Below are 63,765 nucleotides of genomic sequence, written 5' to 3'. Positions count from 1 at the left end.
GAAGAGAGGGGGGAAGGGATGAGAGGTGGAGAGGGGGAGAGGAGGAGAGGATAGGTCACTGACAGACTGAATGAACTGAGTGAAAGGAGGATGAGAGGATAGGTCACTGACAGACTGAATGAACTGAGTGAAAGGAGGATGAGAGGATAGGTCACTGACAGACTGAATGAACTGAGTGAAAGGAGGAGGAGAGGATAGGTCACTGACAGACTGAATGAACTGAGTGAAAGGAGGATGAGAGGATAGGTCACTGACAGACTGAATGAACTGAGTGAAAGGAGGATGAGAGGATAGGCCACTGAGGTCCTACAGAGGGGGGATAGAGGGTATTGGGTAGATATATCAATGACAGACAGAGAGGGTAGAGAGACGGTGGGGGAAAGAGGGAGTAGGAGGGAGGAGAAGAGAGCGTTGACACACGGAGAGGGAAGAGAGACGGAGTGGGGGAAAGAGGGAGGAGAGGAGAGTGGTGACAGACAGAGAGGGAAGAGAGACGGTGGGGGAAAGAGGGAGGTGAGGAGAGTGGTGACAGACAGAGAGGGAAGAGAGAGAGTGGGGGAAAGAGGGAGGAGAGGAGAGTGGTGACAGACAGAGACAGTTCTCTCCTCTAACTCTTTAATCTCTCTGAGCCACAGGCAGAAGCAAAGACTAGTCAGCACCTCTGCTGCCAACTTCCCCTTTCCCTCTCACTCATCCTCTCTCCCTCCCTCTCTCTCATCCTCCCTCCCTCCCGCTCTTCCTCCCTCTCTCTCATCCTCTCTCCCTCCCTCTCTCCCTTCCTCTCTCTCATCCTCCCTCCCTCCCTCTCTCCCTCCCTCTCTCTCTCCCTCTCTCACTCATCCTCTCTCCCTCCCTCTCTCTCATCCTCTCTCTCTCCCTCTCTCCCTCCCTCTCTCTCTCCCTCTCTGCCTCATCCTCTCTCCCTCCCTCCCTCTCTCTCTTCCTCCCTCCCTCCCTCTCTTCCTCCCTCTCTCTCATCCTCTCTCTCTCTCTCTCTCTCTCTCTCTCTCTCTCTCTCTCTCTCTCTCTCTCTCTCTCTCTCTCTCTCTCCCTCCCTCCCTCCCTCCCTCCCTCCCTCCCTCCCTCTCTCTCTCTCATCCTCCCTCCCTCCCTCCCTCCCTCCTATCCTCTCTCCATCTCTCTCCTATCCTCTCTCCCTCCCTCTCTTTCATCCTCCCTCCCTCCCTACCTCCCTCCTATCCTCTCTCCCTCTCTCCCTCCCTCTCTCTAATCCTCTCTCCCTCCCTCTCTCTCTCATCCTCTCTCCCTCCTTTCCTCTCTCATATCACTCTACATCTGACCTTTTCTCTCATCCTTTTTCTCACTCAAATGTTTACCCTCTATTTATATCCTCTATTTTTACTATCTATTACTCACTCTGACCCACTCTCACTCTTTTTTTATTTCTCTCTCACTAAACCCACTCACTTCTTTATTTTGTCTCCCTCTCCACCTCCCTCTCCACCTCCCTCTCCACCTCCATCTCCACCTCCCTCTCCACCTCCATCTCCACCTCCCTCTCCAACTTCATCTCCACCTCCATCTCCACCTCCATCTCCACCTCCATCTCCACCTCCCTCTCCATCTCCCTCTCCACCTCCCTCTCCACCTCCCTCTCCACCTCCATCTCCACCTCCCTCTCCACCTCCCTCTCCACCTCCCTCTCCACCTCCCTCTCCACCTCCATCTCCACCTCCCTCTCCACCTCCATCTCCACCTCCCTCTCCACCTCCCTCTCCACCTCCATCTCCACCTCCATCTCCACCTCCATCTCCACCTCCATCTCCACCTCCCTCTCCATCTCCCTCTCCACCTTCATCTCCACCTCCCTCTCCACCTCCCTCTCCACCTCCCTCTCCACCTCCATCTCCACCTCCCTCTCCACCTCCATCTCCACCTCCCTCTCCACCTCCCTCTCCACCTCCCTCTCCTTGTCTTCCTTGGCGGTAGTCTGGAACCAACAGGACCCTGAACAGCTTCTACCCCCAAGCCATAAGACTGCATAATGACACTACCCACTCACACTGAACTCTACCCACACACTGGACTTTACACACACACTGGACTTTACACACACACTGGACTTTACACACACACTGGACTTTACCCACACACTGGACTTTACCCACACACTGGACTTTACCCACACACTGGACTCTACCCACACACTGGACTTTACACACACACTGGACTCTACCCACACACTGGACTCTACCCACACACTGGACTTTACCCACACACTGGACTCTACCCACACACTGGACTTTACACACACACTGGACTCTACCCACACACTGGACTCTACCCACACACTGGACTTTACCCACACACTGGACTCTACCCACACACTGGACTTTACACACACACTGGACTTTACACACACACTGGACTTTACACACACACTGGACTTTACACACACACTGGACTCTACCCACACACTGGACTCTACCCACACACTGGACTCTACCCACACACTGGACTCTACCCACACACTGGACTTTACACACACACTGGACTTTACCCACACACTGGACTCTACCCACACACTGGACTCTACCCACACAATGGACTCTACCCACTCACACTGGACTCTACCCGCTCACACTGGACTCTACCCGCTCACACTGGACTCTACCCGCTCACACTGGACTCTACCCACACACTGGACTCTACCCACTCACACTGGACTCTACCCACACACTGGACTCTACCCACTCACACTGGACTCTACCCACACACTGGACTCTACCCACTCACACTGGACTCTACCCACACACTGGACTCTACCCACTCACACTGGACTCTACCCACACACTGGACTCTACCCACTCACACTGGACTCTACCCACACACTGGACTCTACCCACTCACACTGGACTCTACCCACTCACACTGGACTCTACCCACACACTGGACTCTACCCACACACTGGACTCTACCCACTCACACTGGACTCTACCCACACACTGGACTCTACCCACACTCTGGACCTACACACTCACGCATAATGACACTGACACCCCAACACATACAGCAAATCAAATCAAATTGTATTTGTCACACGCCGAATACACACGCCGAATACAACAGGTGTGGACTTTACTGTGAAATGCTTACTTACGAGATCTCTCCCAACAATGCAGAGTAAAAAATTGAGACAAATGTGCACAAAAAATGTAAGTAAATAGTAACACAATAAAATGACAATAACGGGACTGTCTACATGGAGAACTGATACCAAGTCAATATGCAGGGGTACAAGGTGGTGGAGGTGATTGAGGTAATATGTACATAAAGGTAGAGGTAAAGTGACTAGGCAATCAGGATAGATGTGTGTGTGTGTGTGTGTGTGTGTTGAAGTGTCAGTGTAGTGTGTGTGTGTGTGTGTGTGTGTGTGTGTGTGTGTGTGTGTGTGTGTGTGTGTGTGTGTGTGTGTGTGTGTGTGTGTGTGTGTGTTGAAGTGTCAGTGTAGTGTGTGTGTGTGGTGTGTGTGTGTGTGTGTGTGTGTGTGTGTGTGTGTGTGTGTGTGTGTGTGTGTGTGTGTGTGTGTGTGTGTGTGTGTGTGTGTGTTGAAGTGTCAGTGTAGTGTGTGTGTGTGTGTGTGTGTGTGTGTGTGTGTGTGTGTGTGTGTGTGTGTGTGTGTGTGTGTGTGTGTGTGTGTGTGTGTGTGTGTGTGTGTGTGTGTGTGTGTATAGAGTCCAGTGAGTGTGCATAAAGCAGGTGCAAGAGAGTCAGTGCAGCAAATAAGAAGGGGGTCAATGTAAATAGTCTGGGTGGCCATTTGACAACCTGTTCAGCAGTCTTATGGCTTGGGGGTAGAAGCTGTTGAGGAGCCTTTTGGTCCTAGACTTGGTGCTCAGTCTATGACTTGGGTGGCTGGAGTCTTTGACAGGGCCTTCCTCTGACACCGCCTGGTATAGAGGTCCTGGATGGCAGAGAGTTCAGCCTCGTTGACATTCCCTCTTCACCACTGCGTTGGTGTGTTTGGTCCTCATTGATGTGGACACCGATGAACTTGAAACTCTTGACCCACACCGCTACAGCCCCATCGATGCTAAACCCCTCTGTTTCCTGTAGTCCACAATCACCTCCTTTGTCTTACTGACGTTGAGGGAGAGGTTGTTGTCCTGGCACCACACTGCCAGGTCTCTGACCTCCTCGCTGTTGGCTGTCTCATCGTCAAAGGTGTTGGAGTAGTGCGTAGCCATGCATTTGTTGGTGAACAGGGGGGACTAAGCTCTTACCCCTAAAGGGCCCCTGTGTTGAGGGTCAGCGTGCCGAATGTGTTGTTGCTTACCCTCACCACCTGGGGGCAGCCCGTCAGGAAGTCCAGGATCCAGTTTCAGAGGGAGGTGTTCAGTCCCAGGGTCGTTCGTTTAGTGATGAGCTTGGAGGGCACTATGGTGTTGAATGCTGAGCTGTAGTCAATGAACAGCATTCTCACTTAGGTGTTCCTCTTGTCCAGGTGGGAAAGGGCAGTGTGGAGTGCAATAGACATTGCGACATATGTGGATCTGTTGCGGCGGTATGCGAATTGGAGTGGGTCTAGGGTTTCTGGGATGATGGTGTTGATGTGAACCATTTCAAGACTTACAGATGTGAGCGTTCTTGAGCACAGGGACTATAGTGGTCTGCTTGAAACATGTACAGTACCAGGCAAAAGTGTGGACACATACTCATTCAAGGGTTTTTCTTTATTTTTACTATTTTCTACATGTAGAAAATAGTAAAGACATCAACACTATTAAATAACAAATATGGAATCATGTAATAACCAAAAAGTGTTAAACAAATCCAAATATATTTTATATTTGAGATTCTTCAAAGTAGCCACCTTTGCCATGATGACAGCTTTGCATACTCTTGGCATTCTCTCAACCAGCTTCATGAGGTAGTCACCTGGAATGCATTTCAATTAACAGATGTGCCTTATTAAAAGTTATTTTGTGGAATTTCTTTCCTTCTTAATGCATTTGAGCCAGTCAGTTGTGTTGTGACAAGGTAGGGGTGGTATACAGAAGATAGCCCTATTTGTTCAAATTGTCACGCCCTGTCTATTTCACCTGTCCCTGTGATTGTCTCCACCCCCTCCAGGTGTCGCTTATTTTCCCCAGTGTATTTATCCCTGTATTTCCTGTCTCTCTGTGCCAGTTTGTCTTGTATGTTTTCCAAGTCAACCAGCGTTTCTCCCATTCTCCTGCTTTTTGCTATTCTCCTTTTTCTAGTCCTGAGTTTTGACCCTTGCCTGATTCTGGACTCTGTACCCGCCTTCCTGACCTTTCTGCCTGCCTTGACCATGAGCCTGTCTGCTCGTACCTCCTGGACTCTGTTCTGGTTTTGACCTTTTGCCTGTACAAGACCATTCTCTTGCCTACTCCTTTTGGATCAATAAACATTGTAAGACTCCAACCATCTGTGTCTGCATCTGGATCTCGTCTGCATCTGGATCTCGTCTGCATCTGGATCTCGCCTTGTGTCATGATAAAAATATGAAGTCAATATTATGGCAAGAAAAGCTCAAATAAGCCAAGAGCAACGACAGTCCATCATTACTATAAGACATGACTTTATGACATAAATTCCAGAACTTTTAAAGTTTCTTAAAGTGCAGTCGCAAAAACCATCAAGCGCTATGATGAAACTGGCTCTCATGAGGACCGCCACAGGAAAGGAAGACCCAGAGTTACCTCTGCTGCAGAGGATAAGTTCATTAGAGTTAACTGCACCTCAGATTGCAGCCCAAATAAATGCTTCACAGAGTTCAAGTAACAGTCACATTTCAACATCAACTGTTCAGAGGGGACTACGTGAATCAGGCCTTCATGGTCGAATTGTTGCAAAGAAACCACTACTAAAGGACACCAATAAGAAGAAGAGACTTGCTTGGGCCAAGAAACAGGAGCATTGGACATTAGACTGGTGGAAATCTGCCCTTTGTTCTGATGAGTCCAAATTTGAAATTTTGGTTTCAACCTCCATGTCTTTGTGAGATGCAGAGTTGGTGAACGTATGATCTCTGCATGTGTGGTTCCCACCGTGAAGCATGGAGGAGAAGGTGTGATGGTTTGGGGGTGCTTTTCTGATGACACTGTCAGTGATTTATTTAGAATTTAAGGCACACTTAACCAGCATGGCTACCACAGTATTCTGCAGCGGTACACCATCCCATCTGGTTTGCGCTTAGTGGGACTGTTATTTGTTTTTCAACAGGACAATGACCCAAAACACACCTCCAGGCTTTGTAAGGACTATTTGACCAAGAAGGAGAGTGATGGAGTGCTGCATCAGATGACCTGGCCTCCACAATCACCCGACCTCAACCCAATTGAGATAGTTTGGGATGAGTTGGACCACAGAGTGAAGGAAAAGCATCAAACGAGTGCTTAGCATATGTGGGAACTCCTTCAAGACTGTTGGAAAAGCATTCCTCATGAAGCTGGTTGAGAGAATGCCAAAAGTGTGCAAAGCTGTCATCAAGGCAAATGGTGGGTACTTTGAAGAATCTAAAATCTAAAATATATATTGATTTGTATAACACCTTTTGGTTACTACATTATTCCACATCTGTTATTTGATAGTTTTGATTATTTGATTATTCCACAATGTAGAAAATAGTTTTAAAAAATAAGAAAAACCCTTGAATGAGTAGGTGTGTCCAACATTTTACTGAAACTGTAGGTATTACAGACTGGACAAGGGAGAGGTTGAACATGTCAGTGAAGACACATTCCAGCTGGTCATCGCATGCTCTGAGTACGCATCCTGCTAATCTGTCTGGCCCTGTGGCCTTGTGAATGTTAACCTGTTTAAAGGTCTTACTCACATTGCCTGCGGAGAGCGAGATCACACAGTCATCCGGAACAGCTAGTGCTCTCATGCTTGATTCAGTGTTGCTTGCCTCAAAGGAGCATAGAAGGCATTTAGCTTGTCTGGTAGGCTCACGTCACTGGGCAGCTTGCTGCTAGGTTTCCCTTTGTAATCCGTGATAGTTTGCAAGCCTTGCCACATCCAAAGAGTGTCAGAGCTGGTGTAGTAGGATTTGATCCTGGTCCCACTTTGCGGGTTTGATTTCTTATAAGTGTCACGATTAGTGTCCCGTTCCCTGAAAGTGGAAGCTCTAGATTTTAGCTCATTACGGATGTTGCCTGTAATCCATGACTTCTGTTTGGGGCATTTACATGCAATCATTGTGGGGACGATGTCGTCGAAGCACTTATTAATGAAGCCGGTGACTGATGTGGTAAACTCCACAACGCCATCGGATGAATCCCGGAACATAGTCCAGTCTGTGCTAGTGAAACAGTCCTGTAGTTTAGCATCCGCTTCATCTGACCACTTCCGTATTGAGTGCGTCACTGGTACTTTCTGTTTGAGTTTTTGCTTGTAAGCAGGAATCATGATGATAGAGTTATGGTCAGATTTGCCAAATGGGGCCTCCAGAGTGGCGCAGCGGTCTAAGGCACAGCATCGCAGTGAGGCATCACTAGCCTCCAATACCCTACTCAACAAATTGGATGCAGTCTATCACAGTGCAATCCGTTTTATCACCAAAGCCCCATATACTACCCACCATTGTGACCTGTACGCTCTCGTTGGCTGGCCCTCGCTTCATACTCGTCGCCAAACCCACTGGCTCCATGTCATCTACAAGACCCTGCTAGGTAAAGTCCCCCCTTATCTCAGCTCGCTGGTCACCATGGCATCTCCCACCTGTAGCACACGCTCCAGCAGGTATATCTCTCTGGTCACCCCCAAAACCAATTCTTTCTTTGGCCGCCTCTCCTTCCAGTTCTCTGCAGCCAATGACTGGAACGAACTACAAAAATCTCTGAAACTGGAAACACTTATCTCCCTCACTAGCTTTAAGCACCAACTGTCAGAGCAGCTCACAGATTACTGCACCTGTACATAGCCCACCTATAATTTAGCCCAAACAACTACCTCTTTCCCAACTGTATTTAATTTTAATTTATTTATTTATTTTGCTCCTTTGCACCCCATTATTTTTATTTCTACTTTGCACATTCTTCCATTGCAAAACTACCATTCCAGTATTTTACTTGCTATATTGTATTTACTTTGCCATCATGGCCTTTTTTGCCTTTACCTCCCTTCTCACCTCATTTGCTCACATTGTATATAGACTTGTTTATACTGCATTATTGACTGTATGTTTGTTTTTACTCCATGTGTAACTCTGTGTCGTTTTATCTGTCGAACTGCTTTGCTTTATCTTGGCCAGGTCGCAATTGTAAATGAGAACTTGTTCTCAACTTGCCTACCTGGTTAAATAAAGGTAAATAAATAAATAAATCACTACAGCCCCGGGTTTGATCCCTATTATCTATCCTGTTTCCCAGTCACTTTACCCCTACCTATATGTAAAGTACTTACCTCGTACCTCTGCACATCAACTCAGTACTGCTACTCCCTACAGTATATTTAGCCATGTTAGTTTCTACTCCCTGTATATAGCCATGTTATGTTCTACTCACTGTATATAGCCATGTTAGTTTCTACTCCCTGTATATAGCCATGTTAGTTTCTACTCCCTGTATATAGCCATGTTATGTTCTACTCACTGTATATAGCCATGTTAGTTTCTACTCCCTGTATATAGCCATGTTAGTTTCTACTCCCTGTATATAGCCATGTTATGTTCTACTCACTGTATATAGCCATGTTAGTTTCTACTCCCTGTATATAGCCATGTTATGTTCTACTCACTGTATATAGCCATGTTATGTTCTACTCACTGTATATAGCCATGTTAGTTTCTACTCCCTGTATATAGCCATGTTATGTTCTACTCACTGTATATAGCCATGTTAGTTTCTACTCCCTGTATATAGCCATGTTATGTTCTACTCCCTGTATATAGCCATGTTAGTTTCTACTCCCTGTATATAGCCATGTTAGTTTCTACTCCCTACAGTATATTTAGCCATGTTAGTTTCTACTCCCTGTATATAGCCATGTTATGTTCTACTCACTGTATATAGCCATGTTAGTTTCTACTCCCTGTATATAGCCATGTTATGTTCTACTCACTGTATATAGCCATGTTAGTTTCTACTCCCTGTATATAGCCATGTTAGTTTCTACTCCCTGTATATAGCCATGTTAGTTTCTACTCCCTGTATATAGCCATGTTAGTTTCTACTTCCTGTATATAGCCATGTTAGTTTCTACTCCCTGTATATAGCCATGTTAGTTTCTACTCCCTGTATACAGCCATGTTAATTTCTGCTCCCTACAGTATATATAGCCATGTTAGTTTCTACTCCCTGTGTATATAGCCATGTTAATTTTACTCGTTACTGTTATTCTTTATTCAGTGTATTTATTTATTCCTTGTGTCACAATTTATATATTTATTTATTTATTTTTACCTTTATTTTACTAGGCAAGTCAGTTAAGAACAAATTCTTATTTTCAATGACGGCCTAGGAACAGTGGGTTAACTGCCTGTTCAGGGGCAGAACGACAGATTTGTACCTTGTCAGCTCGGGGGTTTGTACTTGCCGGTTACTAGTCCAACACTCTAACCACAAGGCTACCCTGTAGTGATTTGAACTCTGCATTGTTGGAAAATGACCTGTAAGTAAGCATTTCACTGTTAGTCGACACCTATTTTTTTATGAAGCATGTGACAAATACAATTTGATTTGATTTGTAAGTGGTTATAGTGGTAGTATATGTATAATATACTGTAGTGGTAGTATATATAGCATACTGTAGTGATAGTTGTGGTATATATAGTACACTGTAGTGATAGTGGTAGTATACTGCAGTGATAGTGATATTATACATATGTTATACTGTAGTGATAGTAGTAGTATATATATTATACTGTAGTGATAGTGGTAGTATATATAGTAACTGTAGTGGTAGTATATATAGTATACTGTATTGGTAGTATATGTATAATATACTGTAGTAATAGTGATATTCTACATATATTATACTGTAGTGGTAGTAGTAGTATATATATTATACTGTAGTGGTAGTATATACAGTATACTGTAGTGATAGTGGTAGTATATGTATAATATACTGTAGCGGTAGTATATATAGTGTACTGTAGTGAAAGTGGTAGTATATGTATACTGTAGTGGTAGTATATATAGTATACACAACTGTGGGAAGCAGTTGTGTATAGAGTCAACATGGGCCAGCCTCCCTGTGGAACACATCCTGTAGAGTACATGTCCTGACAAAAGGCTGTACTGAGGGCAAAAGGGGTGCAACTCAATATTAGGAAGGTGTTCTTTATGTTTTGTACTTTCAGTGTATAGGGAGTGTGCTGTAGTGGTAGTGGTTGTGTATAGCAGAGTGACCTTTCACAGCTTCTTACTATCAACTCACATTGGCTGTGTCACCACCTCATCCATCAGACTCTGAGTGGCACAAAGAGGCTGGCACTTACCTCAGGACCACAGCAGCTGGGGCACGCCATGCCAACACAAGCACATGAAAACATGCACACACACACATGTATGCACAAACACACACAGGAACACATACACAGGCACTCTCACACACATGACCGTACACACAAACGTACTCACACACACACACACACACACACTAATCACTAATCATTGATTCCAGTCTTAACGTGTTCCTATTGATGGGATTCGGTAAGAGAATGATTACTTTTCCAAGTGCCGGTGTGCGCACTTCCGTATCACTGTGGAAACTACCTATTGTTGCTCGGCTGCTGAGACAGGAAGCACTTTTCACAACAACTCCTTGACACACATATTCCAAGTATTGCCTGAACAACTCACGCAAACACTCAAAAGTTACCAAAGACTCCAGCCACCCAAGACATGGACTGTTCTCCATGCTCTTGACTCCTAAATTGCTTTTATCCCCTGGCCATAAGACTGACTACCAACTATTGCTATCCATCTCCCACAGGCCCATCCACAGGTCTCTACCCACTCAGACACAACCTACACTGTTGCTAAAATGATTATTGATTAGATGTATTATTCCATTACATTGCTGTCCATTGATTATTGATTTCCATTACCATTAGTATCTATGTATTTATCCTGCTACTGGTCACTATTACTCCTGTTTACATGTATACAGTGGGGCAAAAAAGTATTTAGTCAGCCACCAATTGTGCAAGTTCTCCCACTTAAAAAGATGAGAGAGGCCTGTAATTTTCATCGTAGGTACACTTCAACTATGACAGACGAAATGAGAAAAAAAGAATCCAGAAAATCACATTGTAGTATTTTAAATGAATTTATTTGCAAATTATGGTGGAAAATAAGTATTTGGTCACCTAAAAACAAGCAAGATTTCTGGCTCTCACAGACCTGTAACTTCTTCTTTAAGAGGCTCCTCTGTCCTCCACTCGTTACCTGTATTAATGGCACCTGTTTGAACTTGTTATCAGTATAAAAGACACCTGTCCACAACCTCAAACAGTCACACCCCAAAACATCACTGCTCTAGAGGAGATCTGCATGGAGGAATGGGCCAAAATACCAGCAACAGTGTGTGAAAACCTTGTGAAAATGTTTGACCTCTGTTATTGACCAAATACGTATTTTCCACCATAATTTGCAAATAAATTCATTAAAAATCCTACAATGTGATTTTCTGGATTTGGTGGAAGAGTGGGGTTAACATCTCACAGCAAGAACTGGCAAATCTGGTGCAGTCCATGAGGAGGAAATGCACTGCAGTACTTAATGCAGCTGGTGGCCACACCAGATACTGACTGTTACTTCTGATTTTGACCCCCCCTTTGTTCAGGGACACATTGTTCAATTTCTGTTAGTCACATATCTGTGGAACTTGTTCAGTTTATGTCTCAGTTGTTGAATCGTGTTATGTTCATACAAATATTTACACATTAAGTTTGCTGAAAATAAACGCAGTTGACAGTGAGAAGACATTTCTTTTTTTGCAGAGTTTATATCCTTCTACCAGTCACTTTTCCGCCCTGTTTACATGTATATCCTTCTACCTGTCACGACTTCTACCGAAGTCGAAGCCTCTCCTTGTTCGGGCGGTGCTCGGCGGTCGACGTCACCGGTCTTCTAGCCATCATTGATCCATTTTTAATTTTCCATTGGTTTTGTCTTGTCTTCCTACACACCTGGTTTCAATCCCATTCATTACCTGTTGTGTATTTAACCTTCTGTTTCCCCTCATGTCTTTGTCAGAGATTGTTTGTTATTTCAGTGTTGTGTTGGTTTTTGTATTGGTGCGCGACAGGGTCCTCGTACCCACTTTATTTATTGTTACAATTAGTGTTTGGAGTATGTTTTGTTTATTTGTTATTAAATACTCCATTACACTCAGTTTGATTCTCCTGCGCCTGACTTCCCTGCCACCTATACACACGGCTCTGACAGAATCTCTGACCCAATAATGAAGTCAGCAGGAGAAGGTACCCCGGCCAAGGAGGTGGAGGAGCGCATCATGGAACACACGGAGATGATTGACAATCTGAGCACCGCCATGGATCGCGTTGTCCAGAATATAGCCGCTGGGAGAGACAGGGAGTTTTTCCAGCGCCTCCACCAGCACAGCCAGGGTCTCCCCTCAGCTCCCTTTCCCCGCCTGAATCCAGCAGGATCCATTTATCCCTGCCTAAGGGGTACGGCGGAGATACTGTCAGCTGCCAGGGTTTTCTCCTCAAACTAAGCCTGGACCTGGCCACAGTCCACCCAGCTCCATCGGACCGTGAGAAGAGTTAAGCCCTCATCTCGTGCCTCACCGGGAAAGCCCTGGAGTGGGCCAGCACTGTGTGTGGAGAAGAGGATGCGGCGTTGGACGATTTTGAGGAGTTCACCCGCCATTTCAGGACAGTATTCGACCACCCACCCGAAGGCAGAGCGGCGGTGAGCGTCTCTACCATCTGAGGCAGGAGACGAGGAGCGCCCAGGAGATTACTCTGGAGTTTAGGACCCTGGCTGCCGGCGCTGTATGGAGCGACAGGGCCCTGATCGACCATTACCGCTGTAGTCTATGCAAGGACGTCCGTCGGGAGCTGGCCTGTAGAGACACCACCCTCACCTTTGACCAGCTGGTGGACATGTCCATCAGGCTGGACAACATGCGGGCTACTCGTGGACGTCTAGATTGGGGTCTGGTTGTTCCATCCTCCCGCACCCTCTCTCCTGTACCCACATATGTCTGTCACTGTCACTTTTCCGGATTTTTCCCCGCGTTCCCAGTATAAGGCGCTAGTAGATTCAGGCGTGGCTGGGAATTTCATTAAAAAAAGTTTGGCTCATAGTTTATGGATCCTCATTGTTCCTGTGGATATGCCTCTCCCCGTTCATGCCTTAGATAGTTGACCATTAGGGTCAGGGTTTATCAGGGAAGTCACCACTCCTTTGTGCATGGTAACGCACGGGGGTCACAAGGAAAATATTAGTATTTTCCTTATTGATTCTCCTGTGGTGCTAGGCCTACCCTGGTTAGCTTGTCATGACCCCACTGTTTCTTGGCCACAGAGGGCTCTCACGGGGTGGTCGCGAGAGTGCTCAGGTAGATGTTTAGGGGTTTCCGTTGGTGCTACTACGGTGGAAAGTCCAGACCAGGTCTCCACCGAGGGCATTCCCACAGAATTTGCAGATTCGGCTCTCGCCTTCTTTTTGTAAAAAAAAATCCGCCCCATCGACGGGGGGATTGTGCGATAGATCTCCTGGTAGACGCTGCATTTCCCAGGAGTCACGTGTATCCCCTGTCACAAGCGGAGACGGTGGCTATGGAGACATATGTCTCCGAATCCCTGCTTCAGCGGTACATTCAGCCCTCCATTTCACCCGTCTCCTCGAGTTTCGTTTTTGTGAAGAAGGATGGCGGTTTGCGCCCATGCATTGATTATCGAGGTCTCAATAAAATCACGCTACCTCTTATCACTACAGCGATTGAGTCAATGCACGGGGCGCGCTTCTTCACTAAACTGGATCTCAGGAGTGCGTACAATCTGGTGCATATTCGGAAGGGAGACGAGTGCAAGACGGAATTTAGCACCACCTCAGGTCATTATGAGTACTGCATCATGACATATGGGTTGATGAATGCTCCATCAGTCTTTCAACCATTTGTAGACAAGATTTTCAGAGACCTGCACGGGCAGGGTGTAGTGGTGTATATTGATGATATCCTGATATACTCCGCTACACGCGCCGAGCATGTGTCCCTGGTGCGCAAAGTGCTTGGTCGCCTGTTGGAGCATGATCTATATGTCAAGGCTGAGAAATGCTTGTTCTTCCAACAATCCATCTCCTTCCTAGGGCATCGGATTTCCACGTCAGGAGTGGAGATGGAGAGTGACCGCATTGCAGCCGTGCGTAATTGGCCGACTCCCAAGGAGGTGCAGCGATTTTTAGAGTTTGCCAACTACTACCGGAGGTTTATGGTCAGGTTGCTGCTCCCATTACCTCACTGCTAAGGGGGGTCCGCCCCTGTGCCTTCTTTTCGAAGAGGCTCAGCCCAGGGGAGCGAAACTATGATGTGGGGGACCGGGAGCTGTTGGCTGTCATAAAAGCCTTGAAGGCGTGGAGACATTTGCTTGAGGGGGCTAAACACCCTTTTCTCATCTGGACTGACCATCGCAATCTGGAGTACATCTGGGAGGCGAGGAGACTGAATCCTCGCCAGGCAAGGTGGGCCATGTTTTTCACTTGTTTTGTGTTTACCCTCTTTTACAGACCAGGCTCCCAGAACGTTAAGGCAGACGCACTGTCCCGGCTGTATGACACAGAGGAGCGGTCCATGGATCCCACTCCCATACTCCCAGCTTCTTGTTTGGTGGTGCCTGTAGTGTAGGAGCTGGACGCGGACATTGAGCGGGTGTCACGTGCAGAGCCCTCTTCCTCTCAGTGTCCAGCTGTGCGTCTGTCCGTTACGTCTGCTGTCCGCGACCAACTGATCTATTGGGCCCACACGTCACCCTCCTCTGGTCATCCTGGGATAGGTCGGACGGTGCGCTGTCTTGATGGGAGGTACTGGTGGCCCACTTTAGCTAAGGACGTGAGGATTTATGTTTCCTCCTGCTCAGTGTGCGCCCAGTGCAAGGCTCCTAGACACCTTCTCAGAGGTAAGTTACAACGCTTACCTGTTCACAACGGCCATGGTCGCACCTGTCGATGGATTTTTTAAACTGATCTTCCACCTTCACAGGGTAACACCACGATCCTGGTCGTTGTGGATAGTTTTTCTAAGTCCTGTCGTCTCCTCCTTTGCCGGGTCTCCCTACGGCCTTACAAACTGCGCAGGCCCTGTTTACACACGTTTTCCGGCACTATGGGGTGCCTGAGGATATAGTGTCTGATCGGGGTCCCCAGTTCACATCAAGGGTCTGGAAGGCATTCATGGAACGTCTGGGGGTCTCGGTCAGCCTTACCTCAGGTTTTCACCCCGAGAGTAATGGGCAGGTGGAGAGAGTTAACCAGGATGTGGGTAGGTTTCTGCGGTCTTATTAGGACCAGCCGGAGGAATGGGCGAATCAATGTGTATTAGGGTATCAGCTGGTTCTGGCTCCTTGTCATCAGAGTCAGACAGAAGCTCCTGCGGTGGACAATTGGTTCCGGCGTGCTGAGGAAACCTGGGAGGCCGCCCACGTCCACCTTCAGCGCACCATACTGTGCCGGAAAGTTGGCACAGACCGTCACCACAGTGAGGCCCCGGTGGACAGGGTCTGGCTCTCGACCCGAAACCTGCCCCTCCGCCTGCATTGCCGGAAGCTGGGTCTGCAGTTTGTGGGGCCGTTTAAAGTCCTGAGGAGAGTGAACGAGGTATGTTATAGGTTACAGCTACCCACTAATTACCGTATTAACCCCTCGTTCCATGTGTCTCTCCTCAGGCTGGTGGTGGCTGGCCCGCTCCAGGAGGCTGAAGTGTGGGATGTTCCTTCTCCCCCTCTGGACATCGAGGGGGTCCCGGCATACTCCGTTCACTCCATCTTGGATTCGAGACGTCGGGCGAGGGGCCTTCAGTACCTCGTGGACTGGGAGGGGTACGGGCCGGAGGAGAGATGCTGGGTTCCGGTGGAGGACGTATTAAATCCTTCCATGCGGCGAGAATTTCACCGTCTCCATCCAGATAGCCTTGCACCTCACCCTCTGGGTCGTCCCCGAGGCTGGTGTCGACGCGCGAAGCCTCTCCTTGTTCGGGCGGTGCTCGGCGGTCGACGTGGAGTATGTTGCCACCTATACACGCGACTCTGACACTACCAGTCACTTTTTATATATAACCCCACCTAAACCACTCCAGTACCTCTACACATTGAATAAGGTACTGGCACTGACCTGCATATACTTGCATTCTCGTGTTTCTTTAACTATCATCGTAGTTCTTGTGTGGTTTTTACTTAAATGTTTTCATCTTTTTTTCTATTATCTATAATATTATAATTGCATTGTATCCTGTGGTGAATACACTTTTAAACTTGAAACTTACAATTACATTTAACATTCTAGTAATTTAGAAGCCACTCTTATCCAGAGCAACTTACAGGAGCAATTAGGGTTTTAAATGCCTTGTTGAAGGGCACATCGACAGATTTTTCACCTAGTCGGCTCAGGGATTCGGTTATTGGCCCAACACTCTTAACTGCTAGTCTACCCAACTTGAAACACATACACACACACAAGAATTGCCTAAACCCGATTAATCAACCACATTTGCTAGCTTAGTAACATAGTAATTACAACAGGACTGTGACTGTGGCCAAGACTGACCAAGATGACATAGGACTAGGAGGTTTGGAATGTGCACCACAAAGCGATGTGGCTGGATTCTCCTGTAATTAGAGCCTACCGACTGGTCTAAGACACTGCATCGCAGTGCTAGCGGCATCACTACAGATTCTGGTTCGATACCAGGCTAGGTCGCAGCTAGGTTGACTAAGTCGACCCATGGGCGGCGTACTATTGGCCCAGCGTTGTCCGGGTTAGGAGAGGATTTGGCCAGGCCAATATGTCGTTGTCCCATCGTGCTCTTTTGACTCCTGTGCCAGGTACATACACCCTGACATGGTCGCCAGGTGTACGGTGTTTCCTCCGACACATTGGTGCAGCTGGCTTCCTGGCTAAACGAGCAGTTTGTCAAGAAGCAGTGTGTCTTGGAAGATGCATGGCTCTTGACCGTCGCCTTTCCCGAGTCCGTACGGGAATTGCAACGATGGGACAAGACTGAAACTGCCAATTGGGGAGTAAAAAGGCTACATTTTTAAAATAAATATATCGATTCTCCTGTAATTTGTCTGAGAAACCGTCTCAGAACCCTCATAAATAAGGGTAGTTGTGGGAATATTAGTGGTTGTAGCCTGTTTGTGTGTCACGATACTAACGCACCTGATTCAACTGGAGGTGGACGAACATGATTAGTTCAGGACTAGACAACCCATGTGTAACGTCATGACGTTCACTCATCAGTGTTCTGAGACATAGAGAAGCCATAGTTCTGTCTCTCTCTGGTAGCGTGTGTCTCTCCTGCCTGCTGGTCTGTCAGTCCCTGGAATAGCAGCTAGCTATGTGACCATGACTACACTCAACTATTTCTGTGAGGAGAGGCTTATGGGAGGCTCCACTACTGCATATGACAACACACACACACAAGCACACACATGCTGAGAAATCACTGTACTACTCAGCAATATCTTGACTAAAATCTGTCAAAGCCATACAGCATAATAACGACATCAGACTTTACAGTACAAATCAATGACAACCTCGTATATACAGCACTACGTCCATCTTAGAAGGGCTTGTTCCAGTTTCCAATGCTGCATTGACTCCAAATGACGCCAGCACTCTCCCTCTTGCTCAACATATGGTTTAATCAGAACACTTTTGGCCTGATTCCATGAGACACGCCTTGTGTATTGCAGCTGAATTTCTGGCTGATTTCAAAAGAAAAAAGAATCAGAAGAAAAACAATCATCTGAATCTTTAACTAGACCTTCAGATATACCTTTAACTAATCCTTTAACTAGACATTTAACTAGACCTTTAACTATACCTTCAGATATACATTTAACTAGACCTTTAACTAGACCTTCAGATATACCTTTAACTAGACATTTAACTAGACCTTCAGATATACCTTTAACTAGACCTTTAACTAGACCTTCAGATATACCTTTAACTAGACCTTTAACTAGATCTTCAGCTAGACCTTCAGATATACCTTTAACTAGACCTTTAACTAGATCTTCAGCTAGACCTTCAGATATACCTTTAACTAGACCTTTAACTAGATCTTCAGATATACCTTTAACTAGACCTTTAACTAGACCTTTAACTAGACCTTTAACTAGACCTTTAACTAGACATTTAACTAGACCTTTAACTAGACCTTCAGATATACCTTTAACTAGACCTTTAACTAGATCTTCAGCTAGACCTTCAGATATACCTTTAACTAAACCTTTAACTAGACCTTTAACTAGACCTTCAGATATACCTTTAACTAGACCTTTAACTAGACATTTAACTAGACCTTTAACTAGACCTTTAACTAGACCTTCAGATATACCTTTAACTAAACCTTTAACTAGATCTTCAGCTAGACCTTCAGATATACCTTTAATTTGACCTTTAACTATACCTTTAACTAGACCTTTAACTAGACCTTTAACTAGACATTTAACCATACCTTTAACTAGACCTTTAACTAGACCTTTAACTAGACTTTTAACTAGATCTTCAGCTAGACCTTCAGATAGACCTTTAACTAGACCTTTAACTATACCTTTAACTAGACCTTTAACTAGACCTTTAACTAGACATTTAACTATACCTTTAACTAGACCTTTAACTAGACCTTTAACTAGAACTTTAACTAGATCTTTAGCTAGACCTTTAACTAGACCTTTAACTATACCTTTAACTAGACCTTGAACTACAACTTTAACTAGACCTTTAACTAGACCTTTAACTAGAACTTTAACTAGACTTTTAACTAGATCTTCAGCTAGACCTTCAGATATACCTTTAACTAGACCTTTAACTAGACCTTCAGATATACCTTTAACTAGACTTTTAACTAGATCTTCAGCTAGACCTTCAGATATACCTTTAACTAGACCTTTAACTAGACCTTCAGATATACCTTTAACTAGACCTTTAACTAGATCTTCAGCTAGACCTTCAGATATACCTTTAACTAGACCTTTAACTAGATCTTCAGATATACCTTTAACTAGACCTTTAACTAGACCTTTAACTAGACCTTTAACTAGACCTTTAACTAGACCTTCAGATATACCTTTAACTAGACCTTTAACTAGATCTTCAGCTAGACCTTCAGATATACCTTTAGCTAAACCTTTAACTAGACCTTTAACTAGACCTTCAGATATACCTTTAACTAGACCTTTAACTAGACATTTAACTAGACCTTTAACTAGACCTTTAACTAGACCTTCAGATATACCTTTAACTAAACCTTTAACTAGATCTTCAGCTAGACCTTCAGATATACCTTTAACTAGACCTTTAACTATACCTTTAACTATACCTTTAACTAGACCTTTAACTAGATCTTTAACTAGAACTTTAACTAGATCTTTAGCTAGACCTTTAACTAGACCTTTAACTATACCTTTAACTAGACCTTGAACTAGAACTTTAACTAGACCTTTAACTAGACCTTTAACTAGAACTTTAACTAGACCTTTAACTAGATCTTCAGCTAGACCTTCAGATAGACCTTTAACTAGACCTTTAACTAGACCTTTAACTAGATCTTCAGATATACCTTTAACTAGAACTTTAACTAAACCTTCAACTAGACCTTTAACTAGACCTTCAGATATACCTTTAACTAGACCTTTAACTAGACTTTTAACTGTCTCTTTTAATTGTCTCACCCTCACTGCACTCCACAGAGGTTCATCTCTCCTACCCTCTCACCCTCACTGCACTACACAGAGGTTCATCTCTCCTACCCTCTCACTCTCACTGCACTCCACAGAGGTTAATCTCTCCTACCCTCTCACCCTCACTGGACTCCACAGGGGTTCATCTCTCCTACCCTCTCACCCTCACTGGACTCCACAGGGGTTCATCTCTCCTACCCTCTCACCCTCACTGCACTCCACAGGGGTTCATCTCTCCTACCCTCTCACCCTCACTGGACTCCACAGGGGTTCATCTCTCCTACCCTCTCACCCTCACTGCACTCCACAGGGGTTCATCTCTCCTACCCTCTCACCCTCACTGGACTCCACAGGGGTTCATCTCTCCTACCCTCTCACCCTCACTGGACTCCACAGGGGTTAATCTCTCCTACCCTCTCACCCTCACTGCACTCCACAGGGGTTCATCTCTCCTACCCTCTCACCCTCACTGGACTCCACAGGGGTTAATCTCTCCTACCCTCTCACCCTCACTGGACTCCACAGGGGTTAATCTCTCCTACCCTCTCACCCTCACTGGACTCCACAGGGGTTCATCTCTCCTACACTCTCACCCTCACTGGACTCCACGGGGGTTCATCTCTCCTACCCTCTCACCCTCACTGTACACCACAGGGGTTCATCTCTCCTACCCTCTCACCCTCACTGCACTCCACAGAGGTTCATCTCTCCTACCCTCTCACTCTCACTGCACTCCACAGAGGTTCATCTCTCCTACCCTCTCACCCTCACTGGACTCCACAGGGGTTCATCTCTCCTACCCTCTCACCCTCACTGTACACCACAGGGGTTCATCTCTCCTACCCTCTCACCCTCACTGCACTCCACAGAGGTTCATCTCTCCTACCCTCTCACTCTCACTGCACTACACAGGGGTTCATATCTTCTCTTCTACCCGCTCACCCTCACTGCATTCCAGAGGGGTTTCTAAACCAGCAAAGATACCACATCAAACAGCCAGGCCCTCGGCCGGGGGAAATAGGTCACCCACACACATACACACAAACCACCAGCATCAGCATCCAGACAGAAAGTGATTTCACTGTGTAACAGTTGGTTGAGTCTCAAGTCTGTCTCTGTCTATGACTCCCGCTGAGTCTCAGCCTGTCTCTGTCTATGAGTCCTGCTGAGTCTCAGCCTGTCTCTGTCTATGAGTCCTGCTGAGTCTCAGCCTGTCTCTGTCTATGAGCCCTGCTGAGTCTCAGCCTGTCTCGGTCTATGTGTGCCGCATAAACCAGACCATTAAGCCAGGCGATGTTATGTTACGCAGCAGCACAGCATTGTTGTTTAGCCACAGGGTATTTACTGTAAGGGGCTGGTGTGAGCTCTACATCACCTCTGTGGGGTGTTGGTATACAGGGGTGCTCAGTGGTGGAAGGATTAAGTGTTGTAGTATTGTTGCACACGTGTGTGTGTCGGTTTGTGTGTGTGTGTGTGTGTGTGTGTGTGTGTGTGTGTGTGTGTGTGTGTGTGTGTGTATTCAGGAGCGGTAGTAGTTACTCATATGTTACATTAGTAGGCAGCGTCTCTGAGCATGCCATTTGTTGTCTGTGTGACTAATACTGTGGTGGTGTAGTGGAATGATGCGGTGTACTCTCAGATCAGGTGTCCCAACTTCCTCTGCTCCCCCAAAGGCTTCCTGCTCCTGTTCCTGGCTAGTGTGCAGCAGGTTCATGTCCCCCACCACCCACTGTAACCAGCCACTTAGTAATGTCAGATTTATCTGTCAGGGATCCTGATGGGGTTCTGTCATCACAACTACGTAGTCTTATATCTTCAGATTACTGTAGATAAAAGGAGAACAGCTGTGGATATACTAGATTACTGTAGATGGAAGGAGAACACCTGTGGATATACTAGATTACTGTAGATCAAAGGAGAACAGCTGTGGATATACTAGATTATTGTAGATCGAAGGAGAACAGCTGTGGATATACTAGATTACTGTAGGGTGGCAGGGTAGCCTAGAAGTTAGAGCGTTGGGCTTGTAACTGAAAGGTTTCAAGTTTGAATCCCCGAGCTGACTAGGTACAAATCTGTCATTCTGCCCCTAAACAAGGCCGTTAACCCACTGTTCCTAGGCCGTCATTGAAAATAAGAATTTGTTCTTAACTGCCTAGTTAAATAAAATAAAAGGTCACTGGAGAATAGCTGTCAGGTCAGCTTGTCTTTTTGCCAGCCCTTCTGTCATTGGCATGAACACATGTCGAGAGGATTTATGGAAAGAGAAAATGTTCTTACGAAGTTAAGAGTAAACTTAAGTTACTTAGGAAATGACATAAGAGGGAACTCTTCAGAAGGCATGCAAGGGCTGGCTGCACATCCTGAAGGTGACCCTTGGCCAGGATACAGGTGCTCTGGTTGAAAGGAGTAGCTGAAGCATGGGTGGGAAGGAGGGAGGGGAGAAGAGGAGGGGTGAAAGGGGGGGGGTGAGAACGGAACATAAATATTATCCTTTCTATAATTACAGCCAGTGACTGAAAGACCAAAAGGACACAGTAGTGTTGTCGTCCCAGACAGGTCTCTCCTAAGTATCACTTCAATATGAGGCCATAGTGACACACTCAATACAGGAAGTTAACCAGATAGCTATAATAATGGTGACCTTAACTATCAAGTTGAAGCCTAGACCATTAGTATAGAAATGTTATTAACTTATAATAACAGATAGGAGCAACTTGAGGTAAAATATATATTTTAACTACCGAAGGCATCTTAATCAAGATCTTGAATCTTGATTAAGATGCCTTCCTTCCAATCCAAAACAACAGACCCTAAACTGACATTAGATCAGTGTCTAGAGGTAACTTTGTAGCATCATGATTCTGAGGTTAAAACACTCAGTGTATAAATAGCAACAGGATACAGGATATGAGTTATTACAGCTTTTACACATGCAGCCCAATTATTGGCAAAAAATCTGATCTGATTGGTCAAAGGACCAATTAGTGGGGAAAAAAATCAGAAATGTTCTGTCTGTGTAAATGCAGCCTTCGTAACACAGATAACGCATAATACAATGACTTCAGGGATTCAGAGAAAAAAATACTTTATTTTCTGAGAAGAAAAACATTTTTTTTTTACTAGAAATCACTTCAAAACTGCAGGTTGTGTCCAGGATGTTTTTCTAGAGGAGGGTTATTCGTTTTTTTAAAAGGCTGAACACTTGAATGAATTCACATTTCATCATGATCTTAGCATGGATCTCAGTGTATATTACAGTACATATCCATATTATAGTAACTATAGTATATCCCTAACCACACCCACCATGCTAAAACAAGACAACACAACTGGCATGGTAACAGAAATAAATAACAGAAATTGGAGATAACATTTTTTGGAGATTTATGTCCTACTAATTTCTCAAAGACAATAAAAACTACACCACTTGTGTATGTTTCTATTTTCCAACACTCGCTACAATGTTTGCGTTGGATCTATTCCACATCCTGATTGTAATACAGAAATATTTAAACTGGATTCTAGATGAAACATTCTAGAATATTTCCTATATTCTATATTTTGGGATTCTAGAATAGAGTAAATTCTATTCAATTCACTTCTATGTCACAGAGTCAAACACAGAAGACCCAATGCAACCACGTCATAAGGGTACACACAGAGAGACCTGTCAGTGGTACATTGGTATAGTACACCACACTGTTGTTTATTGAATCAATCAATCAAGCAACCAACTAATCCCAGTGGTGTGTGTGTTCTCAGCAGCCTGTACACAGAGTGCTGATATCAAAGTCAGCAATCAGGTACATCTATGAGACCAAGAGGACGCTTACGTTCAAATGTCTGTTTCTCCAAATATACTGTACATTTTTTATTCATTTTATCTTCATTTTCATCAATAAATATTATTTAACATTTAAATATAAAAACACAAGGATGACCTTATAGATAACCTTTACAAACTGGAAGTGCATCTTTGGTTGGAAGGAGTTAAATATCTGCATAAATATAGCAACATCACATCAATAAATAAATTTAAAGACAAATATATGGTATAAATAACAGTTTTACAGTACACTAGAAAACGACAAAGAAAGAGCATATGAAGGAAAATACAAAATGCTGATTGGTAAAAACACTCCTGTTGAAGAAAGACCATGGTTCTCTCTATTTCTGGCAGATGAAGAGAAGATGGTGTCCTTTCAGGCTGAGACTTTTTTTTTAACATAGCCAAGAAGCAGCACTGATCCAGGGACGTTTCCACAAAGCATCTCTGATAGGAGTGTGCTGATATAGGGCCTGTCACTATAATGTTATTCACAATGATCTAAAGGCAAAACTGATCCAAGAGCAGCTCTCCTTCCTCGAGACACTTTGTGGATACGGGCCCAGAAATGTTCCTTCTCTTCATCTCAGCTTCCATATTGTCATCACCACTCCAGTCTTTTCTCCCAGCCAATCAGAGTTCCAGTTTTAGCCAGGCTCTCTCCTGATAGGTTGCAGGGCTTACCGCAGAATCGAGCTACCCAATCACATCTGTCCATCAGTGAGATGGGTTGGGGCTATGTGTCCAGGTCACGCCCATCCAGTCCCCCTCTCTGCCATACCTTCCAGGTCTCTCTGCGTTCTCTCTTGGCTTTTTTTTCACTTCTTCTTTTCTATTTTGAGGTAGAATTTCCATTTCTATCCTGTCCTGAAATAAAAGACACAATAAGCAATCAAGTTTCTTTCAACACTCAGACTGTGTGAAAACAAAACCCAGACTAATCTTTCACAATCATACTGTAATGTTATGATGACATTTTACTTTCTGTCTAACTCCTATCAATTTAGGAGGGGAACTTGGTGTTTCCTTGGTAACTCACCCTTCTCTCCAGCTCTTCAATGGTTGGGTGCTGATCCCAGTTTGACCTTCTCCTCATGCTCTATGTCGTACGCTCCTCGCTTGTGAAACCTGGAGAAAAACAACAGGGTTAAGACCTGTGGATCCTGGAAATGTTTTGGAACAACAACAGCACCTGTGGTTACAATAATTATTGTTGTCAGGTGAGAACAATAGCGCTAAACTATAACCATGCTGATCTACCCTGTCATGTTTGTTATAGCCTCATTTCCCATTCCTCTACATTCAATTAGGTTGTGTACTATTCATTTCCTGTTAGCCCATTTCCACAATACAGTGCCAATACTGACTGTATCAATCTCCAGCTGCTGCATAATGCATTGTGTCATACAGCTGTACTGGTGGTAAAAGAAAAAGTGGGTAAAGTGGTGTGTGTGTGTGTGTGTGTGTGTGTGTGTGTGTGTGTGTGTGTGTGTGTGTGTGTGTGTGTGTGTGTGTGTGTGTGTGTGTGTGTGTGTGTGTGTGTGTGTGTGTGTGTGTGTGTGTGTGTGTGTGTGTGTGTAGGCTGTAGTACTGACCTGAGCACCAGCAGCAGGCCTATGATGGTGAGACAGACAGAGGACAACACCACTGCCACCACAGCCAGAGCTGTGGTCCGGCTGTATCCTCCCACGTCCCTCCCCTCTGAAGCCAGTGTGAACAGGTGACACCGCTCCCCAGAGTAGCTGGGACGACATCTGCACAAGGAGGGAGAGAGGTGAGATGGTACTCATGCAACATACAGTACAACAGGCATTTTGTTCCTCTGAAGACAGACAGACAGACAGACAGACAGACAGACAGACAGACAGACAGAGACAGACAGACAGGTTTCTTACATGCATGACGGAGCTTTGATGTCCCTCAGGTAATGACAGCTGCCATGGATACAGAAGTCCTTATACTTCTTCAGACAAGGGTTCCTCTTCTTTCCCTTTCCCTTCTTCCTCCCCTTTCCTCGCCTCCTCTTCCCCTCAGCTTCCAAGATGGCCGATGGGTCTTTAGGTTTAGTCGACAATGCAACTAAAAAAGAAAAGAACACAGACAACTGAAGCCACACATCTAGCCAACACACCTCATAGAACACAGACAACTGAAGCCACACATCTAGCCAACACACCTCATAGAACACAGACAACTGAAGCCACACATCTAGCCAACACACCTCATAGAACACAGACAACTGAAGCCACACATCTAGCCAACACACCTCATAGAACACAGACAACTGAATCCCTGGATCTAGCCAACACACCTCATAGAACACAGACAACTGAATCCACACATCTAGCCAACATACCTCATAGAACACAGACAACTGAAGCCACACATCTAGCCAACACACCTCATAGAACACAGACAAATGAATCCACACATCTAGCCAACACACCTCATAGAACACAGACAACTGAATCCCCGGATCTAGCCAACACACCTCATAGAACACAGACAAATGAATCCACACATCTAGCCAACACACCTCATAGAACACAGACAACTGAATCCACACATCTAGCCAACACACCTCATAGAACACAGACAACTGAATCCACACATCTAGCCAACACACCTCATAGAACACATTTTTACTGTCACATACACCGGATAGGTGAAATGTGTTGTTTTACAGGGTTAGCCATAGTAGTATGGCGCCCCTGGAGCAAATGAAGATTAAGTGCCTTGCTCAAGGGCACACTGGCAGATTTTCACCTTGTCGGCTTAGATATTCGAACCAGCGACCTTTCGGTTAGTGGCCCAACCACTAGTCTACCTGGTCCATACAGTCAATTTAACTAGAGGTTACATAGCAACAGGTGTTAAAATGGAACTGACTGACAACCTGCCAGATAAACTGATGAATAACAGTGTAATAAATCATAAAGGGTATTCTAATACATGTGTCAGTCAGGATTCCAGAACCTATAAACAACAGGATGATGTTTTACAACAGAGCAATAAACAAACATAAATCACAGAGAGTTACTAAATACCTCGAGGTAATTCCACCTCATATTCCCCTGAGGCATCTTCTTCATCTTCATGGTAGTAATCATAGTACTCCTCATCCTCCAACACTGGACCCTCCACGCCGTGATGACTCTTCTCCCTCCCTCCCTCCATCCTTCTGTCGCTCAGGACATCCAACAGGTTGATAAATGCTGTGTGCTGCGGTGGCCTCTCACTCTCATACCTGTCCACCACAGCTCCGCTCACCAACCTCGAGACCACTGGAAAACACAAGGTTAACATGTTATCATTATTGATGCTACACCATTCAGTAGTCTGTGGTTTAGAGATGTACACTAGATTCTGACTGACACTGTGAGGAGTTAACCAAGTGAACAACACTGGTTGAAAATACATCATTTCAAAAGCAAAACTGGTTGAAATTGGGTATTTTCAAGCAGTTTTGCTCACTGAGAACACAAGCTTTACTTTCCAACACAGTCATTAATTCAGGTGCAAAGAAAATAGAGGGGTTTGAGTGGGTAAGTTTAAACATGACTCTAGACTAAGAGTCCTTCATGAGGCCCCATGACCCCTTCGGGTGAGCCTGTACAACTGGATAGTTGCATTTCAGCGCCAAGAACTGTGAAGCACCCAAAAACATCATGCATGTACAGTATTCTGTACAGGGGAGACTATAATCCTGCTTGGCTATGGTACACAAAATGTTGCATAGACAGACAGTTACCTAATGTACAAGAATATGAGTTAAAAATAAGTATATCCAGTTACATAAAGCATGTTTTAAAATAGATAGATGACCACACTTCGTTCTTGAATAGCATAGGCTGGCCTACACCTTATGAAAATCATTAACTCTTCTTTTAAACGTTTATGAGACATGCTCAGAAGGTCATGCTTGAAAAGTTCACACTCTTGTACAGTCAACAAGTGTAACTCCAAGACCTGTCTCTTATGAATACGAAATAGACCACTTAGGAGGAATCAAGTCTAGGAGAAACTAGTACCACCAATAGTTAATCAAGTGTTAAAGTATAAACGCTACAGAAAAGGAACTATGTCATCTGACTTGAGATATAAAAGTGTAACTTGATACTTACTAAAGGCATGGACGAGCAGGAGCGCAACTCGTAGAATCCTCATGTCTTCGAACTTCAAATCACCACCAACTGTAATTCTGCAAAAATCACTGTATGTCGTTTTCCTATATATTGTCCACGTACTCGATATTGCTACTCTTAAAAAGTTCCTAGTAGGCCTATGCCTTTTCTTCGTGGGACTTTCTTATTCAAGATGCCGGGCGCGTCTCGGGTAGCGGTTTACGGTGGCGCACACAAACACAGCCGTGGCAGAGTCGGGACCAGTAGAAGGAGCGCCAGACTAAAGGCGTCACGATTTATATAGACTGGCTCGACCACGCCTCGACAGTAGGTAGGCAGGCTACTGTAATCTACACTGAACAAAAATATAAACGCAACATGTAAAGTGTTGGTCCCATGATTTATGAGCTGAAACATAATATCCCAGAAATGTTCCATATGCACACATATATTATTTCTCTGTAATTTTGTTCACAAATGTCTTTACATCCTTGTTAGTGAGCATTTCTCCTTTGCCAAAAGAATCCATCCACCGGACAGGTGTGGCATATCAAGAACCAGATTAAACAGCATAGTCTAGTGGTTAGAGCGTTGGCCTAGTAACCAAAAGGTTGCAAGTTCAAATCCCCAAGCTGACAATGTACAAATCTGTCGTTCTGCCCCTGAACAGGCAGTTAACCCACTGTTCCTAGGCCATCATTGAAAATAAGAATTTGTTCTTAACTGACTTGCCTAGTTAAATAAAGGTAAAATAAAATTTGAAAACACAGGTGCACCTTGTGCTGGGGGACAATAAAAGGCCACTCTAAAATGTGCAGTATTGTCACACAACTCCACAGATATTTTGATGGAGCATACAATTGGCATGCTGACTGCAGGAATGTCCACCAGAGCTGTTTCCAGAGAATTGAATTTGGCAGTACGTCCAACCGGCCTCACAACTGCAGACCACGTGTAACCACGCCAGCCCAGCAGCCCCGCATCTGACTTCAAACCTGTGGGATCATCTGAGACCAGCCACCCAGACAGCTGATGAAACTGTGGGTTTGCACAACCGAATAATTTCTGCACAAACTGTTAGGAATTGTCTCAGGGAAGCTCATCTGCGTGCTCGATGTCCTCACCAGGGTCTTGACCTGACTGCAGTTCGACATCGTAACTGACTTCAGTGGGAAACTGCTCACCTTCAATGGCCACTGGCATGCTGTAAAAGTGTGCTCTTCGCGGGTGAATCCCGATTTCAACTGTACCGGGCAGATGGTGGCATGTGGGCGAGCGGTTTGCTGATGTCAACGTTGTGAACAGAGGGCCCCATAGTGAGGGTGGAGTTATGATATGGGCAGGCATATGGTACGGACAACAAACAAAATTACATTTTATCTATGGCAATGTGAATGCATAGAAATACCGTGACAAGACCCTGAGGCCCATTGTTGTGCCGTTCATCCGCCCCCATCACAACATGTTTCAGCATGATAATGCACAGCCCCATGTCGCAAGGATCTGTACACAATTCCTGGAGGCTGAAAATGTCCCAGTTCTTCCATGGCCTGTATACTCACCAGACATGTCACCCATTGAGCATGTTTGGGATGCTGGTCAATGTTGTATTAGTATTTTTGCCCAATGTAATTATCACAACATGTTTACATGCTATACACCTAATTATAATGGTTTGTACAGTTGAAGTCGGAAGTTTACATACACCTTAGCCAAATACAGTGGGGCAAAAAAGTATTTAGTCAGCCACCAATTGTGCAAGTTCTCCCACTTAAAAAGATGAGAGAGGCCTGTAATTTTCATCATCTGTACACTTCAACTATGACAGATAAAATGAGAAAAAAAATCATAAAATCACATTGTAGGATTTTTTATGAATTTATTTGCAAATTATGGTGCTTCGTAAGAAGCATTTCAAGGTCCTGGAGTGGCCTAGCCAGTCTCCAGATCTCAACCCCATAGAAAATCTTTGGAGGGAGTTGAAAGTCCATGTTGCCCAGCAACAGCCCCAAAACATCACTGCTCTAGAGGAGATCTACATGGAGATCTACATGGAGGAATGGGCAAAACAGAGCTGGTGTAACTGGGTCAGGTTTTCTGTCTCCTTGCTCGCACATGCTTTTTCAGTTCTGCCCACACATTTTCTATAGGATTGAGGTCAGGGCTTTGTGATGGCCACTCCAATACCTTGACTTTGTTGTCCTTAAGCCATTTTGCCACAACTTTGGAAGTATGCTTGGGGTCATTGTCCATTTGGAAGACCCATATTGGGGTTTTGGAGCAGTGGCTTCTTCCTTGCTGAGCGGCCTTTCAGGTTATGTCAATATAGGACTTGTTTTACTGTGGATATAGATAATTTTGTACCTGTTTCCTCCAGCATCTTCACAAGGTCCTTCCCTGTTGTTCTGGGATTGTTTTGCAGTTTTTGCACCAAAGTATGTTCATCTCTAGGAGACAGAACGTGTCTCCTTCCTGTATGGTATGTATGACAGCTGCGTCGTTCCATGGTGGTTATACTTGCGTACTATTGTTTGTACAGATTAACGTGGTACCTTCAGGCGTTTGGAAATTGCTCCCAGACTTGTGGAGGTCTACAATTATTTTTCTGAGGTCTTGGCTGATTTCTTTTGATTTTCCCATGATGTCAAGCAAAGAGGCACTGAGTTTGAAGGGAGGCCTTGAAATACATCCAGAGGTACAACTCCAATTGACTAAAATAATGTCAATTAGCCTTTCATTTTCTGGAATTTTCCAACCTGTTTAAAGGCAGTCAACTTAGTGTTTTTAAACGTCTGACCCACTGTAACTGTGATACAGTGAATTCTAAGTGAAATAATCTGTCTGTAAACAATTGTTGGAACAATTACTTGTGTCATGTACAGAGTAGATGTCCTAACCAACTTGCCAAAACTATAGTTTGTTAATGATACATTTGTGGAGTGGTTGAAAAACAACTTTTAATGACTCCAACCTAAGTGTATGGAAACTTCCGACTTCAAATGTACTTATACATGGGTTATAAAGTTACAACAAACTAATATAGGCTAAATAAAAAATGTGTCTAATTTTGTTGACTGCATTTTAGTTGAAAAAAATAACATAAAAGTGCATTGGGGCAAATCATCATATCGCTGATCATATTGTGCCTCTTTCTGTATCATTTGAATGAATGTGAATAAAGGACTTGTGAAAAGTTAGCGTTTGACCTGTGACTACATTAATAGAAAAATATAGCAAATTATGACATTCGGGGTCAGTTTAATAATAGGGCACAGTTGAATATGCCTGGTCATGGACTAAAAACCATGGAGATTCAATGGAGATTCCCTATTGAAAGATCCACTTAGTCCAGGACTAGACTTAATCTATAACCTGGAAACCAGCTAAACATGTTTTAAACTGGTTTAAATCTATAATAATATGTTGTCAACCAAAAGCTACTGATCTGAATGCAGTTCTAGGTCTGTAACCTGTTTCATCATATACCTTCATACGCAATGGAGACACGCCTGAAGGACACGGGACAATATCAATAGGGACATCTAGTGGCTTGAAATGGATACACATCTATAACCTCATAAACATTGTCTGTTGTCCCCAATAGTTAGCTTCGCTTAAAAATGTCGTAACATATTATTTTCACTATTTATATGGAAAGAAAACACTTTAAACGATGTGAAACGAATCCAAGAACACTTACTGAATCACTGAAAATCATAACTCGATTACTTTGGACTTCTCGCAGGCATCATAGACGATTGCTCTGGCCTGCAGTCACATGTTCTATTAGTTAAAAAAAAAAAAAAAAAAAAAATGGCCGACGAGGTAAGGGAAACAAACACAGTTGTTGAAGAAAGCGACGTCAAAGAGGAACCCAAAGTTTTGGAAGTTCTTCCAGACAGCCACCCTGTTGGCATTAGTAGCGATGAAGAGGCGCCAATAGACAAACCGGCGACCGAGAGCAATTGGTCAACACCAATCCTGTCGTTGGCACGGAAGGCGACCGAGACGATCAGCAGTGGGGTCAGCTACGGTGCAGCTTTGAGAAACGCAACATCGTCGGGATCTGCCGCTAGCTCTCCTACCAGTCCGACTAAACAAAAGTCTACCGAGAATGACACCAACCAATACCTACCAGGCACGTAAGGTTATTGTATTTCACGCCCATATGGAAGCATATACACTTACTAGGGAGTTACGTTCTGAACTACTTCCCTCTTCTGCATCTCTGCTGTCGAACCAGCACATGACTCCTGCCTGGCGAGGAAATTAGAATGGCATGCTTAAGCAACATAAATCTAGACTAACAGTCTATATTTAACCGTGGTCATGTTTTAGTGGTTTACTTTTGCACAGAAACTCAGATTATGATCCCTTCCCGCCTATTTTTATCTCCACATTTCAATGTAAGGTCTTTATTGTCATGGGAAACATATGTTGACATTGCCAAAGCAAGTGAAATAAACAATACAAAATTAACAGTAATACACTAAAAAGTTCCAAAAGAATAAAGACATTTCAAATGTCATTATGTTCATATATAGTGTTGTAATGATGTGCAAATAGTTAAAGTACAAAATAATAAAATAAATCAACATAAATATGGGTTGTATTTACAATGGTGTTTGTTCTTCACTGGTTGCCTTTTTTCTTGTGGCAACAGGTCACACATCTTGCCGCTGTGATGGCACACTGGCATTTCACCCAATAGATTGTTTTTTAAATTCTTTGTGGGTCTGTGTAATCTGAGGGAAATATGTGTCTCTATGGTCATACATTTGGCAGGAGGTTAGGAAGTGCAGCTCAGTTTCCACCTCATTTTGTGGGCAGTGAGCACATAGCCTATCTTCCCTTGAGAGCCAAGTCTGCCTACGGCGGCCTTTCTCAATAGCAAGGCTATGCTCACTGCGTCTGTACATAGTCAAAGCTTTCCTTAATGTTGGGTCAGTCACAGTGGTCATGTATTCTGCCACTGTGTACTCTCTGTGTAGGGCCAAATAGCATTCTAGTTTGCTCTGTTTTTATATTTATAAATTCTTTCCAATGTGTTAAGTAATTATCTTTTTGTTTTCTCATGATTTGGTTGGGTCTAATTGTGTTGCTATCCTGGGGCTCTGTGGGGTCTGTTTGTGAACAGAGCCCCAGGACCAGCTTGGTTAGGGGACTCTTCTCTAGGTTCATCTCTCTCAAGGTGATGGCTTTGTTATGGAAGGTTTGGTTATCACTTCCTTTTAGGTGGTGGTAGAATTTAATGGCTCTTTTCTGGATTTTGATAATTAGAGGGTATCAGCCTAATTCTGCTCTGCGTGCATTATTTGGTGTTTTACGTTGTACGCTGAGGATATTTTTGGCAAATTCTGCATGCAGAGTCTCAATTTGGCATTTGTCCCATTTTGAATTCTTGGCTGGTAAGCGGACCCCAGACCTCACAAGCATAAAGGGCAATGGGTTCTATAACTGATTCAAGTACTTTTAGCCAGATCCTAATTGGTATGTTGAATTTATGTTCCTTTTGATGGCATAGAAGTCCCTTCTTGCCTTGTATCTCAGATCGTTCACAGCTTTGTGGAAGTTACCTGTGGCGCTGATGTTTAGACAGAGGTATGTATAGTTTGTTGTGTGATCTAGGGCAATGGTGTCTAGATGGAATTTGTATTTGTGGTCCTGGTGACTGGACCTTTTGTAGAACACCATTATTTTGGTCTTACTGAGATTCACTGTCAGGGCCCAGGTCTGGCAGAATCTGTGCAGAAGATCTAGGTGCTGCTGTAGGTCCTCCTTGGTAGGGGATGGAAGCACCAGATCATCAGCAAACAGTAGACATTTGATTTAAGATTCTAGTAGGGTGAGGCCGGGTGCTGCAGACTGCTGTAGTGCCCTCACCAATTCGTTGATATAGATGTTGAAGAGGGTGGAGCTTAAGCTGCATCCCTGTCTCTCCCCACGGCCCTGTGGGAAGAAATTTAACCGCACACTTGTTGTTTGTGTACATGGATTTTATAATATTGTATGTTTTTCCCCCAACACCCATTTCCATCTATTTGTATAGCAGACCCTCATGCCAAATTGAGTCAGAAGCTTTTTGAAATCAGCAAAGCATGAGAAGACTTTGCCTTTGTTTTGGTTTGTTTGTCAATTAGGGTGTGCAGGGTTAATACATGGTCTGTCATATAGTAATTTGGTAAAAAGACAATTTGACATCTGCTCAGTACATTGTTTTCACTGAGGAAATGTACACTGAGGAAATGCTGGTAATGATAATGCAGAGGATTTCCCAAGGTTGCTGTTGACGGATATCCCACGGAAGTTATTGGGGTCAAATTTGTCTCCACTTTTGTGGATTGGGGTGATCATTCCTTGGTTACAAATATCGGGGAAGATGCCATAGTTGAGGATAATGTTAGAGTTTAAGTATAGCCAATTAGAATTTGTGGTCTGTATATTTAATTTAGGATACCATCAACCCCACAGGCCTTTTTGGATTGGAGGGTTTGTATTTTGTCTTTTAGTAACATTCCAGGTAATTGGAGAATCCAATGGGTTCTGGTGTCTTTAATAGTTGATTCTAGGATTTATATTTGATCATGTATATTTTTTTACTGTTTGTTCTTTGGCTCTATAACAAACAGATTGGAGAAGTGGTTTATCCGTTGTCGTGGAAATGTCCTCTATTTACCAAATCATGAGAGCAAACCACAACACAAGTCAGAGTTAGTTATCACAAGGTCCATCTTTAATTATATGAGCTCTATCACAACCCTGTGACTCTCAGATCAATTCAGTGTCTATCAATGAATTCTCTGAGTTCCTTACACATTGTAACTGAGATCCTTTATAGCAAAGACACACACACATAGCCAGACAGCATAGGCATAATTTATCGTTCAGCTTTGTCTCCTAAACTATGTACTTTTCTCAAACTCAGAACCATAAACAAATCCTCCATATCAACAGCCATATATCAAATCCATCCTATCTTGACAGGATCACAGAGACACATTGACTGGCACACAGACATTGTGGAGCCAAGAGATACACGCTTGACCTCTCCCCTCTCTCCGGCCCAAGCAACTTAGTCTTGACAGAACAGATACTGCAACCCTGCCACAGTATTATACAAAAATAACATTCTGATGAGAAGTAACTTACAAACATATGATGAATATAAAACATCTTACCTATGTTATCAACTCATTCTGATTATTCCCCAACACCATACATCTCCATTTTGGAAAGATAACTCTTTGTGTTGCTTGTTTAGAGTTTTCCAATTTTCTCAGAATGGGTTAGATTTTATGGATTCTTCAATTACATTGAGCAATTTCTCTCTCTCTCTCGTTCTCTCTCTGTCTGTAGCAGTGAAGGACCATATGGCTGTGGAGCGCTCCAACCTGTTCAGTATGATGAAGCTGAGTATTAAGGGTCTGATCCAGTCTTCTCTGAGTCTGGGCAGAACCCTGGACTCTGACTACCCACCTCTGCAGCAGTTCTTTGTGGTTCTGGAGCAGTGCCTCAAACACGGACTGAAAGGTGAGACTTGCTCTAGAACAGGGGTGACAGGACAACCCTCAGTCCGGAGCGCTACTAGGTGTGTTGCGGACTTGATTAGCTCAGTCAGTTTGTTACTGCAGTGCTGGAGTGAAAGCCTGCACAACCAATTGCTGTAGCATTCTTGTGGCACTAGTTTTCACCCTTTGAACACTACCTAAACATTCTCCTTTCTTCTATCTTTCTCTTTCCCTATGCAGTGAAGAAGTCATTCATCAATCAGAATAAGTCTATTTGGGGTCCTCTGGAGCTGGTTCAGAAGCTGTGTCCTGATTCTACTGATATTACCACCAGTGCCAGAGACCTGCCAGGCCTAAAGACTGGGTTGGGTCGGGGTCGGGCCTGGCTGCATCTGGCCCTGATGCAGAAGAAGTTGTCTGACTACCTGAAAGCCCTGCTGGACCGTAAGGACATCCTAGGGTGAGTACAGCGCAAGGCTCTGTTGCTAGAACTGAATCAGTGTAATAAACATGTAATACTGCTAAGCATTTTGAGTCTATTCATGTTTACAGTAGTTATTATATCCATCTTAGGAAATCTCTCTGCCTCCTTCCTCCCACAGTGAGTTCTACGATCCAGGAGCGTTGATGATGGAGGAGGAGGGGACAGTGATAGGAGGGATGCTGGTGGGGCTAAACGTCATTGATGCTAACCTCTGTATCAAAGGAGAGGACCTGGACTCCCAGGTGGGGGTCATAGACTTCTCCTTGTACCTGAAGGACCCTATGACCACTGAGACCACTAAGGAGTAAGTACGGTGTCTTTCCTCCCAAACACTGTCTTTGTTTTGTCCTATTTTCCTTTCCTCTCGCTTCTCTTTCTCAGTGATACAAAGATAAACCATCAACATAAGCCACACTCCTCTCTCTCTCTGTCAGTGATGCTAAGTTGACGGCCATATTGGACCAGAAGCACTACATCGAGGAGCTGAACAGACACCTGAGCTGCACCGTCACTGACCTGCAGGCCAAGATGGACTCCATAGAGAAGACTAACAGCAAGCTCATTGAGGAGGTCAGAGGAGCTTCTGAATGTGTTGTAGTGATTTATTAAGTTAGAGATATCTATTTGGGATGCATCTCAATTCACTGCAGACCATAAGGCATCCCTAAAATCGTTCTTCTCACAAAAACGTCTTTGCGTCCAAATTGTTTTGCCTGTAAAACTATTACCCCGTCTATGGAAAGAAGAAACTCTCACGAACACAATGGTGTTCTCCGTTTTGCCCTACGACCTCCACAAGCGTATTGGTACTCGTCTGAAGTAGGTACAGCCGATCTGCCAACTTCTGTCTGTAACGTCCCAACAGTTTGGGCTACACACTAATAGGACCCCTCTGTGGAAAGGTGAGTCTCTCACAAACACGTACGTTTTGCTCTAGGATGCCCACAACCCCCACAAGGCTAGTCTGAAGTTAGCCAGATACCAGTTAAAAAAATTAATGGAAGTGTGTGTCTACGGTATATGGAGATAGTTTAGTGCCTAAAATAAGGGGTTAAAGACATGTTAAAAAAAATCTGTTTATCCATGTAGGAAGCTATTATTCAATGTGTTTCTATGGGCTAAAAGCATTAAGGCCAAATTCAATGTTTTTATCCCAAAAACAATTAATGGCACAGGTGTCACTCATTCCACAGAAGGCAGAGTGTCTGCGAATTTTCGCTCCTCCCTTTTCCTTTATTGATGAATTAAGGTCACTAATTAGTAGGGATGGGTACTGGGCCCCGGGGCTAAATTATGAAAGACCGTAGTATTGATAAGCTCCGATGTTATGAGTTCTGCTTTCAGTACTGGAGAAATTTAGAAAATACATTTCCTAATTATTACTGCTACATAAACATTATCTTGCACATTTTCTCATAAACCATTTCTAATTTGCAATAAAATGAAGACATTCATCTGATGCATTTTTTTCTATTCCCTATCCAGAAGAGAGATCTCTCTGACGCTACAGCACACACACACACACACGAAAGACCCTGCTCTTAATTATTGACGATGGCGGAGAGAACAAAATGTTTAAAAGTGTTTGTTACACCAGAGGCGATGCTGACAATGCTCGTTGCCACAAGACTTTCTTGTAATGGCGGAAACACGAGAAATCTGTCCAAACATGTATGGTAAGTGCATAATGTACAGGCAGAGAAATGCAGTTTGACTGCCTAGCTCGTAGTTCTTCACTCATTGCCCGATCTACGTTAGGTATGTTGTCTTTCTTGTTGTGATGTGTGTGTGTGTTGTCCTAAATTATATTTATTTTTTAATCCCAGCCCCCGTCCCCGCAGGAGGCCTTTTGGTAGGCCGTCATTGTAAATAAGAATTTGTTCAACTGACTTTCCTAGTTAAATAAATATATGCTAGCAGCCTAGATCCCATAGACGGAGTTAACTAAATTATGAGAACATGGGTTCATGATCAAAAGGAACCATTAGCCAGCTGATTGTTTAGCTATGGGTGCGTTCAGAAATTCAATCACCCATTTAAAGATCTTGTAACTTTTTTGTTAAAGTTGCAGCTACAATGAACAAACCCACTCCTCCCTCTAATGCCGCAGGTCCAAGCCAAAGACCAGTCCAAAGCCCCTTCACGCTAGCAGCTAGTGGGAGGATGACTTGAGGAGAGGGTGAATGAGTGACACCTAGCCATGCTCAAGTTCATAGTGAAAGGCCTACACCCCTTTGCAACAGGAGTCCAAGGGCTTTAGGTAACACTCTGTCAGTATACAGTGGGGCAAAAAAGTATTTAGTCAGCCACCAATTGTGCAAGTTCTCCCACTTAAAAAGATGAGGCCTGTAATTTTCATCATAGGTACACTTCAACTATGACAGACAAAATGGAAAAAAAATCCAGAAAATCACATTGTAGGATTTTTAATGAATTTATTTGCAAATTATGGTGGAAAATAAGTATTTGGTCAATAACAAAAGTTTATCTCAATACTTTGTTATATACCCTTTGTTGGCAATGACAGAGGTCAAAGTCTTCACTAGGTTTTCACACACTGTTGCTGGTATTTTGGCCCATTCCTCCATGCAGATCTCCTCTAGAGCAGTGATGTTTTGGGGCTGTTGCTGGGCAACATGGACTTTCAACTACCTCCAAAGATTTTCTATGGGGTTGAGATCTGGAGACTGGCAAGGCCACTCCAGGACCTTGAAATGCTTCTTACGAAGCCACTCCTTCATTGCCCGGGCGGTGTGTTTGGGATCATTGTCATGCTGAAAGACCCAGCCACGTTTCATCTTCAATGCCCTTGCTGATGGAAGGAGGTTTTCACTCAAAATCTCACGATACATGGCCCCATTCATTCTTTCCTTTACACGGATCAGTCGTCCAGGTCCCTTTGCAGAAAAACAGCCCCAAAGCATGTTTCCACCCCCATGCTTCACAGTCGGTACATTCTTTGTCCTCCAGACAAGACGAGTTGAGTTTTTACCAAAAAGTTATATTTTGGTTTCACCTGACCATATGACATTCTCCCAATCTTCTTCTGGATTATCCAAATGCTCTCTAGCAAACTTAAGACGGGCCTGGACATGTACTGGCTTAAGCAGGGGGACACGTCTGGCACTGCAGGATTTGAGTCCCTGGCGGCGTAGTGTGTTACTGACGGTAGGCTTTGTTACTTTGGTCCCAACTCTCTGCAGGTCATTCACTAGGTCCCCCTAGTTTGAAGGGAGGCCTTGAAATACATCCACAGGTACACCTCCAATTGACTAAAATAATGTCAATTAGCCTAGCAGAAGGTTCTAAAGCCATGACATCATTTTCTGGAATTTTCCAAGCTGTTTAAAGGCACAGTCATCTTAGTGTATGTAAACGTTTGACCCACAGGAATTGTGATACAGTGAATTATAAGTGAAATAATCTGTCTGTAAACAATTGTTGGAACAATTACCGACTTGCCAAAACCTATAGTTTGTTAACAAGACATTTGTGGAGTGGTTGAAAAACAAGTTTTAATGATTCCAACCTAAGTGTATGTAAACTTCCGACTTCAACTGTATATATTATAATTCTTTGCCTTAATTACTCTAAAATATAGACTCTTACCTTTCATTTGACACCCAATTTTGTTTTAATCTTCCTATGAGCTTCACGTGTTGGTGCTCATGGAAATTACCTTAAAATACTACTGGAGACCTTACTCTCATCTGGCCATAGCCTGCATGCTGATCGGGGCTTACATTATATTTTGGATTATTATCAGCAATAGTTTTGGGTAGTTTTGCTTTAAACAATCAGTATATATGGTCATATACAGGGTAACTTTAATAGTTTAATAACTAGGACAGCAATCACTTTTGCTACCCGCACTGCATGGTCGACGCGGGAGAAGAAGAGAAGCTCACTCCGAGTTGTCCAATGGCATTGAGGAGTACACCACCTCAGTCACTGGCTTCATTAAGAAGTGCATTGATGACGTTGTCCCCGCAGTGACTGTACATACATATCCCAAACAGAAGCCATGGATTACAAGCAACATCTGCACCGAGCTAAAGGCTAGAACTGCCGCTTTCAAGGAGCGGGGCACTAATCCGGACACTTATAAGAAATCCTGCTATACCGTCAGATGAGGCAAAGCGTCAATACAAGACTAAGATTGAATCATACTACACCGGCCGGCTTTGACACTCGTTGGATGTGGCAGGGCATGCAAACTATTACGGACTACAAAGGGAAACCCAGTCGCGAGCTGCCCAGTGACGCGAGCCTACCAAATTAGCTAAATGCCTTTTATGCTCACTTCGAGGCAAGCAACACTGAAGCATGCATGAGAGCACCAGCTATTCCGGACGACTGTATGATCTCGTTCTCCGTAGCCGATGTGAACAAGACTTTTAAACAGGTCAACATTCAGTGGAGCCAGGCAGATTAACAGGAAGTGTACTCCAAGCATGCGCGGAACATCTGGCAAATGTCTTCACTCCGAAGAGGGTGGGGGTGGTGGAGGGGTTAGTACATATTTTTTTTAACCTCTCCCTGACTCTATATATATATATATATATATATATAGTAGTATGTGTATATATATATATATAGTAGTATGTGTGTATATATATATATATATATATATATATATATATATATATATATATATATATATATATATATATATTTATTTATAGTAGTATTTATATATATATATATTTATAGTAGTATTTATATATATATATATATTTATAGTAGTATTTATATATATTTATAGTAGTATTTATATATATTTATAGTAGTATTTATATATATATATATATATATTTATAGTAGTATTTATATATATATATATTTATAGTAGTATTTATATATTTATAGTAGTGTGTGTATATATATATTTATAGTAGTGTGCGTATATATATATATATTTATAGTAGTGTATATATTTATAGTAGTATTTATATATATATATATATTTATAGTAGTATTTATATATATATATATTTATAGTAGTATTTATATATTTATAGTAGTATTTATATATATTTATATATTTATAGTAGTATTTATATATATATATATATATTTATAGTAGTATTTATATATTTATAGTAGTGTGTGTGTATATATATATATTTATAGTAGTATATATATTTATAGTAGTGTGTGTGTATATATATATATTTATATACGGGGACATGTCTGGTTTTATATATATATAAATATATAAATATATAAATATATAAATATAAATATATATATATATATAAATATAATACCTACATGTTTCAATCAGACCACCATAGACCCTGTGACCAAGAAAGCGAAGGTAACCTGCCTAAATGACTCACGTCGGTAGCCATGAAGTGCTTTGAAAGGCTGGGCACAGATGACGCAATGTCAATTCACACTGCCCTTTCCCACCTGGACAAAAGGAACACCTATGTGAAAATGCGGTTCATTGACTACAGTTCAGCGTTCAACACCATAGTGCCCACAAAGCTCATCACTAAGCTAAGGACCCTGGGACTAAACACAACTGGATCCTGGACTTCCTGATGGGCCGTCCCCAGGTGGTAAGGGTGGCAACAACACATCTGCCACACTCACTCTTAGCACGCACCCCTGAGGGGCCCCAGTGTTTAGTCCTCTCCTGTGCTCCCTGTTCCTCCTCGATTGTGTGGCCAAGCATGATTCCAACACCCTCATTAAGTTTGCTGACAACACAACCGTAGTATGCCTGATCACCGACAACGATGACCGCCTTGTTGGTCCAAGAGGCTTCTTAACAGCTTCTACCCCCCCAGCCATAAGACTACTGAACACAGTTAATCAAATGGCTACCCAAACGATTTACATTGACAGCCCCCCCCCCCCCCCCCCCCCCCCCCCCCCCACACACACAATTTGCCTCATGGAGCACGGCACATCTCCTTCACGGAGTTGATCAGGCTGAATGTGGCCTGTGGAAAGTTGTCCCACTCCTCTTCAATGGCTGTGGAAAGTTGTTCCACTCCTCTTCAATGGCTGGGGAAAGTTTCTGGATATTGGCCGGAATTGGAACACGCTGTCGTTCACATCAATCCAAAGACTGTGACATGTCTGGTGAGTGTGCAGGTCATGGAAGAACGGGGACATGTCTGGTTAGTATGCAGGCCATTGAAGAACGGGGACATGTCTGGTTAGTATGCAGGCCATTGAAGAACGGGGACATGTCTGGTTAGTATGCAGGCCATTGAAGAACGGGGACATGTCTGGTGAGTGTGCAGGCCATTGAAAAACGGGGACATGTCTGGTGAGTGTGCAGGCCATTGAAGAACGGGGACATGTCTGGTTAGTATGCAGGCCATTGAAGAACGGGGACATGTCTGGTGAGTATGCAGGCCATGGAAGAACGGGGACATTTTTAGCTTCCAGGAATTGTGTCCAGATTATTGCAACATGGGGCTGTGCATTATCATGCTGAAACATGAGGTGATGGTGGCGGATGAATGGCATGACGATGGGCCTCAGAATTCCGTCACGGTACCCCTGTGCATTCAAATTGCCATTGATAAAATGCAATTGTGTTTGTTGTCCGTAGTTTATGCCTGCCCATACCCTAACCCCACCGCCACCATGGGGCACTCAGTTTACAACATTGACATCAGCACACCACTTGCCCACACAACGCCATACATGCTGTCTGCCATCTGCCCAGAACAGTTGAAACTGGGATTCATCCGTGAAAAGCACACTTCTCTTCTCCAGTGTGCAAGTGGCCATGGAAGGTGAGCATTTGCACACTGAAGTTGGTTATGACGCCGAACTGCAGTCAGGTCAAGACACTGGTGAGGACGACGAGCACGCAGATGAGCTTCCTTGAGACGGTTTCTGACAGTGTGTGTAGAAATTCTTCTGTTGTACAAACCCACAGTTTCATCAGCTGAGCCGGGTGGCTGGACTCGATCAAGCAGGTTAAGAAACCAGATGTGGAGTTCATGGGCTGGAGTGGTTACACGTGGTCTGCAGTTGTGAGGCCGGTTGGATGTACTGTCAAGTTCTCTAAAATGACATTAGGTAGAGAAATGAACGTTGAATTCTCTGCCAACAGCTCTGATGGACATTCCTGCAGTGAACATGCCAATTGCATTCTCCCTCAACTTGAGACATCTGTGGCATTGTGTTGTGTGACAACTGCACATTCTAGAGTGGCCTTTTATTACCCCAGCATAAGGTGCACCTATGTAACGATCATACTGTTTTAATCAGCTTTTTGATATGCCACACCTGTCCGGTGGATGGATTATCTTGGAAATGATCACTAACAGGGATGTAAACACATTTGTGCACAAAATTTGAGAAATAACCTTTGTGCATATGGAATATTTCTGGTATGTTTTATTTCAACTCGTGAAACATGGGACCAACACTTTACATGTTGCGTTTGTTTTTGTTCAGTATCCATCACTTACTAGCACCCACACAACTCCGCTCAGGCAGATCCAGCTCAGGGGCCTAGCTCATGAGATCCTTCAGCAGCAGATTACATTTTTTATGGAAAAGTAATGTGTTTTGGCAACAACTGTTAGTACATCGGATCGCATTGATTTGTTGCTCTAATCAAAACGAATCGCACCGACTCATTTCCAACTAAAACGTATCTGAGCCCATGTATGTAGATGCATGGAAAGATTCACATACCTAGTTATAACCCTATTGTCTAGGGCTGTCAATTAAAATTAAAATAAAAAGATTATTATCAAGTTAATTGCTAAACTTTACAAGAATATTGACATCCTCATTTTGTGTAAGTTAGTAAAATTAGGTAAATTGAGAAAAGCACACTTTAACCTCAATGTCAACTTGTTATTACATGGCATTGTAGATTTTAGCTGTATAGATGATCTGTTTAGATGTTTTCTGTGTATTTTAACACTTTCAGACAATGAGATTAATCACAAGGGGGAAAAACGAACCCTACATAGTGCTTATGGATGTGTTCTAACCCTAGTGCTTATGGATGTGTTATAACCTATAGTGCTTATGGATGTGTTATAACCCTACAGCTGACAGCAGCGACAGACAGGATCAACTCTTTACGGGAGGAACAGGAAACCCTGAGACATGAGAATGAGACCATCGTCCAGAGCAGTCAGAAGAAAGAGGAGGTCGGGACACTCTCACTTCCTATGCATCTACAACCGTTTTCAGTCTGTACGACTGTCATCTAAGTCAGACAATATGAAGATATGGCATTTCACGTCCTGTGTGACTTCCTAGGCGACCCTGGAGGACAGTGCAGTAGAGCTGGAGACATACAGACAGACACGACAGGGCCTGGATGAGATGTACAGTGTGGTGTGGAAACAGTACCAGGAGGAGAAACGCATCAGACAGGTGTGTGTGTGAGTGAGAAACAGCAAGATAAACAACTCTCTACATTTCTTTGAGATCCTAGCTAACTAGCATGTGTTATACTGCCTCTACAATAGGTGTGTGTGTTCCTGTACCTTGTATTCCTGTGTGTAGGAGTTGGAGAGGGAGCTGAAGCTGCAGGTAGGACTAAAGCAGGAGATGGAGATGGCCATGAGGCTGCTGGAGAAAGACACACATGAGAAACAGGACACACTGCAAGCCCTCCGACAACAACTAGACCAGGTCAAAACCCTCAACCTGCAGATGTTCCATAAGACACAGGTAACACACACGGACAGAAATACACACACACAAGCTCACGCAAACATGACACACACACTCACTTACGCAGCAACACCTCTTGACAGAGAGAGTGTGTGTGTGTGTGTGTAGGACTGTGAGCGCGAGGCCCAGAGGAAGGAGGAGGAAGAGGGACAACTGGAAGAGAAGATGAACCAGATGGAGACCACCATTAAAGAGATGGAGCAGAGGTTTGTGTGGACGTGTTTAACCAGAAGTCCCCACAAGAATAGTAAACATACTACATTTGACCAACTGGGGACATTTTGTTAGTCCCCACAATGTCAAATGCTACTTTTAGGGGGTTTAGTGTAAAGGTTAGAATTAGGTTTGGGATAATGAACTAGGGTTAGTTTTAGGGTAAGGGTTAGAGGAAATAAGATTTTGAATGGGACTGAATTGTGTCCCCCCACAAGGTCAGTTGTACAAGACTGTGTGTGTGTGGTGCAGAGTGGTGTCCGTAATGGTTTCTGTGTTTTAACATGATTGAAAACTAATTGTAGCCCATGTATTTTCAGACTGCAGAACTCTGAGCGTGATCGAAGACAGAGTGACCAGACAGAGAGAGACATGAGGACCGAGTTGGAGGGCAGAGTAGACTCCCTACAGAAACAGCTGTCTGACCTGGACACACTGAGGTACATATGGACACACACACACATACACACACACGTTGTGATCCACTCTCCCCTGTCTCTCTAGGCTGGGTCTGGAGAGTGATCTGCGCAGTGAGAAGGAGCAGAGACAGGCCATTCAGAGAGCTCTACAGAGAGAACAGGACAACAGCACCGAGCTACGCACCCAACTACAACAGATACAGGGGCTACAAACGGTCAGTGTCTCTCTCACACACTCGGAGAGAGAGAAGAGAAGTCTACTCCCGTTTTTCTTCTGAGCTGGTTTCTGTGGGTTTCTAGGAGCTGCAGGAAGTTCGTCAGGAGAAGAAGCAGCTCCAGCTGACCTGTCAGGAGCAGGAGACGGCCTTACAGGAGATGGGCCTTCACCTCAGCCAGTGAGTACTGTACTAGACGGCGTACTGTACTAGACGGCCTTACATGAGATGGGCCTTCACCTCAGCCAGTGAGTACTGTACTAGACAGGCTTACAGGAGATGGGCCTACACCTCAGCCAGTGAGTACCGTACTAGACGGCCTTACAGGAGATGGGCCTTCACCTCAGCCAGTGAGTACTGTACTAGACGGCCTTACAGGAGATGGGCCTACACCTCAGCCAGTGCATACTGTACTAGACGACCTTACAGGAGATGGGCCTACACCTCAGCCAGTGAGTACTGTACTGTACTAGACGGGCTTACAGGAGATGGACCTACACCTCAGCCAGTGAGTACTGTACTAGACGGCCTTACAGGAGATGGGCCTTCACCTCAGCCAGTGCATACTGTACTAGACGGCCTTACAGGAGATGGACCTACACCTCAGCCAGTGAGTACTGTACTAGGTGGCCTTACAAGAAATGGGCTTAAACCTCAGCCAGTGAGTACTGTACTAGACAGTTTTACAGGAGATGGGCCTACAGCTCAGCCAGTGAGTACTGTACTAGGTGGCCTTACAAGAAATGGGCTTAAACCTCAGCCAGTGAGTACTGTACTAGACAGTTTTACAGGAGATGGGCCTACAGCTCAGCCAGTGAGTACTGAACTAGACGGCCTTACAGGAGATGGGCCTACAGCTCAGCCAGTGAGTACTGAACTAGACGGCCTTACAGGAGATGGGCCTTCACCTCAGCCAGTGCATACTGTACTAGACGGCCTTACAGGAGATGGGCCTACAGCTCAGCCAGTGAGTACTGTACTAGGTGGCCTTACAAGAAATGGGCTTAAACCTCAGCCAGTGAGTACTGTACTAGACAGTTTTACAGGAGATGGGCCTACAGCTCAGCCAGTGAGTACTGAACTAGACGGCCTTACAGGAGATGGGCCTACAGCTCAGCCAGTGAGTACTGAACTAGACGGCCTTACAGGAGATGGGCCTACAGCTCAGCCAGTGAGTACTGTACTAGACGGCCTTACAGGAGATGGGCCTACAGCTCAGCCAGTGAGTACTGTACTAGACGGCCTTACAGGAGATGGGCCTACAGCTCAGCCAGTGAGTACTGTACTAGACGGCCTTACAGGAGATGGGCCTACAGCTCAGCCAGTGAGTACTGTACTAGACGGCCTTACAGGAGATGGGCCTACAGCTCAGCCAGTGAGTACTGAACTAGACGGCCTTACAGGAGATGGGCCTACAGCTCAGCCAGTGAGTACTGAACTAGACGGCCTTACAGGAGATGGGCCTACAGCTCAGCCAGTGAGTACTGAACTAGACGGCCTTACAGGAGATGGGCCTACAGCTCAGCCAGTGAGTACTGTACTAGACGGCCTTACAGGAGATGGGCCTACAGCTCAGCCAGTGAGTACTGTACTGTACTAGACGGCCTTACAGGAGATGGGCCTACACCTCAGCCAGTGAGTACTGAACTAGACGGCCTTACAGGAGATGGGCCTACAGCTCAGCCAGTGAGTACTGTACTAGACGGCCTTACAGGAGATGGGCCTACAGCTCAGCCAGTGAGTACTGTACTAGGTGACCTTACAGGAGATGGGCCTACAGCTCAGCCAGTGAGTACTGTACTAGGCGGCCTTACAGGAGATGGGCCTACAGCTCAGCCAGTGAGTACTGAACTAGACGGCCTTACAGGAGATGGGCCTACAGCTCAGCCAGTGAGTACTGTACTAGACGGCCTTACAGGAGATGGGCCTACAGCTCAGCCAGTGAGTACTGTACTAGGCGGCCTTACAGGAGATGGGCCTACAGCTCAGCCAGTGAGTACTGTACTAGGCGGCCTTACAGGAGATGGGCCTACAGCTCAGCCAGTGAGTACTGTACTAGGCGGCCTTACAGGAGATGGGCCTTCACCTCAGCCAGTGAGTACTGTACTAGACGGCCTTACAGGAGATGGGCCTACAGCTCAGCCAGTGAGTACTGAACTAGATGGCCTTACAGGAGATGGGCCTACACCTCAGCCAGTGAGTACTGTACTAGACGGCCTTACAGGAGATGGGCCTACAGCTCAGCCAGTGAGTACTGTACTAGACGGCCTTACAGGAGATGGGCCTACAGCTCAGCCAGTGAGTACTGTACTAGACGGCCTTACAGGAGATGGGCCTACAGCTCAGCCAGTGAGTACTGTACTAGGCGACCTTACAGGAGATGGGCCTACAGCTCAGCCAGTGAGTACTGTACTAGACGGCCTTACAGGAGATGGGCCTACAGCTCAGCCAGTGAGTACTGTACTAGGCGACCTTACAGGAGATGGGCCTACAGCTCAGCCAGTGTACTGTACTAGACGGCCTTACAGGAGCTGGGCCTACAGCTCAGCCAGTGAGTACTGTACTAGGCGACCTTACAGGAGATGGGCCTACAGCTCAGCCAGTGAGTACTGTACTAGACGGCCTTACAGGAGATGGGCCTACAGCTCAGCCAGTGAGTACTGTACTAGACAGTTTTACAGGAGATGGGCCTACAGCTCAGCCAGTGAGTACTGTACTAGACGGCCTTACAGGAGATGGGCCTACAGCTCAGCCAGTGAGTACTGTACTAGACGACCTTACAGGAGATGGGCCTACAGCTCAGCCAGTGAGTACTGTACTAGACGGCCTTACAGGAGATGGGCCTACAGCTCAGCCAGTGAGTACTGTACTAGACGGCCTTACAGGAGATGGGCCTACAGCTCAGCCAGTGAGTACTGTACTAGGCGGCCTTACAGGAGATGGGCCTACAGCTCAGCCAGTGAGTACTGTACTAGACGGCCTTACAGGAGATGGGCCTACAGCTCAGCCAGTGAGTACTGTACTAGACGGCCTTACAGGAGATGGGCCTACAGCTCAGCCAGTGAGTACTGTACTAGACGGCCTTACAGGAGATGGGCCTACAGCTCAGCCAGTGAGTACTGTACTAGGCGGCCTTACAGGAGATGGGCCTACAGCTCAGCCACTGAGTACTGTACTAGGCGGCCTTACAGGAGATGGGCCTTCACCTCAGCCAGTGAGTTCTGTACTAGGCCCACTCCTAATCCTCTTAACATCCCTCTTCATTTACTTCCTTTGTTCCATCTGTTCTATCTTTGTGTGACTCTCTCATAGGTCTAAACTGAAGATGGAGGATTTCAAAGAGGTCAACAAATCCCTGAAGGTAAGGGGTTCCCTGTCCTACATTAACACTTCCCCTAGCCCACCGTTATACCAAGTCTCTATGGAGTTTACTAGTGAAGAACAGACGAGACATAGAAACTCACCGCTGGTCATAGGGTCCTTCAGGTACAAGGAGAAGTCTATGACCCCCACATACACGACAGACACACGCTCACTAATTTCTGTAATCATTTGTAATTGAGCATTGTTTTCTGTCCGTGTCCATCAGGGCCAAGCCTGGCTGAAAGACGATGAGGCTACACAGTGTAAACACTGTCAGAAGGAGTTCTCTATCGCTCGCAGAAAGGTAAAGCTCTGTCCATCCATCAGTTGTGGACTATGGTCTGTGGCAGATGTATACTGAACAAAAATAAACGCAACATGACAACAATTTTACTGAGTTACAGTTAGTTCATATAAGGAAATCAGTAAATTGAAATAAATAAATGAGGCCCTAATCTATGGAGTTCACATGACTGGGTAGGGGTGTAGCCACGGGTGGAACCTGGAGGGAATAGGCCCACTCAATCAGAATGAGTTATTCCCCACAAAAGGACTTTATTTCAGACAGCAATACTCCTCAGTTTCATCAGCTGTCCGGGTGTCTGGTCTCAGACAATCCCACAGGTGAAGCCGGATGTGGAGGTCCTGGGCTGGCGTGGTTACATGTGGTCTGCGGTTGTGAGGCCAGTTGGACGTACTGCCAAATTCCCTAAAATGACATTAGTGGCTGTTTAAGGTAGAGAAATTAACATTGAATTTTCTGCCAACAACTCGGGTGGACATTCCTGCAGTCAAGCATACTAATTGCACGTGCCCTTAACTTTAGACAACTGCACATTTTTGTGGCCTTTTGTTGTCCCCAGTACAAGGTGCACCTGTGTAATGATCAGGCTTCTTGATTTGCCACTCCCGTCAGGTGGATGGATTATCTTGGCAAAAGAGAAATGCTCACTAACAGGGATGTAAACACATTTGTGCATAAAATGTAAGCGTAAGCTTTTAGTGTGTTTGGAACATTTCTGGGATGTTGGCCTTGTTGTTTTCACCTCATGAAACCAACACTTTACATGTTGCGTTTTTTAAATTTTTGTTCAGTGTATAAATGCCTTTGTTTGAAACGCTCTCATTTGCCACAAGTGTTAAATAGTTCTACTTGGACATTGTGTGTTTTCTCTCTCTGCAGCACCACTGTAGGAACTGTGGAGATATCTACTGTAACAGTTGTTCTAGTAATGAGTTGGCCCTGCCCTCCTACCCTCGACCTGTACGGGTCTGTGACATCTGCCACTCCCTACTGCTGCAGAGGAGCACCTCTTCCACCTCCTCTTGACACACACAAGTAGACCCTCATACACACTCCTCTTGACACACACAAGCAGACACTCAATCTTTCTTCTCTCTAGGCTGTGCTCAAAGCCCACAGTACTCTTGGTCATTGAGAACACATTTGAATCCAATTTGAGCAGGAGATTTGGTGTGAGCTATAAAGTTGTTTCGCCACTTACCTGAAATTCAGGATCTTTGGGCACGGTTGACTTTTGAACTGTAGAGGGTTCTACCCTCTTGGGCTAATACTGCCTTCTCTCTTTTAAACTCATCTGGAGGGATTTCACTAAATAAGATCAATAAACAATAGTGAGTCAGCGGGGCTAATTGTTCATTGTTACGAACAAACTCCATTCCCAGTTATACTCCATATATACCCTCGAAGATGCCACATTTAAATGATAGTTGTCGTTGAAGGGAACCACAGGGTATTGGAACATCAGTGTTTGTTGTAATATGAATGACCGACTATGCAACAACCCCTCAATTGTGGGGAAATGTTAGATGAACTATTTCAATTCAATGCTATTATTGAAGGTCAGTTAAAGAAAAGCAACTTGGATTGACTTTATTATAGTAATTTAGAGCAGAAGTTTTTCATTTAGCTTTGAGAAGGTCTTAGAGCTGATTTATATAGATATAATCATGTGAAAGTTTCACTTTGACGCAAAGGAATGTTCTTAGAATCTTGATGTGTTATTTCAGAATGTATATAATGAGTTTTATGCATACTAACAGCCATTTTCGGGCCAGTCATGGGGGGGGGGGGGGGTTGAGCAATGTTTTCTATCAAGATATTTAATAAAAACTTATCTGAATGAGTTTCTTCTTGACTGTATAGGACACTACTCACCTTAAACAAGACAGACAAAGACATGTAAAACATCTTAATTGTATTCACTTTACAAGAAATACAAAGAATTCTGCATAGGCAGAAGTAACCTTAAACAGAAACACTTCAGGTTTGTTTGCCAACTAAGTAAAGCATCCATCCCTCGTGGAGAATTCCCCCAAACCCTCCCATATAAAACTAACTTAAACGTGCTCTTGGTTCACCATGTAAAATGACAACTTCACACACCATTATTTTAACATTGTTTCAGACTTCAACAGAAAGGCTAGATATCTTTGCAGCTACTGGAGAAAAGTCCAGGAACACCTAGAAGACTATTTACAGAAGTGTTGGTTCATACGCTCAGATATGACAGTCCGGCAGGGTCAATGCTTTTCACTTATGAAAATGTAGAATTGGAATTTGGTTTACTTTCTGAATTGACTGGAATTTAAATTGAATTTACCCCAACCCTGAAGTCAGTCACTTAACGGTCAAATAAAAGCTCAGATCAACATAAAGTGAACTACTGTGGGTTAAATAGACAGACTGGGTCAATCACAGTTGGTTGTTTTGAATCTTCGTTAAAACAACAAAACACACACTTCCTGGTAAAGATGAAACAACCACGGTCATAGTTTGTGTTGCTGCAGTCATGTCATTAACAACAGGAGGAGAGGATGGAAACAAAACGGCTCTCATTTCTACCAACCTAACTTCAAAGGAGCCTCTCATGAATACAATCAGTCTAAAACAATACATTTCCCAACCCTCACTATAAATTGGCTCAGAACTACAAAACCCATCCAAAAGACCAGGTGGGAACTACAATTCCAGTCCTTCCAGCTGAACACATGCTGGGTTAAAGACCTACATCCCCCATCCTGACCCCAGGCCATTGGAACTCCTGCCTCCACTGCCGCCATAGTAACTGCTGCTCATACCGCCCTGGTTACCTGACAGGAGAGAGATACACACTATAGGACCGAGGAGTTCAGAGATCACAGTCTAAAGCTTGACAGTCCGGGTCATGCGTAGATACATGTGAACAGGTGGGTGTGTTTTACAGAGCTGATACTCACTATAGTCACTGTAACCTCCCATGCTGCCCTGGCTGCTGTAGCCTCCAGAGTATCCAGAGCTCAGCCCTCCACTGCTATAGGAGGACTGGCTTCCCATACCCCCCTGCATCGGACTGCCGTACGAGCCATTACTGCCCCCTGCTGTAGAGTTCAGGAACAGCTCCACATAGCGGTGCTCTGCAGGACAGAGACAGCTGGTTAGTACATGCATTTCATCATATTAAGGTGGGAAGGCTGGGGAGGAAGAGAGAGAAACATTTTTTAAGAGTGCCTTTCATAATGGCGGTGGCCGGCTAAAACGTATAAAAAGACTCACGCATGTTGGCCTTGTCCTTCGACATGGCTGCCACAGCATCCTCATGTGTAGCAAACTCCACGTCAGCCTCTCCTGTCACTCTGCCGTCAGGACCGATCTCTACATGCACTCTCACTGGGTTCAGAGGAGAGAAGAACTACGGAGAGAGAGAGGGAGCAGTGTTATTCTCATCATCTCTCACACAGACCATTCTTAGTAGGAGATCCTAGAACTCACATTGTAGATGTCAGTCTCTGTAGCTCTGTAGGGCAGACCCCTCATGTGAACACAGTGACCCGTGGTGCTCTGGAAGGAGGAGCTACTGTCACCATACCGCCCATCAGACACACCTGAGGTTAGACACATACACCTTAGTTATGGAGAGACTGGTCTGGGGCATGGAGACATCATACCGTCATGATAGAGGGCTAGGAAGAGCATGACTGGAGACATCATACCGTCATGAAAGAGGGCTAGGAAGAGCATGACTGGAGACATCATACCGTCATGATAGAGGGCTAGGAAGAGCATGACTGGAGACATCATACCGTCATGATAGAGGGCTAGGAAGAGCATGACTGGAGACATCATACCGTCATGATAGAGGGCTAGGAAGAGCATGACTGGAGACATCATACCGTCATGATAGAGGGCTAGGAAGAGCATGACTGGAGACATCATACCGTCATGATAGAGGGCTAGGAAGAGCATGACTGGAGACATCATACCGTCATGATAGAGGGCTAGGAAGAGCATGACTGGAGACATCATACCGTCATGATAGAGGGCTAGGAAGAGCATGACTGGAGACATCATACCGTCATGATAGAGGGCTAGGAAGAGCATGACTGGGAGACATCATGTTACGATCCATAAACATTTATGACTGATAACGGCTCCCAATTAATCCAGTCGGCTGAAACAAAACAAGATCTTCTTACACTGTGCAGACATCACACACACCCTCTCCCCAACACACACCTCCACCATAGCCTCCGCGTCTAGCCCTGTCGTAGGAGCCCCCTCCTCGGCCCCCCATCATGTTGTACCCACGGCCCCCAGACGGTCTGTCATAGGGCCCCGGTCTCTGCATCCCCATAGGTTTCCTCTGGGGTTCGTAGTGGGTCCTCACCTCGGCACGGCTGCTCTTGAAGATCTCAATGTACCTGAGATACATACAGTACACACACCACCATGAAGACCACCACACACAGGAGGAGGTGTAGACTAGAGCTAGTTACTGTACAGCTCCTAAGGCTGAATCAATGTGTCTGTTCAAATGGAAAGGGTACCAATAAAGTTGGGTGTTCAATATGCAGGTGATAAGCTGACATTTTGGTGTATTTGCTTGTCATTGAGGGTACTAATAAAGTTCAGCAATTCAGGACAAGTGCTGCCAAGTGCAGTACTGCTCCATAGGTAGGTGAGTCTTGAACTATGTGAGACTTGATCTGGTGGGTAACAGTATACTGTCTAGTATAAAAGCCTTGACAGTACAACAGGCACTTTTCTTATGGTCACCTGCAGATACCCGATACAGTTAACACTGATGTTACAGTACAATCTGTCCCTGCTATGGTCATTGTCCTGTTGTTATCCATGGAGACCCACTCTCTGAGCATTACCTGTGAGTGACAGTGTGCAGGGTCCGTGTCCTCGTGTTGATTGGCCCTCAGTGAGTTAGAACACCTGGGAGAATCCTGTCTGTCTATTGGCTACCTGTAGTGATGTTTAGTGCCCAGGAACCAATCAGCTTCACTCTTAAGAATCAGGGTCAAATGGATATGCCCAAATTCAACTGCAATTTTTACTCTGCACTCTCAACCAAACTTGGTGACAAACCTGAGAGCTTACAAGACACCTCGGCACTAAACTCAGAATATGATCTATCTCCCAATGGTTTAAGAACAAGATAATGTGCTTCATTTTCCCAAAGACTGCTGTGAGTGAATGAGTGTTAGTGTGTTCTGATCTAATATTGTAACTATGTGTCTTTACAATCAATATCTGAGTATGTGTTGTCTTAAATTAACTGTTCTGTTGAGTGTCAGTTATACCTGTTAATGTTTGTAAGTTGTACACCATAAGAACAGCAACTTTATCCAGCCAACCAACCAACCATCCCCACCTGTGCCCTATTCTTTCCTTGTGTTTCTTTAGAGCCTTTTCAGCTATATCCTGTGAAGCAAACTGCACGAAGGCCTCCCCCGTACTCCTCCCCTGGAAGTCCAGCGGCAATGTTATCCCATTTGGCACGATTTCCAACCCTTCAACCCAAGGACAGATAACCCCAGTGGGGGACACAGTAAATCACATGCCCAGTTACAGAAAGGTAGCTTTCTCTGTTGTTGCTTTATTTATTCATGAAAACGATGCATTACGACATGTACTGTACATACCAGGTGAGTATTTTTAACCAATGAGACTCAGCAACCATTCAGGCTACTTACTTTTACTGCATTTGGGGGAACATAAAGGAGGATGAGAGGAAAGAGTGTCGAGAGAGAGAAAAGGTGAGAAAATTAGGGAGAAAATTAGAAGGAGAAAATTAGGGGGAGAAAATTTGAGAGAAAATGAGAGCGAGAGAGAGAAGGATACAGAAGAGGAAGCGACTGTAGGTGTGAAGGAATGAAAATAAGTGGCTCTAGCAGTACTTGTGTTACCTTTAGTACCCACCCATTCTATAATTGTCCCAGTGGGATGAATTACATCTTTGTTATGATATAGTGGGTTCATGGGAAAACACCAAAGGACAACTGTCAAAGAAAAGTGACAGACGGGACTAGCATGTCAGGCCAAATTATTGTACAGAATAATTCATTTAAAAAAAGTGTTTGTTGGGACCAAACCAGTGAGAGAGAAACTTAGATGATGGGGGAAATCCTGGACAAACTATAGCTTATATAATGTAAGTCGCTCTGGATAAGATTATCTGCTAAATGACTGAAAAATGTAAATTATCCTGGATCATTGATGAGGGCGGTCCTTACCTCCTCCTACAGGATGTTATGGGGGTGTTCATGTGAACCAGTGGGAGCTAGCTACTGGTACCTGAGAGGAACTGGACAATCTCCTCCTTGCTGCAGCCGAAGGGGAGGCCTCGGAGCCTGACTAGGCCGTCTCCAGTCGTTTCTGGGCTGTTTGGACCAGAATGTTTCATCACCCAGTCCATTTCCACGTTGTTGGATTTAAACACTGTGGACAAACAAGTCAAGTCAACACAAAGACCAAAGTCACTACTGCTAGTGTTACATAGTGTAAAAAGTTAAGAAATGTAGCCTAAAGTGAAGTCCCAAGGCACATATTATGCTTCAGCTGCAAACACTGAAACTTCAGGAAGACTTGGACAGTGACACACAAACACACACACCTTCCACATATCTGTGGCCCATGGTTTCTCTGTCCTTCTTTACAGCGATCTTCAGGTCATCCTCATTCTCCAGCTCAACGAAGGCCTCTCCGCTGGGTCGGCCCTCACGCGTGGAGGTAAAATGGATGCTGGTGCCATTGTTGGCGATTTTACAATCTATATGCCAAGAAGAGGGTAGAGGGACTCACAGTTATCTCAGATGTGAGAGGTGTTGGCTATAAAGGTGTTGTAGCAAGCTATTCAGGTTTTATCGTAAAGGTGTTATTACCTGAGAAGAACCTCCGTACTTCATCCACAGAGCAGGACCATGGTAGGCCTCTCACACGCACCACGTAACCCTCTCCATCAGACATGGTCTCTTAAACCTGAGGAAATTAAAGAAGCATCAGGGTACAGTATGTTTGCAATGCTTAGATAACGTTAGCTAATTACCTTTACTCAGCTAGCTAGTTACCTAGCTGGCCAACATTGTATTTTACTTTTAGGTAAGTGAATGAAGTTATGTAGCATTTGCAGCGATTTAGAATGTATAACGTCACAAGACATGATTAGCTATCTAACAGGCTAGCGCATTATGAATGTAGCTAGCGCATTGTTGCTTCTAGCTAGCTAACGTCAGTTATATTCATTTAGCTGGCTAGCTAAATCCATTATCACGAAACATACTATTTAATTTACACATAACAAACTAGCTAGATTAAGTCAATGTGTCTAACGTTATTAGATAAGAATAATTTCATTATCGTCGACAGTCAGACACAAATGTCAGGCCTGGCGTTAGCTAGATTAGTTAGCGCTTAACGTTCGCTACCTGGCTTGCTAGCTTGATCAAATTGGCTGACCTAAACAGCAAGCAAGGACTCACAAGCTAAAGGTATTATCACAAATCACATTCGTTGAAAAATAAACATAGATACCTGTTAATTTGAATTCAGTGACAATACTATCACTACCACGATTGGTAGTATAGCTAGCTAGCTGTGTTTCGGGGTGTCAGGGCGGTCTGTTTCTGCTAGCTAGCTCCTAGCTTGCTAACTTGGTCCACGCCCAAAAAGTATGACGTAGCCTATCTGGGCCCTGTCTGTGGCCCCATTTCACTGAGGAATCTTTCAAATGAAAACTGTACCAATGCTGAAGACTAAACGACACCTATCTAGTTTCTTGGGAAACTTGCAAGCTATTTCTTGCTGTCAAATTTAACATTTACATAGCTTTCCAATGCTCTTGAGAAAAAAAATGCACTCACATTACTCTAAGGTACATTCCTAATATAAAATGTAAGCACCTATAGGGGTTCCGCCAGTGTTGCAATCTGAGGAACACCTAAAGGTGCCTCCAGAAACCTTTTCTTATTAGAGCAATGGGTCCGTGGGGCGACGCACAATTGGCCTAGGATGTCCGTGGGGCGACGCTAACCAAGGTGCACGGTGTTTCCTCTGACACATTGGTTGAGACAAGATAGTTATTACTAACAACAATTGGGTACCACGAAAAAGGGGCTAAAAAGAAAAAAGTAATTGAGTTAAAGGCAGCTTCTTTTAGACGTCCATTAAAATGGGCAACAATAGCTTTTTAGCAAGAAAATATTTCTCAAGAAATAATTTACCTAGGACTGTCTGAGTGGGGGTGGGGGTGAGGGGGGACTGAAAAATAGCGGAGGATGAGGGGATTTGATTAATCTGGCCTGGGTATGTGTTGCGTGCCTCCTAAAATGAGGGAGGTTCAGGAGTCATGAGCAAGAGAGCAAGGAAGCCCCAGTAGCACAATCGTTTATTAGAAGTCCCAACTCAACAACAACAGGTGGAAGAACACGCCCAAACGAAGTCGCCACACACAGGGAATAAACGCAACACACGGAGGAGAAACCTCTACTCCTGAAAGAAAATCCCGTGGCGCAAACCCCCCCCCCCCAAAAAAAAAAATCGAACATGTATTTTGTAGAAAGGAGATGTGCGTTTCTGGATGATGCAACATGCTGCCTTCTTGACAACATGTACAGGTCACAGACCGGTGTCTGGTCTATAATCGAATTCGCCCATTGGCAGAGAGGTTTGGAACTCTCTTTGCTTTCAGGAACCTTTTCCCTGAGGAATCTTTTAAAAAGGTTCCTCAAATAACCTTTTAGGGCGTTAAGGTTCCTGTAGGAAACTTTTATGTCCCATGTATTCCATTATGAACAATAACAATAATAATACTATTAAGAATAATAATACAAATAACATTGAGTGGTGAACTTGTAAAGTCACAAATTCATTTTATTGACTTTAAAAGTCCCAGAAATCTCACTTGCAGACGTCCCAGAAATCTCTGGTCTCCCTTATCCATCTCTACAGCAAAAAGTTTGCCATTCCTACATTTGTTGGTAATTTATCTCCCTCGTCAATTCCCAGAACACATTTCTGAATGAACAGCGTAGTGCTTTTTAATGATGCTGCATACTCAATATTAAAAAGGAAATGGACCCCCCATTGCCACTCCCAATCCCATGGAGATGTCCTCCAGCTCTTCAGTGAGTAGCTCCTCCCCATCCAGGAAGAGTTGAATGTGGCTCTCATCCGTAAAGGTATTCCCCTCACTGTAAAAAAAAGTAAAACAAAAAAAAGTAAAATGAAGGTTACTCAAATCATATTTCAAACAGTAAGTTAACAACTGAGCACAGCACAGCACACCTTACACATTACTACTAACTTTGCATTTATTTATTTGTCTGTTGGGAAATACATACCCTGTCACGTACAGCCCACTTGGATCGTCTTTGAAGAGGTAGGGGAGGAGCAAAATGGCTGCAGTGACCTTCAGGCCTGTGTAATAGGGTGTGTAATAAAATGGCTGCAGTGACCTTCAGACCTGTGTAATAGGGTGTGTAATAAAATGGCTGCAGTGACCTTCAGACCTGTGTAATAGGGTGTGTAATAAAATGGCTGCAGTGACCTTCAGACCTGTGTAATAGGGTGTGTAATAAAATGGCTGCAGTGACCTTCAGACCTGTGTAATAGGGTGTGTAATAAAATGGCTGCAGTGACCTTCAGACCTGTGTAATAGGGTGTGTAATAAAATGGCTGCAGTGACCTTCAGACCTGTGTAATAGGGTGTGTAATAAAATGGCTGCAGTGACCTTCAGACCTGTGTAATAGGGTGTGTAATAAAATGGCTGCAGTGACCTTCAGACCTGTGTAATAGGGTGTGTAATAAAATGGCTGCAGTGACCTTCAGACCTGTGTAATAGGGTGTGTAATAAAATGGCTGCAGTGACCTTCAGACCTGTGTAATAGGGTGTGTAATAAAATGGCTGCAGTGACCTTCAGACCTGTGTAATAGGGTGTGTAATAAAATGGCTGCAGTGACCTTCAGACCTGTGTAATAGGGTGTGTAATAAAATGGTGGGATTAGAATCAATAGAATTAGAACAGCTGCATTATTGTAGAGATTCAGCAACTCCACGGCACACCCCCCTCTGCAATGATTTTGTCGGCCATTGGGTCGAATCCGGACAGAATGTTTCTGTCCAATTAATTCCATAACGAATTTGCTTCTCATCTCTGAGAAAATCTGAAAGTCTATTTGTTTATAATGCATCATCAATATATCTTAGATTCAGATGGAAGTACCTGGTTATGTTACATTAGTTGTGCTTTTTACCATTTCTTTCTATCAGACTTTTTGTCTACTTACAATGGCTGACAAATGGAGTGCTGGGCACTGTTTTAAGATATCCTTGGTGCCTTGTTTCATAAAAACGTTATTTTTCAGTCCTTTTCGTTTTGTCTTGTAGGGAACTTATGTTCGGTCTCTTTTCTTGGCAGTCCACCTGCATCTGTTCAACATGTAACTCTTGACTGAAGGAATCCTCACCAATCTCAATCTGAAAATCAGATATAAATATCATCAAATGTTGATACATACAGCATCAAACACGATCCAAGTCTATAGAAAAAGGCAAAATGTCCTTTATTCACAAAGCATCTCAGAGTGCTGTTGTAGGATCAGGTCCACACCTGTCCATACAATCGTTTATATGATCTTAAAAACAGATCTGGGATCAGCGGTTCGACTTTGACAAACTGAATATGGGCCCTTATTTGTATACCAATAGTTACCTTGGCTATTTTGGTCAGGTCTTCATCTTTGATGTCATCTGGGTTTATTTTTTCCCTTGCCCCCTAAACTTCTTCTGCATTTCCTGTACTTGTATTTATTCTTTATCATGCCGTGCCATGACTCCTTAAAAAATAAAATGTGGAGAGGAGAAATGATGGATTATTGGGACCGAGGTCAGAGGAGCAGAATAGAGATGGTCTTGTTATGCTGCTGGAAATGTGATGGTTTAACAATGTGAGAAGAAAATATCAGAGCCAGCACATTATGATCTGGGTAGGCACAATAGTGTAAAAAGGTTATTAGCGTGAGTATGAAAACTGAAGAATTCGTACATATCCCTTCACTGTCTGGTCTCTCAACGAGAGTAGAAACATACAAGAATACAGTTAGACTAACAATTATGTTCATAATACAAATGACATTGACTGATGGTGTTGATTATCATCATGTAGAAGTTGACTATGTGCTATGCTATAAGCTGCAGTGATTATGAGAAGACAGAGTATGGAGGACAGAGACAGGAGAAGGGCTCAGGCTGATGCACACACACACACAAACACACACACACACACACACACACACACACAAACAAGCATAATGTATGAACTTATTTCATTAACATTAAGCTAACATCAGTTTACTACATAACTATACTCACCAAGTATAGGTACACATGAAGGCAAACAACACCTGCCCAATCTGAGACCTCCACTTCGAGAGAACCGCAGGGCAACGGAGATCGTCACATTTTCTTTCAGGTTTTTCTTTTAATACGTCTGGAAATTCTGGAAGTCTAAAAGCCCAGATGGCCAGATTCGGGCTGAATTATGTTTCCTGTTGCTGGCCAGTTGATATATCATGCTGAAGGCCAATTAGTGGGTGATTTTGCTGGGCAGATCCTGGGTCATTTTGCTGGACAGATGCTGATGTAACGGATGTGAAATGGCTAGCTAGTTAGCGGTGTTCGCGCTAAATAACGTTTCAATCGGTGACGTCACTCGCTCTGAGATCTTGAAGTAGTAGTTCTCCTTGCTCTGCAAGGGCCGCGGCTTTTGTGGAGCGATGGGTAACGATGCTTCGTGGGTGACTGTTGTTGATGTGTGCAGAGGGTCCCTGGTTTGCGCCCGGGTATGGGCGAGGGGACGGTCTAAAGTTATACTGTTACACTGGGTCATTTTGCTGGACAGATGCTGCTGGGTCATTTTGCTGGACAGATGCTGGGTCAATTTGCTGGACAGATACTGCTGGGTCATTGTGCTGGACAGATGGCGGGTCATTTTGCAGGGTCATTGTGCTGGACAGATGCTGCTGGGTCATTTTGCTGGGCTGTTTGCTGGGAACTGACAATAATACCGTTTATTGTGCTTTCAGGCTCAGAAAGAAAACAAAAGAGCAGAGAATGTGAATGTGAATAGGATCAATGATGCAGATGATAGTCATACATTGACTTACATATTTACAGCTTTTGGATTAATTTTGTGAATTTGATTCAAACTTAGATTACTGAAACAATTTGCTCCACTATTCTTTGGTCCAATGGCATCAATGTCTCTCCATCAATTTGGTGTTCTGTGGGGAAAAATACCCTAAATAAAAAGAACATGTCAGTGTTTTGGTCAGTGTGTATCAGAATAGGAAACCCATATGAAAATAAAAGTGCATTGTGCTTCCTAAATGAATAAATCTATGATTTGAACTAACCGCAAACCAGTGGCAGAATGGAATGGACACTCTTCCCCCTGGGTCCCTGTACCCATCTAACCCATGGAAATCCATCTCCTCAACAGGACTTATAGAAACCATTGTTGACTGTGTTGAACCATGTATGCGTGGTGATGGCTGTTGAAACTGGCTGGTAGTAGTACTTTACCACACCAGCACCAAGGAATCTGTATATTCCACACACTTCCATGAACACATGAATCTCTTCTGAATGAGTGTCGATAACCAGATAGTCTCCTACATTGTACCGCTCGTTGTTCACTGCAATGGACATTGTCTTGGTGACACATTTTGCTCTGATGGTTTCTCCGAATCTGGCACTTAACACTACATGGGCAGAGTTTGGAAGTGCATGTAGTGGGACGTCTCAGTTGGAAGTCTCTTGTGTCCATACAGTGTGTTGTTGTTGGTTTGCTCCCAGCATTGTCAGAGCTAATGTCTTTTAGCCAGGGTCTTCGTTGTATTTTTAAGGTTTTCCACAACTGCTAAGAGCCTCTTGAAATACTGGTGTTTCGCTTCAAATCGCATGGAAGACTGGTGCATCAAAGGTCCATAGCAGGCTAGGGTAGTGGACTAGGTAGTGCATCTTTGCGATTGTCTTCCCTGGAAACAGCTCCTGGAAGAGAGCTTGAAATTCAGTGATTTTTTTCTGCCAGATATGGGATCTAGGATCTTCTTAAAATGCTGGCCAAGATGACATCAGATACCTCTCGAAACAGGAGGTAGAGATTCTAAGCACTGCCATTTTGTATTTGACTACCAATCATTTGGGGGAGTAAACCAAAACGTGAAAATTGTTCTGATGAACTTCCTGATAGATGGCCATTCTTCCTTTGGACTCTCTCGGATAGTGGAGCAGGTTTAGAAGACACATCTCGTTGCCATAAGACAAGTTCTCAACCTCATAGTTGATCTGGACAAGGGTAATTGTTGCAACACCAGTCTGAGCAATGTGGGTATGATGCCCTCGTGAATGTTATACGTCAACATCGAACGTGCTCAGAGCAACACAAAACAATCCCGCACAAAGAGCAGGCGGGCCTACTGGTTAACATAGCCCGACTAATCAGCCTACACACAAAACAGGTGAAACCAATAAACAGAAAGGGGAAACGGGATCAGTGGCAGCTAGTAGGCCGGAGACCACGACCGCCGAGCGCCACCCGAACAGGAAGGGGAGCCACCTTCGGTAGGAGTTGTGACATTTGGCCTGACCATGCACAATTATTTCACACAGTAATGCTCCAGTATCAACTCAGAGCTTATGCATCTAATGCATTCCTCAAATACTGCAAAATTGTTAAGTTAGTCCCTGAGATCGCCATCTTCCTCCACATGTATTTGCTCATTTTTAAGGTGAAACCTGAGGGCATCACTGTAGTGTGTCATAAATGCATCAACAATTGTTCTGTGGTCTTCAACAATGCTATTATGTACCGTAGCTGGGAGGCAGTGTTCTTCCCTGATTTTCAAAATAAAAATACAGATATTCTTTTTGAGACCTTCGATTAGCTGCTAAGTGTTGATCTCTGTGGTTTCGGTAGTGTAAGGCTCTACGCTGGTAGACAGGAAGCAGGTACAGGGAGGGAGTAACCAACGGACATAAAACAGGACAGCGTCGGGACATGAACACATAATGACATTAATGCTGACACAGGGAACAAAAGCGGAAGCAGACAGAAATAGGGAAGGTAATCAACAAAGTGAAGGAGTCCAGTTGAGTCCAGTGAGTGCTAATGTGCGGAATGATGGTGACAGGTGTGCGCAATGAAGGGCAGCCTGAGAGGGAGAGCGGGAGCAGGCGTGACAGGTAGATGTGTGACCGATAGGTGATGAAACATCTACAAAGTATTCAGACCCCTAGACTTTTTCCACATCTTGTTAAATTACAGCCTTATTCAAAAAACATATATATTTTTTTATCCCCTCATCAATCAACACACAATACCCCATAATGACAAAGCAAAAACTGTTTTTTAGAAATTTTGCAAATGTATTAAAAATAAAAAAACGGAAATATCACATTAGCATAAGTATTCAGACCATTTACTCAGTACTTTGTTGAAGCACCTTTGGCAGCGATTACAGCATTGAGCCTTCTTGGGTATGACGCTACAAGCTTGGCACACCTGTATTTGGGGAGTTTCTCCCATTCTTCTCTGCAGATTCTCTCAAGCTCTGTCAGGTTGGATGGGGAGCGTCGCTGCACAGCTATTTTCAGGTCTCTCCAGAGATGTTAAATTGGATTCAAGTCCGGGCCACTCAAGGACATTCAGAGACTTGTCCCGAAGATACTCCTGCATTGTCTTTCCTGTGTGCTTAGAGTCGTTGAACATTTCTGGGAT

General features: G+C 44.2%; 3 protein-coding genes and 1 long non-coding RNA gene across 9 annotated transcripts; 1 reads left to right on the top strand and 3 right to left on the bottom strand.

Annotated features, from left to right (window-relative positions):
• Positions 1-22,938: 22,938 nt before the first annotated feature.
• On the bottom strand, positions 22,939-28,343 carry LOC109864998 (proheparin-binding EGF-like growth factor). 2 transcript variants are annotated; one of them, XM_031798343.1, is made up of 6 exons: positions 27,821-28,343; positions 26,744-26,980; positions 25,592-25,775; positions 25,292-25,450; positions 24,736-24,824; positions 22,939-24,558 (listed from the first exon to the last, which is right to left on the bottom strand). In XM_031798343.1, the coding sequence occupies exons 1-5, from the start codon at positions 27,861-27,863 to the stop codon at positions 24,752-24,754; spliced, it is 696 nt and encodes a 231-aa protein (XP_031654203.1). In that variant the 5' UTR covers positions 27,864-28,343; the 3' UTR covers positions 22,939-24,558; positions 24,736-24,751. The 2 variants fall into 2 exon arrangements, with proteins under 2 accessions (XP_031654203.1, XP_020308697.2); XM_020453108.2 differs by having other exon boundaries at positions 22,939-24,563; positions 27,821-28,339.
• Positions 28,344-31,607: 3,264 nt separating this feature from the next.
• On the top strand, positions 31,608-50,338 carry LOC109864999 (RUN and FYVE domain-containing protein 1). Of its 4 annotated transcripts, none has more exons than XM_031798339.1 (15): positions 31,608-31,958; positions 35,180-35,350; positions 35,569-35,788; positions 35,931-36,116; positions 36,247-36,382; positions 43,852-43,953; positions 44,066-44,182; positions 44,315-44,482; positions 44,594-44,691; positions 45,019-45,138; positions 45,203-45,332; positions 45,418-45,512; positions 48,645-48,693; positions 48,922-48,999; positions 49,879-50,338. In XM_031798339.1, the coding sequence occupies exons 1-15, from the start codon at positions 31,634-31,636 to the stop codon at positions 50,023-50,025; spliced, it is 2,142 nt and encodes a 713-aa protein (XP_031654199.1). In that variant the 5' UTR covers positions 31,608-31,633; the 3' UTR covers positions 50,026-50,338. The 4 variants fall into 4 exon arrangements, with proteins under 4 accessions (XP_031654199.1, XP_031654198.1, XP_031654201.1 ...); XM_031798338.1 differs by having other exon boundaries at positions 35,177-35,350; XM_031798341.1 differs by having other exon boundaries at positions 31,609-31,962.
• Positions 50,339-50,897: 559 nt separating this feature from the next.
• On the bottom strand, positions 50,898-56,663 carry LOC109864997 (heterogeneous nuclear ribonucleoprotein H-like). 2 transcript variants are annotated; one of them, XM_020453105.2, is made up of 10 exons: positions 56,518-56,663; positions 55,869-55,965; positions 55,601-55,756; positions 55,282-55,425; positions 54,359-54,497; positions 53,212-53,396; positions 52,468-52,580; positions 52,252-52,387; positions 51,936-52,112; positions 50,898-51,809 (listed from the first exon to the last, which is right to left on the bottom strand). In XM_020453105.2, the coding sequence occupies exons 2-10, from the start codon at positions 55,951-55,953 to the stop codon at positions 51,724-51,726; spliced, it is 1,221 nt and encodes a 406-aa protein (XP_020308694.1). In that variant the 5' UTR covers positions 55,954-55,965; positions 56,518-56,663; the 3' UTR covers positions 50,898-51,723. The 2 variants fall into 2 exon arrangements, with proteins under 2 accessions (XP_020308694.1, XP_020308696.1); XM_020453107.2 differs by having other exon boundaries at positions 51,705-51,813.
• Positions 56,664-57,520: 857 nt separating this feature from the next.
• LOC116355073 (uncharacterized) lies at positions 57,521-60,710 on the bottom strand. The gene is made up of 5 exons (XR_004204292.1): positions 60,357-60,710; positions 59,698-59,821; positions 59,273-59,462; positions 58,326-58,401; positions 57,521-58,175 (listed from the first exon to the last, which is right to left on the bottom strand). It is a non-coding gene; the product is annotated as an uncharacterized LOC116355073 (long non-coding RNA).
• Between the last annotated feature and the right edge of the window lie 3,055 nt (positions 60,711-63,765).

This window comes from Oncorhynchus kisutch, linkage group LG19, assembly GCF_002021735.2.
Source record: "Oncorhynchus kisutch isolate 150728-3 linkage group LG19, Okis_V2, whole genome shotgun sequence".
NCBI classification, from domain to species: domain Eukaryota; kingdom Metazoa; phylum Chordata; class Actinopteri; order Salmoniformes; family Salmonidae; genus Oncorhynchus; species Oncorhynchus kisutch.
Note: the sequence above shows the minus strand (reverse complement) of the source record. Positions and strands in the feature narration are given on the sequence as shown.

Coding starts and splice junctions, on each gene's coding strand:
- LOC109864998 (XM_031798343.1), bottom strand. CDS start 27,863: ATGAGGATTCTACGAGTTGCGCTCCTGCTCGTCCATGCCTTTA. Junction 26,981..27,820: donor CCTGCTCGTCCATGCCTTTA/GTAAGTATCAAG, acceptor TGTGTTTTCCAG/TGGTCTCGAGGTTGGTGAGC. Junction 25,776..26,743: donor TGAGGTGGAATTACCTCGAG/GTATTTAGTAAC, acceptor TTTCTTTTTTAG/TTGCATTGTCGACTAAACCT.
- LOC109864999 (XM_031798338.1), top strand. CDS start 31,634: ATGGCCGACGAGGTAAGGGAAACAAACACAGTTGTTGAAGAAAGCGAC. Junction 36,117..36,246: donor ACCACTGAGACCACTAAGGA/GTAAGTACGGTG, acceptor TCTCTCTGTCAG/TGATGCTAAGTTGACGGCCA. Junction 43,954..44,065: donor GCAGTCAGAAGAAAGAGGAG/GTCGGGACACTC, acceptor GTGACTTCCTAG/GCGACCCTGGAGGACAGTGC.
- LOC109864997 (XM_020453105.2), bottom strand. CDS start 55,953: ATGTCTGATGGAGAGGGTTACGTGGTGCGTGTGAGAGGCCTACCATGG. Junction 53,397..54,358: donor AAGGAAAGAATAGGGCACAG/GTGGGGATGGTT, acceptor TATGTATCTCAG/GTACATTGAGATCTTCAAGA. Junction 51,810..51,935: donor GGGAGGTTACAGTGACTATA/GTGAGTATCAGC, acceptor CTCTCCTGTCAG/GTAACCAGGGCGGTATGAGC.